The sequence below is a fragment of the Urtica dioica genome, chromosome 4 (assembly GCF_054948205.1).
Source record: "Urtica dioica subsp. dioica isolate 48M chromosome 4, U.dioica_male_clone48M_v1_H2, whole genome shotgun sequence".
Taxonomy (NCBI): domain Eukaryota; kingdom Viridiplantae; phylum Streptophyta; class Magnoliopsida; order Rosales; family Urticaceae; genus Urtica; species Urtica dioica.
The window spans coordinates 12,989,604-13,043,033 of record NC_142759.1 but is presented as its reverse complement, the minus strand read 5'-3'; the positions used below and the strand labels follow the sequence as shown (position 1 = coordinate 13,043,033).

Genomic DNA, 53,430 nt, shown 5'->3' with positions numbered 1-53,430 from the left:
ATCAGGGGGGGGCTAATTTGAAAAAAAAAAATTCAGGGGGGGCTTGATTGTAAAAAATTTATAAAAATTGGGCCAAAAGTATAAATTTTCAAGGGAAAAAAATGTAATTTTTTTTAAATGGGCAAAAAGTTCAAAAATTTTTTTTGAGGTGGGGCTTAAGCCCCCCCTAGGCCTTAGCTGGCTCCGTCACTGTCTGGGTACCTTGCTGAACATTGAGGGGAAGACGAAAGACATAGATAAGGCGCGGTTGACTCTGGCGGACTGGAACATAAGGCACGAGCTTCATTTGTACCAAGAAGGAGATAGATGGATGAAACCGCCTTCGTCATACACTCTGACACTTTCAGAACGGAAACGGTTTACTGAATTCTTGAGATCTGTCAGATTTCCCGATGGTTTTGCGGGGAATTTGAAGAAGAATGTTACCGCGGACGGGAGGTTGACGGGTTTGAAGTCTCACGATTGTCACGTGATTATGCAGCGCCTATTGGCTCATGCTATTCGTCCTTTTCTGGATTGAACCATTCGAGATGCCATAATAGAGCTCTGCAACTTCTTCAGACTTATTTGCTCACGAACGCTGGTAATTTCAGACATTGAAAGGCGCCGGAGGATGTGAAGCTTATATTGTATAAGTTGGAACGAATTTTCCCGCCTGATTTGTTCACAATCATGGTTCATTTGGTAATGCATCTACCGGAGAAGGCAATTAACGGAGGTCCAGTTCATATGCGGTGGATGTATCGATTTGAGAGATACCTTGGAACGCTCAAGACCTTTGTGCGTAATCGAGCTAGACCAGAGGGTTCAATTGCCGAAGCCTATGTTGTAGACAAAGCATTGACATTATGCTCAAGGTATCTAGAAGGCGTTGAGAATCGTTTCAACATGCCCCAACGAACAGACGTCGCGTCTAACTTCGAAGGTGACGAACGGGAGTTATCGGTGTTTCAGTCATCAAGTTGTCGGCCTTACGGGAAGATGACCACGATACGCTTAGATGAGAATATACGATTGCTCGCTGAGTGGTACATTTTACGAAATTATCCCGAAATTGACGATTTCATGAGGTAAATGAATGAAATAAATTAACTTCAATTATTTATACTAAATGATTTATTAAATGAACATGAATTTTGTTTCAATGAACACATAGATCTCATGGAATTAGAAGGTCGGCCAGATGTTGAAGAAGCGCATCGACTTGAGTTCCCAAAATAGTTTTGGGAAAAGGTATTTGACTAACTTAAAGAATATGATTAAACTCGCTTCGACACTAACCGACTCGTTAATGGATATGTAGGTATTTCGCATGAGCCAAGACGGATTACCCGTATCCTCCGAATTATACACATTGGCATTGGGACCACATTTCGCACCACAGACGTATCCGTCTTGTGTAGTGAACGGAGTTAAATTTATCTCCCGTCAACGTGATAACAGAAGAACGACTCAAAATAGCGGGGTATGTGTACCAAGTGAAGGAGGTCACGACTTCTACGGTCAAGTAGAAAGCGTCATTGTCTTGACTTATCAGAACGATTGTCGTGTCATCTTATTTCAATGTCGTTGGTTTGGTGACCAAGATCCGAGAAAAAGGACACGCAACGACAACAACTTGACAAGCGTGTATGTGGCAAAAGAATGGTACAAAGACGAGCCATTTATTTTGGCAACTCAGGCGAAACAAGTTTTCTACTTGGAAGATAACTTGAATGGTCCTGATTGGCGAATCGTCGAAGAGTGTAATCATCGAAATGTGTAGGATCTTCCTGAGATTGACCTCATTCTTGGTCAATCTTCGTCTTCAGTTCAGTTATCGGTAGAACCGTCAGATTTAGATTCATTGTCGACGCGTCATCAGTCTGCGATACCAGAGCCCGTGAGAAACGAATGACTGAACTTGGAAAATATTGAAGAAGAAGAGTTTATCGATGACGAAGAAACTGAGGACGAAGATTTGATGGAAGAAGATGATTTGTCAGACGACGATGATTGATAGTATATAACGTTTTTCATTTACTTACTAAATTAAATTATTTAAATTATTACGAATGCATAACTAAATAAAGTTTGTTTTGAATTTCAGATGGCTACGGCTACAGGAGCTGGAGGCAACGGAGGCGGGGATGACTACTTAGCCCGTCTCCCGAATTATTGCGAGTCGGCGCCCGTACGCGATGGCGTCGAAGAAGAAGACGAGGATATCGAACCGGCCGTGCGTGGGCCGACGCTCGGGATTCGATCTGAGCGTGCACGGCGTCCCGGGGTGAAGGAAGTCGTTACTTATAACGAGGAGTTTCAGTCGTTCTTGCAGCCAGAGCGAGAGATAGATCCGGATCTCGCGACGTTCGCGAACACGCTCGGGTTGGTCGTCCGAGACAAGATCTCGCCTATGGTCCCAAGGTGGACGAATGCAAACGTGGGGCCGGCGAAGGACTCCTGAAGCCTCCGCACGTTATGTAAGTTTACATTTATTTTGTCTTATTTTTCGATTAATATATAGTAACTAGTTAATTATATCAGGATCGACTGGTCGGTAGGTTCAACACGCTACGAGCGGAGGCTAAGCAACAAGGAGCGAATGTTGATATTTCTGTCCTAGAGCAGCAGGCGATCCGCGATATTATGGGTTCGCGGACTGATCACTTGACCGGCGTCGGACGTTTGGTGCCACAGGGAGCACGGATGGCAGCTGAAGTCGACGAAGTCTACGGTTCGGAGGCTGGGACGTCGCAACCAGGATATATCTCGTAGGAGGTGTTCATATCGACCCTCGCCTCATTCGCCGAGGCAATACAGAGTCAGGTGCCCGGCCTTAACCTTAGCTCATTTATGCCCCAATTTCCGCAGAGTTCGCAGCAGGCTCCGTCATCCCACAGCCAGCAGACTCTGACGGTCGGCGTCCACACTCCGACGCCCTGCGTCCACACTCTGACGGGCGGCCAGCAGAGGACTCCTGACGCTAGCCAGCAGACGACGCCCGGCGGTCCAAGTCAGTCTACTGATCAGCACATTGTTCCGTCGCAGCTTGCAGAGTTTCAGCGCCAGCAGAAGAGCGTTTCACGTCGTGAAGGGGGAAAACGAGCGGCGGGATGACAAAGCAAAACGTCGCAACTAGTGTTTTATTAGATATTTTGTGTATAGTAGATTATTATTTACATATTTCTCGATAATCGAAAACGTAACCGAATTTTATATATAAGTTGATTTGGATAATATAATTTGGTTTTTATTTGATTTTTCATTTTAGAATTTCATAAACGAAAAAAAAAAAATTAGAAACGAAAAAAAAAATTAATTAGCGACGACAAAGTCGTCGCTAATTATTAAAAAACTGGAGTTATTAGCGACGACTTTTTCGTCGCTAATTCGCCCGCGAAATTTTCCCGCACAAATTAGCGACGATAAAATCGTCCCTAATTATATTTCACAAAATAAAATCGTCCCTAATTATATTTCACAAAATTAAAAAAAAATTCGTTTAAACATTTAGGGACGAAATTATCGTCGCTAATCTCGTTGGTAAATATTTAGCGACGACTATTTCGTCAGTAAATATATTTAGGCACAGACATTTAGCACGATAATAATCGTCGCTAAATATATTTAGCGACGATTAATGGGTTATTACCGACAAAAAAAATCGTCGGTAATTGTTCTATTTGTTGTAGTGCGTAGTATCATAGATCACGTGTTATTATAGACATTGATCAACCACTTGGTGAGAGTGTTGAGTGAAAAGTTAGGGGAGCTCACATTTTGATGGAGCCTGAATTAGAATTCACATGGGTAGTTTTGAAGTCTAAAAAATCTTAAATGTGATCATTTATAGTTGTCCGTATTGTATTTATTCTACCGTTCAAAGTTCTATTTTCACTGGAAATATTATCCCTTCAAACGTAGGTACAATTGGCCAAATTGGATTACCAATTTCTTGTCTCTTTATTTTTAGTTTTAATAATCTTATTAATCTGGTAAATTGTTTGGCGTTACATAACTTGTGAAATCATTCTTAAGAGACATCACGAAAATAATGAATATTCTTTTTCACATTGCATACACTTTATTACTGTTCTTCATTGCATATATGCATGGTTTATGATTAATTGTTAATGATCATGTACGAAAACAAAATGAAACAACATCGTGTATAGAACTTGAAACCGAATTAATTCAACCAAAGAAAAGGAAGAGAAATGAAACTCAAAATTTCAGATGAATTCAACCAAAGAAAATGAAGAGAAATGAAATTCAAAATTTCAGATTGAAAACGAAAATGAAATACTACTTTAAACTAAATTAAGATAGCTAAAATGAATTCAATTTTCTTTCAAGAACTGAATCATATGATAAATGGCAAGTAATAAAAACCACTGTATCTACAAAATTGAAAAGATAAACATAATTCCAAAAAAAAAAAAATTGATAAATAGGTATGAAAAGTAGACGCATTGCCTCCTTATGTTTTTTTTTTTTTTTTTTTTTTTTTTTTTTATATACTATTTTCAAACAGTAATGAAATATGTGGCTATTTCGTAATTCTAATTTTTTAAGTGGCTTAATTCGTCCAAATTTTCAATCTATTATACATTGATAATTTATATAAGGAATAGCCACTTGAATATATTTTTTGCATAACCTACGTTTATAATAAATAATATTGTAGTTGAGATCAGTTACTTCCATTTAAGAATAGCAATGCTGCACTTTATAGCATTAAATAAAAAATAAATATTAAGAGACGTATCAACCAACTATAATAAGAAACAACGGTTTCGTTGATGATCTACCAAAGCTAACATCGTTTGCATCTCTGTTTCATGAATGGTGCCATGGGAATACCAAACTTAATATTCTTTGTACGATGACATAATGGCTCAAAAGTTATATATATATATATATATATATATATATATATATATATATATATATATGTATCTATGTATGTGTATATATCCATTCACATTATTGTCGAACATTTTGCTTTGATTGTGATTTGGTAAGTGGACCATATTATAAAATTATGGTCCCATTTCATGTAAAGCACTTTCTTCTTCATCTTCTTAGTTCACATTTTTCAATACTTTAAAATTTCTTCATGGTTTCATTAAAAGAAACAATGTTGCAGACTCATGTGTTCTATGGTTATGATGACTCTAATTTTTATTTTTTTTATTTTCCTTTCAAGTAAAATAATTGTTTAATAAATTTTACATGGTCCCCTCGATCGTGTACATCCTATAAAAAGGTGAAAACAAGCATATGGTCCCCCCATTATCACATACGATTATTTCAAACTCCTTTTTCCTATTGATTATTGGAGGAATGTATAGCTTTTTTTGTAATCTTATGTATATAATATATATATATATATATATATATATATATATATATATATATATTTTCTGTGTTTCATTAAAAGAAACAATGTAATTTTGTGCTTCCCTTTCTCAAGCCTAGCTCTTCAGTTGCCAACTCTGCCTATAGCTCGTAAAACATGATAATGGACACGTGTCAAATACCCGCTCACTCTCGTACAAAGTCAGAGTTTTCCTTTCCTTATCCCCAGGAGCTCGTTTCGGGGAAAGATCAACTCCTTATTTTATTACTGTATTATAAATAAAATTAATGTTAAATTAATCTTTTGTTTTTTCAATACTAGTGCTTACTGATTTCATCTTTAAATTTGGCTATATGTCACATAAAAGAAAATATGTAGTTAAATAGTCAATTTAAAATTATGAATTTTCAAAATAAACAACTTTAGTTTTAATTTAGTTAAATAACTAAAATGTGCAATAATCTGATTTATAAAATAAATTTGATCTCGAGATTAATTTTTTTTAAAGTGATAAATTGTTTATAATAATCGTAAAAAAAATGTAATCTTGACTGTACAAAAAATTTTGAAAACGTAAATTTGACTATTTTGCTAAAAAATTGAAACTTTGACTATTTTACTAATCAATAAGTTTCGAATGACTATTTTGTACCATTTTTCCTTTGTTGAGAGAATCCCTTCTAGGAGGTCTAAGATGGATTATAGCGACGATGCGTTCGTACCTAATTTATTATTTCGACAAAAATAAATTATGTCTAAAACAAAGTTGTTAACACATAATTCCTATTCAACTTTTTAACTTGTTCTCCAAGGAAAAAAAAAACATGGACTAAATTATATAGGAGAATCTAGTTAATTGAAAATATATTAAAATTTATAAAATAGCCAACATTATATATGTATATATTTCAAAATAATCAGTAATCAAAATAAACGTGATAATTTTGATAAAAATACACTTATAATTCACCACCAATTAAAATAAATAAAAAATTACAAAAAATTACAAAAATAAATAAATTAACTCATCAAAACATCAGGCCCATAAATGTAAAAGTAAAAATTAGTACATATCTAGTAATATAATTTATAAACTGGTAATATTAAGGACGAAAATCAAATGATAAACTTTGGAATGTATTTTTTTTAATTAATTGTCAAATTATCAAAATTGACTATTTTTGTTAAAAGATTTAAAATGTTTGCTATTATATTGCAATACTAACGTTTTAAGGTATTTGGTTCGTCCGTGTCAACTTCAATCCTCTATGTGATGATGATATAATTTCTTGAGTTTTTTTATGGGAAAATAGAGAGAGAATTTTGATAGGATTTTTATTTCAAAATGGAGATTCAATATTTTGTTTAGGGGAATATAATTGCAACATTTTGTGTTTAAGTTAGCAATATTATACCGACGTGTAAAGTATATATTTTACCGAGGGATAAACCAATTATACATGAATAAACGTAAACTATAAAAAGTAGTTTTCAAACACACAGGGACGGAGCCAGAGAAAGCTCATCAAGGGAGGCTAATTTGAAAAAAAAAAGTTTTAGGAGTGATTAGTTTGTAAATTTTTAAGTTAAAAAATTGTAAATTTTTTTAAAAATAGACCAAAAGTGCAAAAAACAAATTGAGGGGGGCTTGAGTCTTCGCTCGGTCTATTGTAGTTCCGTCGAGCATATACACACATACGTTAGGGTTTATCCATGTGAAGCGCGATGAGGAATATACTCCCTTTAGAAATTATGTATCTTGACCAATATCTATATGTTCAACCCAAATCATTTTTTTTTCATCACACACACACGATAAAAATTATAATCAACAAATGTTCAATTTATTATATTATAGAAAAGTGTATAATGTTAATGCTCCACACTACTACAAAAACAAGATTATCCAACAGAAATATTATTTTAACCAACTTAGAGTGTGTGTATATATATATATATATATATATATATATATATATATATATATATATATATATATGCGCGTAATGTTTTTCTTGAAGTATTTCTAATAATATATTGGAAAGTAGTTGTTATGTTTATATTCTACATTTTTTATTGTAAGAATAACTCTTTCTCAGATACCATAAAGAAAATGCATCACATTTAAAAAAAAAATTAAATAATTCCCCAATATCTTTATAAAAAAAACAATCAATATTACTTTTAAACCTTTTTTTCTTGACTAAGCAGAACACACATCACGCGTGTGAAAGAGTAGACATCCAAATGTATGTATATATATATATATATATATATATATATATATATAGAGAGAGAGAGAGAGAGAGAGAGAGAGAGAGAGAGAGCTTGGACAATTTGATCAAATAATGAGGAACCTAAACTTAGAAATGCCTCTAATAGACCGACGTGTGTCATCAATAAGGCCAGTCAGCTATAATATCTGCGCTTCAATAAAGACCACGGATTTTGAATAAAAAAGTTGTCCTCTTTAATTCCAGTAGCAGGTTTCTTCTTTCTATATGTCACTCTTCCGAATGGGAACTTTTCTTTTGCTTTTTTGCTTCCCAAAATATTGTCACTTTTTCTGTTTTCTCTACCACTACAATGTAAAAAGATGGGTGTTATTATCAGAAGAGAATAGTACTATTTTTCCTATAATTTTGATTGCCAATCTATTTATATATATAAATATATATTATATATATTGTCAGTCCATCTGTTACTAATTATATTTGCTTTTCTCCCTCAGGAAATTAATCATATTGAGTCAGTGCAAAATGAGCAATAGAAGAAAGAAACAAACATGTAACGCTAACCAATTTTGAAGTTAAAACATAAATATATATATATATATATATATATATATATATATATATATTCCCCACTATTCTCTTTCTAGTTTTTAGCAAACGGTTTACCATTAAACTCTTTGCCTTTTCATTTGTTTATTTCTACATTATATTTCTATCGTCTGACTGTTCAAAAAGAATGCCAAGGAATGGTCACAATCATCCCAATGAAGGAGATCTGAACTCGGATCCCACTAATTACAAGTGTCTGGTCTACCCTAATTTAGACTGTATCAACCCTTTACAGTCTGTTTTTTACATACTCGCATTTAATTTATATATATATATATAAAATATCTATTTGCAAATTGTTAAATAGTTTAATATACACATCTACAAAATATTTAATTTTTTTTGGAAATAAACACTTAATATTTTTTTTCACAATAAAAATATTTAATATTACGTTTTAGTTACACAGTTAAACAAATTCAATCTTTCGAGATAGCAATTTGTCACCATTATTTGATCTTTACAATATTTAAATGTAATATGAGCTTAAATGTTTCATGTAATGTAATAAGTATATAAAATATATGAATGAAAAAAAGTAAAAAAAAAAAGTTTCTGGTCTTTTTAAAATATATGCAAACGTCATTCTTTACTTATGTTACGGTAACTTTAGTTTTTATAAAAGAAAGTAAAAATCAAGTTAAAATATTTAGAAAGAAGTGTATGAAAAAAGAATAGATAGACCAAAAATACAATGAAAGTATTTGGTTTTAATTTTTAGTCAAAACCGTGTGAAATAATTATAGAAGGATAAAAACGGGATTTGTTTCATTAATTTTGCACGCGCGCTATGTCAACTTGAAGGTAAAATATTCAATTATGGATTTAAAGAGCTATAGATTTTTCAATTTGCGTGGTAATTTTTTACGTTCTTTTTTTTTTTGTCCTTTTGCCTCTCTCTCTCTCTGATGTTAATTTTTCCTTCTCTTATTACTGTTTTTGTTGACTTTTCTCCTCTATCTATCTCACGCGCGAGTGCGTGCTTGTAAGTTGTAACTAGAAAAATAAATAAGAGGAGAATGTAGAAGTGATTAATATTTACCTAAATAGATTTATTTATCTTCTACCTCTCACTCGCACATTGACTTGATGCCAGACACGTACTATGTCCTCTCCTTTTCTAGGTTTTGTTATGTAGACTCTCGTTTTTACCACAACTTTGATTGTGTATGGACGTTTTTCAGAATCAACATATATATTCTTTGCTGCGCATATTAGTCTAACTGAAATAAATGGTTTGAAATTGAATGGCCATTAATCTATCACTTAATAAAGAAATATATGGTTACCAACAAGTATATTTTTCCATCATGACAATAAATACCTGCAATTTTTTTTTAAATGATAGCATTCTTGTCACGCGAAAAAAAATGAAAGCCCGATTTATTGTTTTTAAAGTCACAACCCAACGTTCTGGCAATATAATTAAATATAAAGCGCAGCGATAAGATCTCTATCTACTGACCAAATAATAAAAATATTATATAGATATCTTAATTTAGTGTTTACGGTCATAATTGACATATACATTTTTTCCAATTAAGTTTGAGTACAAAATTTAGTTCAGGTCAGAAATGTAGCTCGTGAAATTGTAAACGTAAATGTGAAAACAACTGTTCCCGATTCTTACTGATCCGCGTCAAATAACCAACTAAAAAACAAAAGATACACATGTATGTAGCTCTGGAAAGCTAATGTTCTTATTTTCTCTTCTTCACCAGCAATATTTTCTGGATCATTTATACTGCAGGGTTATCGTTTTGATTAACCCTTTTTTTGTTTTCTTGCTATATAATAGATCGCATGGATATTTTATATATATATATATATATATATATATATATATATATAGAGAGAGAGAGAGAGAGAGAGAGAGAGAGACGTTTTACAAACATAAAAAGCTGGCATTTTATTTTTTGCTCGGATAAAGCTGGCAATTGGCTATGAGTTGATGAGTGTTCAGAGGCCTAGTACGTTACATATATTACCATCGATAACTCTAGAGTCTAGCGAGGTCTAGATCTACTTGTCTATATTTAATTTGTTAAAAGTTACAACGTATATACAACGCACAATTTGCAGTCCGGCCGAGTCAGTAATAAGAAAGGGAAATAAACAAAATATTGAGAGATTTACGTGTAAAAGTACTTAAACCAGTCATGTTATGATTAACCCTCATTTGAAACATGTGTAACCTAGTATGCTCAGAAAAAAAATTGTGTTCTTTAAATTCCAATGTGTTTCAAAAGGACCAAAAGTAGATTAAAGATATATAATATTCCTAAAATATGGCAGACAATTAACGTTTTCCAATAGCTCCATAAAGTACAATGTGAATTACATATAATTTTTCTGGATTTGTTTTACATCAATGATAAACATACTTTTCTAGAGTTCCTAGCTTAAAAGGAAGAAATGTATATACTGTAGTCATAAATTTAAAAATGAAAATGATTTCTTAAACAATATAAATACATTTACTTGGTGTTACATTTTCCGTAAAAGTCGACTAATAACAATTCAACTTTCCAATCCCTTATGTAGCATACTGCGTATAGTATTTCATATGTTTTGTGTCTCAATTATGCATCCAATCTCTTTTACTTCAGTTATTAATCCTACTTACATGTAGTTTGTCACAAACAAGCTTGCTCCATTATTCTACCTATTTTTATTTTGTACATTTTACATAGCATTTCATACGTAACATTGCTTAATTTGAGTCTAAATTTCACATAAATTAATTAAAAATAAAAATAAATGCTTTCTAAGAAGATGAAATATTTAATACTTTATCTCCCAGTTTTTACCAAGTAAGATGTCAAAAATCACAGATAAAAATGAGGAGGACTTAGAAATGTTTATAAGGTCACAAGTTACTATTTAATTGTCAATGGAATTATTCATGAACTATGACATTCTCAATATTTTAGGACCAAAATCCAATAAATCAAAATTATTTTAAAAGTATGATTTTTTTATATGTGTTGATACAAAAATACTCTTAATGAAATATCATTTTATTTTCTTTCGTGTTTACTTTTATTAATTATTTAATGATCACAAAAGTAAAGTTAGAGATCATTTTTCGTTTGGTTTATGAAGTTATAAAAAATAAAAAATAAATTGGGAAATCTGGAAATAAAAAATTGGTTTGAAGAATTTGGAAATTCGTTCGAAGATTTATTGACATTTTGTCTTTTTTTATTGACATGAATGTCAATAGATCTTCAAAAAACTGTGGGAAATTCTTTGAAGATTTATTGACAACGATATATCAATAAATCTTCAAAGAATTTTCCAGAATCGTTTGAAGATTTATTGACATTCATGTCAATAAAAAAACAAAATGTCAATAAATCTTCAAATGAAATTCCAAATTTTTTAACCATTTTTTTTTCAAGATTTCCAAAATATGAGCTATATACGAAGTTTTGGAAGGAGTGGAATCGTGAAGCACATTGATATAGACATAAATCGTTCTCTCTCTCTCTCTCTCTCTCTCTCTCTCTCTCTCTCTATTTTTCTCTTCACCTCCACGCCGATTCCTCTTCTTCTCCGTCAAGATTTATGTTCTTCTTATTATTTTTCTTTTTCTTTTTCTTCTTTATTTTCTATTCTTCTCCACCAAAAATGACAACAACAAAAAATCCCAAACCCTAATGTTAAAGCCATGACCAATAAACCTAAATCATCGCCGATAAATGGAGAAAGGCTCGAAACGAGATTAATTTCGGATGTGTAATTGTTGATTTTCGTTTGGTTTGCTTGAAATTTTGAATCCACATCCAGATTTTCTAAGTTTCCAAAAAAAAAATCGTAATGTCGACAATGTCAATAAATTAGATAGATTATTGACGACGCATGTAAAAAAACCAAGCAGACGAAATATAAAAGAAAAATAAATTTTTTTTTCATTAAGAGTAGTTTTGTACCAACAAATATAAGAAAGCCATACTTTTTATTAATTTTGATATATTAGATTTTGGTCCAAAAATATTGAGGAGGTCATAGTTTAGGAATAATCTCATTGTCAATTCATTTTGAGAGACTTAATATGATACAACCCAACAATGCCAGAATAACGAAAAAGAGCCACAATTTTTAAGGAGCATCTTAATACTCCACATACTATGTTGAAAAGACTCTTAACACATTTTACATTGTAAATTTTTATAGCAATCTATACGTAACATTGGTTACTTTGAATCCAAATTTCACGTTAATTAATTGAATGACCGGATATATATTTTTTTATAAAACCAAATACTTAATCATAATATAAAATAGAGATACGGTATACTATACTATATATTCTTTTCGAGATATCAAATCAAGCTTATATCGTTGCTAATATTAAGAATAGCAAGTGGTGATATAAAAGGTAAAAAAATTGAGGTAATCTTTCACAAACTTGGCATGAAGTCACAAAATGAGTAAATAACTGATACGACTTCAACTAGAGAGAAAAACAAAAAAGAAGATTGTACTGTGAATCTTGGCATTTATAACAAAGTATTTATATGTGCTCTGTGATTGAACTGATAACTAACATAACCAGCCCATCGAGCCTGTGCTAACTCAGCACTTATGCTAATACAGGTAGACTAAGCTAATACATGTAGATACAAGATACAACACTATATAGGTTTGCCTAATAGTCGTCCTTAAGCTAAGTTCCAGTGACAATCGAGGTTATCTTGGAACACAAGTCTTGGAACTTTGGTATAGAGAGTGCTTTGATAAACACATTAGCAAGGTGACTCTATGAGGGAACATAGTGTATGGACCAATGCCTCCATCAATATATTCTCTCAAACAAAGTGCACATTTATTTCAATGGGTTTAGTCCTGGCCTGATAGATTGGATTTGAAGCCAACGGCGTGGCTCCCATATTTTCACACCACATGCATTTTGATCATTCTTCAACCCAAGCTTACTCATCAAGCTTTGCAGCCAAGTTACTTCTGCAGTAGATTCAGACAACGCTTTGTACTCTGCCTCACAGGTCGATCTTGCTACCTCATTTTGCTTCCTATAATACTAGCTCACCAAGCATTCACTGAAAAATAAATAATATCCAGTAGTTGATCTTCTATAATCAGTTGAGCTCGTTGAATCAGCATATGTGTAACAAACTATTTCAAGCTTGCTCTGATTGCTTTTTGACACAAAAGCAATGCATGTGTAGCGTTAACCCCTGAGATATCTGCGCAGACCCTTGCAAGCACTCCAATGAACTGTTGTAGGTGATTTTAGGAACTGACTTAGCTTATTCACTGGATAAGCTATATCAGGCGGAGAAAGAGTGATATATTGCAGTGCTCTAATAGTACGCCTATACAATTATGGATTGTCAAACTTCGTGCCTTCAACACTCGGCTAATTGTTCTGACACATTTGGCGTGGGACTCGAGTGAGCAGTGGCCATATTCTTCTTAGCTAGTAAGTCAAAAGTGTACTTTCTCTGTGTGAAAAAGTTGCCCATGCACTCTTGATTTCTTTAAACCCAAGGAAGAAGTTCACTTGGCCAAGGTCTTTCAGAGAGAATTGAGCGTTCAGAGCCTTAATCAAGTGTTACAACTGAGCTTGATCACACTTGTAATGATGGTATTTTCCACATGAACCAGGACAAGCACAAGACTTGATCCATTGCCCTCGTAAAAGAGTGAACTATCAAAAGTGGAGGTTATGAACTGTAGGTGCTCAAGTTCTTGTTTGAGGTGTTCAAACCAACCGTGTGGACTTTGGCGAAGACCATACAAGGCATTCTTCAGTAGACATACATGACCATGCTTCTCAGGACTCACAAAGCCTTGTGTTTGTACCATATGCATTGCTTCATTGAGGATGCCATAGAGGAAAACATTATTCAAATCAACCAGCTTTATGGGCCAGCCAAACTAGGTAGTAATGGTGAACAAAACATAGAATGTAGAATACTTGGCCACATGACTGAAGGTATCATCAAAGTCAACACCAGTTGTCTGTTGAAATCTTTAAGCAAGAAGTCTGGACTTGTACTTGTCAAGTGATCCATCAACTTTGTACTTAGTTCTAAAAAAACCTACTTGTTAGAAATCAAATTCATTGCATTTGCTCTAGGTATTAGAATCCAAGTCCCATTTCTCATAAAAGCATCATATTCCTGTTGCACAGACAACTTTCATTCAGGGTCATTTAAGGCTTCTAAAGGTGTTTGTGGTTCACTAGGCATATTATTAGCTAGATAGTCTACAAGTAGTGCTCTAGGCTTAAACACACCAACTTTAGACTGTGTGACCATAGTGTGAGACTTAGATGAATGTGTATGAGATGGGAATAAGACCCGGGGTGGGAGAGGTAATAGGATGAGAGACACTGGGCACATGGGATGAGAGGGTGAATGAGATGTAATAGGATGAAGATGTTGATGAACCAGACTAAGTCACAGTGTTTTGCACATGAGAGGGGTGACCACATGAGACAGGTAAGTTGAACACAGAGTGATCTAAAATACAAAGAGGATTTGTGTGAATAGAGGGAAACAACCATTAACTTGGAGAATGTGACACAGGTGGACAAATGGTTATGTATGTGAACTCATGTTCAATGAACTTTGCATCTCTATCAATGAACAAACGACCTAATGGTGTAAGCAATGATGACCATTATGATAACCACTAGAACCTAAGTAGACATAGTTATTTGATATGAACTGAAGCTTATGTTAGTTGAAAGGTCTTAAAACTGGATAACATGCACAACCAAAAACTTCCAGCAATGAGAGATCAAGTTGTTTATTATACATGAGCTGAGATGGTGACTTGTTTTCAAAGACCGGGGAGGGTAAAGGCATTTAATAAGGAAACTGTAGTGAAGAATGAAATCCACTAGAAGTGAAAAAGAGTGTTAGATTGAGCAACCAGTGCTAAACCATGCTCAACTACATGTTGGTGTGTTTTTTTTCAAAAGTGTCATTTTGTTGATGTACGTGGGGACATAAACGCTTGTGTTTAATACCTAGCTTCTTAAAGACAGGTACAAGTGACCTATACTCACCACCCCACTCAGAATGAAGCACTTTGATTTTGTGAAAAATTACCTTTGGTTGTTTCGATTTTCTGATTTGAGCTTTAAAGGGAATATCCAGGTAAATCTTGTAAAATCATCTACAAATATCACATAATACCTAAATCCATCTCTAGACACATGAGGTGAGGGTCTCCAAAGATCATAATAGACCACATCAAAAGCATTCACATATTTTGTGTACTACAATGGAAATGGTTTATGATGCATTTTACCAAGCACAAATGATGAACATAATTCAGTTTTTTTTATTTGATGAGCTAGAAAAGAAGTGACACGAGAAAAATATTTGTTGATGGATGACCAAGGCAATTGTGCCATGTCTTCAGAAGGAACACAAAAGCTTTCCCCAAAGTAAAGTTGCTCATTTTTGTCAATCTCAAATTGATCTGATTCACTGTTGTAGTAATCAGAGAAACATTTGAGACTGATGAGCTTGAATGCTTTGTTGTTGTTGTGGCTCAACTACGTGAAAGCGGACATCGAATCTATTGAAGCACTTCGTTGCTAAGTGACCATATCTTCTACATAGTTGACACACAAGAATCTACCACGTCCACTTCCTTGACCTCTAAAGTTGCATCCACGATCTATGAATGAAGCTCCTCCTCTGTTGAATCCACCACGACCTCCCTAATTGGAGTAACCACCGCGACCGCCTCTGTTGGAGCCGCCACACACAGATCCATGAGATGCGTAGTTTGCCGCCATGAGATCTCAGGTCTCATAAGTCATCAGCGAATTCTGAGCTTCAATTCTCATTTCCTGAGACTGTAGCATAAACTGAACCTCTTGGAGATTTAGGTCATCATCCCTCGAGGTCAAGTTTATCACTACAGATTCGTATTCTGGTTCGACTCCACCAAGAATGTACAGAATGAGTTCATTGTCTAAGATCGTTTGACCTGACGAGTTATGATTGTCTGCAAGACTTTTCATCTTGAGAATGCAATCCTCTATAGATTGACTCTAGTTCTTCGTCGTTTGCAGCAAAAACTTCAGTTGCAGAGACCTTGCCTTTGACTGTGTTGAATTGAAACTCGTGAGTAAAATCAGACTTCTGACGAGCTCCGACAACGATTCACGTGACATAGCATCGATTCTGATATGGACACAAACAACCAACTCAGTAAGAACTGATCGTACCTCATCCAGTTGTGAAACGCTGGATTAGGTCGTCGAATTGGTGATGGATTCACATCCGGTAGAGTCTCGATGAAATAGACTGGAATCAGTGTTGTTCCTTCGCGAATCGAATAGTATATGTGAGCTTTGACTGTTGGAAGAACCGATCTCCACATACTGTAATTGTTCTTATCCAATCTCATTGGAAACGGATTGAGATGCGGCGTGAAATTCGACGCAACTTGAAACATCGCCTCGTCATGAACTGGTGGCCGAGCTTCCATTGAAACTATGAGGTTGAAACTTACAATTATAAGACTTGAACTAGAGAGAAAATGGAGAAGAAGATTGTATTGTGAATCTTGACGTTTACAAACAAACAAAGTGTTTATACGTGCTCTGTGATACGACAAATAAATAACATAACCAGCTTATCATACTAGCCCGTTCTGACTCAGCACTTATGCTAATACACAGCTTTGCCTAACAATCGCAATATATATATATATATATATATATATATATATATATATATATATATTTGAGAAATAGAACTTTGATTTGGCAGAAAGGAAAAAGAAACTCCCACGTCTCAATGACGATTATTATTGTGTGGAAAATATATCATTGAAAATAATATAAGATGTGACCAGTGGGAATCCGAAGGCGCGTGAAGTACAGCTACTTGATTATAAGGACGCTAAAGTACAAATGATAAGTATTTAGATATTGCTTATGGTAATGATGAATAATTTACGTAAGGAAATTGTGCATGAAAGTAACAGATTATAATTATTATTAGGGCATTTGGCAATGCAGTGTAAAAGACAGTAGAGGACACTTTCTTTTGAGCGGCGAGTGTGGTTTTGTACGGCCTTGCCAATTTTCGTTTATATACTGTTAAATCACAAAAAGTAAAAAAAAAAAAAAAAAAAGTAAATAGACTAGTAAATTAATATAATGCGAAAATGAATAAACCGGAAGTGTCTCCTTTCGCTTTACCAAATCTGAACAATTATCTCTGATCCTCCTTTTAAGTCTCATCAAAACCCATCGATCTCTCGCGCTCTTTACAGACCTGAGCTTTTTCCCTCTCATTAATCAAATCATATCACAAGATTCCAATATATGTATACATATGTTGTGTGTATATGTAGATAAATTTACGTTTTGTTTCAATCTTCGAACTAGTTCTTTTTTGAGTAGCTAGTAATATATTCGCGAACTGGTAGATACTTTCTTCAGGACTCTCTCTCTCTCTCTCTTCGCGTAACTTCCTTTCTTGACTCTCACGTGCAATCCCAATAATCTCTCACGTGCAACCCATCACCCTCTCGCGTCTTTTCTCTCGCTCAGAGACACCAAAATTTCCAGCCCTTAAAACACCACAACCACACGGGATTAATATGCAAAATAATGACTCAGAAGCCAACAAAACCCTCTCTCTCTCTCTCAAGTCTCTCAAGTCTCAACTACACACGAAATCAGCAATAATGTTCCGCTCTTAAAATACGAGTATATATAAGACCACATATGTAGGCACATAGGGCACGAGTAAACAAACACATCAAACCTAAACAAAAGATTAAAAAGTAATACAGTTTTTCTTTCCATCGTCGTACGCCTAGAAACCTTACACAAAACACAAATATAGCAAGAGAGAGAATAATGGAATTCAGTGGAAGTGGAAGAGGACAAAGCAATGTTCACGGAAGCAGCAACAACAACAGTACGAACAACGGTGGTACTATTATGGGATGGGACGCATGGGAACTCAACAACGCCAATCCAATTCCAGTCTCCGCGGCCGACTGGAACGCCACGTCACCCGCCTTCTACGCCATCCCACCTCCCGTCCCCCACGCGCCTCCCTCCGTCTACGGCGGGTGTGAATCCCACGCGCCGCCTGACCCGCACCTCGTCTGCCTCAAGCTCGGGAAGCGCGACTACTTCGAGGACCACGCGCAGCGGATGGCCGTCGCCGCCGCCGCCGCCGGCAGGAAGAAGGGCAAGGGCGTCGCCGACGTCTTCTACGGCTCTTCCGCCGCGGTTCCCAGGTGCCAGGTGGAGGGGTGCCACGTGGCGCTGGTGAACGCGAAGGACTACCACCGGCGGCACAAAGTGTGCGAAGCCCACTCGAAGGCTCCGAAAGTGAGCGTGCTAGGGCTTGAACAGCGTTTCTGTCAGCAATGTAGTCGGTCAGTCACTACTCACTCTATCACTTCTCAATTTAATATATTTATCACAATTTATTCAGGGACTATTTTCGTTGTCTATAAAAATATAATATTTTTCTTAATCTAAACTATTATATAATTCTTTGTTTATATATATATATACACTACAAGAAAATAGGGTATCAGAGACTAATTATTTAGTCTCCGATATCTGACAAACAGTCTCGGATGAGTATCCGAGACTGATTTTCAGTCTCCTAGGCTAGTCTCGGATACCTAGTGGCTGATGCTACTATCAAGGACTAAAAGTCAGTCTCGGATATGCCGCAATATTCATGACAAAGAACTAGTCTCAGATACCACATTTTTCAGTCCTTAATAAGGTCGGCCGAGAACTCGTATTTAGTCACTAATAAGCCTTTTTCAAACTGACTGTTCGTCCCGAATATCGTGATTGTTAGTCTCGGATAACGTGACTGATTGTAAGCCTTTTAAAACGGATTTTTAGTCTCGGATAAACTGATTTCTAGATTGAATTTTAGTCTCAGATAACATAATTTAGGGACCGATGTTTAATCACTGTTCCATTTCTTGCTTTATCTTTGATGTAGAGCTTTCGATACTTATTTTCACTCTCCAATACAGTGGCATCTGTGACTGTTTATTTAGTCTCGTCGTGGTGCTTTGGAGACTAATTTTTAGCTCTAAATATAATGCTTCTAAGACAAGCATTTATGTATACAAGACAAATTTTTCAGTTTCTAAAAAAATCAGAGTACATAAGAATCTAAAATAAGCTTCATTAGAATAGCTTTCGTACCTATAAATTCGTAAATAAATTTATTATAAAATCATGCATAATCGTCAAAACAATATTCATGAAAAACTAAGAATAAAAAACAATCCAAAGATATCCAAATCTCTACTGCAAAAAATATATAAGATAAATGAAATATTAAAGTTGAATCCGACATCCACGATTTACTAACGCTCTCGACCTGGTATGCCGTTGGAGTTCTCATTTCTTTGATCACCACTTCCTTCATTGCTCGTAGATGAAACCATGGTCGAGTCAAAATCATCAAACTTAGTAGCTAGATATTCTTGTAGTCAAAATCATCAAACTTATAAATTACATACATAGATGTGTATATTTCCAGCTCTATTTCACAATAAGATTTTCAATCCTACACTAAAACAAATATTTAAACAGATAATTTTTTATTAAAAAAAAAACTTACCGGCAACGAGTAACTTTAGGAAGAGTAGAACAGAGGCGGCAACGGGCTCGACAGCGGACAATGAGCTCGGCAGCGGACAGCGGACAGCTTTATGAACAAGCATTGTAAAAAAAATTAGAACATTATCTAAGAAGCAAATTTACATATGTTATGTGTATATTTCCAGCTCTATTTCACAATAATGTCTACGAAATTGATCATTAAGACAGATTAATCCCTTAAAATTAAACGGTGTTTAATTTCATTTACGGAAGACTCTACGAGACTGCAAGATATTCACAGCACAAATGGCAATGTCAACTCAACATATCAAGTCTAAATTAAGAAAATTAGAAATTCATATGCAACATGCAGCAAGTTAGTAATCGTTCCAGGTAGAGAAGCACATGAAACAAGGAGTAAATATTAGCATTAGGTTATCATTGAGAAAGCCACAAAACCTTATAATCATAAAATCGTGGATAGAAATCTTTGTCTAAAACCATAAACAATTCATGTTTCTGAAACCTAATCCAAGAAACTCAACTCAAAACCCTTGAGATTTGATTTTGAAATTCGAGCAAATTAAAAATGGAATCAAGGATTCCTTGCCTTGATGTTAAATCCGGCGAGCTTCTCTTTACGTTTGGCCAGCCCTTCTTTATCTCTGCCGCTGAATCACGGCGGGCCGAATCCCTCGAATCCTGCGAGTCAGATTTTGAACCCTAAAAGGAAATCCCAATCCAAGTAATCAATCAATTTTTTTGAAACCACACACTCGAGTGAAACAAATTCCACACAAGCATCATCGAATCGAAACAACCTCAAACTAACCATCACGGAAGTCATTAACGAACTAACATCAGACTAAACAAAACAGCTTCAATTCAGATTTAATTTCAAATTCCGAGTCACGCTAGGATAAAAACAACACGAGACAAAAGATCAATTCTAGATTTCAAATTGTAATAAAAGAAATTAATTCAAACCGAAAATCTATAATCTCAGCAACATATCATCAAGTAAAACAATACCAAATCGAACCTTCAGTTCAGAATATCCGAGTTAAAAAAAATCAGGCTAAACCCATTTTCTCTTTGGAAATTTTTTGACCGTACATAAACAACCGTCAATGATTTCCTTTTACCTTGATACAAAGATGAAAACACGACCTCAATCTCTTCCCTTCTGCCTTTGATTCACTGTCGGAATCCTTTGGGAGCAGAAGCCCCCAATTTCTTCAATTCCAAACCCTAGAAATCAAACCCCCATATTCTGATTTCAAATTCAAATCATAATTTTGAATCCGAAATTAGAACCAAAGAGAATGATTTAAGATATCCATTACCTCGAGACGAGTAAATAATTCCAGCGAGAATTTATTCCTCTTCCACGCTAAAATTAGACGATTTCCTTCGGCCAAATTTCAGTTTTCTTCATCCTTTCCAGAAAAATCTCGCTCTGCCTCTAACTTCTTCTTTTCCTGGCTGCGCATGCGCGACCACGGCGGAACAGCAGTCGTCTTCGCTCTCTCGGTTCACGCGCAACCCACGCCGACGAGACAACAAGCGTAGTCGTTGCCATCGTCGTCTCTCCATGTCCCTCTCTCTCTTTCTTTTTCTCTTTTCCGGCCTCAGATCTCCCGCTCACTCTCTCTCTCTGCTTTGCTCTCTTTCCTTTCTCTCTTTCTCGGTCTCTCTTTCTTCGTTCTTATCTCTGTTTTTTTTTCCCTCTTTTGGTTTCGTTCTTTCATTGTCTCTCGCGTCCAAGAGATAAAGCAAAGAGATGCGTCGGTTCTCTTATGGATGAGGCTGAGAAAATTTTCAAAAATTGCCCTTAAATCCTTTTCAATTTCCCTTTCTTCCAATTTCTCCACAACCCAACTTTTCTTTTCTTTTTATTTGTTGCAAATAAATCTTTTTCTTTTTATTCCTTTCCCGGAAAATGAGAAACATGACAGAAAAATTAAGTAAATAATTTTCCTTCTTAAAATAATTCACGACGAGTTTATTTAAGGTCATTGGAATTTATTTTCATTTTTGTGGTCCTTCGCAAATTCTTGAAAATATTCCAGAACCTCGTCGACCTTAAAATTCTTAATTTTCATTCACAGTTTGTTACCGTCCTTTTGATAAACTTAATATGCAACATTTATCTTAAAATTTTGAGTCGTTACAATTTCTAAGATACAGCGCGTAGTAAAAAAATAAGTCAAAGAATAAAAATGTTTCTAAAGGCCTAATGTTGAATCAGAATTAAATTTAAAAATTTTAAAAAAAATTAAAAAAATAATAATTCATTAGAACCATAATGTTGAATCAGAACTAAATTAAAAAATTTTAAAAAAAATTCATGAGAACCCTAATGTTTAGTCTTTGATATTAAAAAAAAAAATTGATGCCACATTATTGGAGACTAATTTTTAGTCTTTGATACGTAAATATTTTCAAGACTGAATTTCAGTCTCCAATAAGACACTGCGCAAGAGTATGGAAGACTGATTGTTAGTTTCCGATTTTCTCATTTTTCGAGAATAGATTTTAGTCTCTGATGCCCGTAATTAGATATTAAAAATTAAGCTCTACTAATTTGCATCATTTATACATTTTTGGAGGGAATATATCTGTGACTAATTATTAGTCTCGAATAGTATACGCAACCAAATCAGTCCCGAATACTATCAGAGACAACCAAATCAGTCTCGGATGCCAATTATCATAGACTAAAAAGTGGTCTCCTACGATTTGCGCCATTTTTCATTTTGGTGGGAATACATCCATGACCGAAAATTAGTCTCGAATACTATCGGTCCCAAATACTATTCGAGACAACCAAATCTGTCTCGAATGCCCGCAATCAGAGACCAAAAATTAGTCTCTACAAATTTGCGTCATTTTTACATTTTTGGAGGGAATATATCCGTGACTAATTATTAGTCTCGAATAGTATGTGTAACCAAATCAGTCTCGAATACTAACATATACAACCAAATCAGTCCCGGATGCCAACTATCAGAGACTAAAAATTGGTCTCCTACGATTTGCGCCATTTTTCATTTTGGAGGGAATACATTTGTGACCGAAAATTAGTCTCTCCTAAAATTATGACCGGAGAAATATATATTTGTGACTAAATATTAGTCTCGAATAATATACGCATGAAAATCAGTCTCTGATAGTATCAGAGACAGGATGATCAGTCTTTGATGTCCACTATCAAAGACTAATAAATCAGTCTCGGATACTCTAGTCTCTGATACCCTGTTTTCTTGTAGTGATATAATATTTCTATTAGCCTTTTGGTTTTTAAATTTTTTTATAAGCTCATTTTATTAGCTTGATTTTATACATTTAAGATTGAGTTTTCCTCATGTTCAGCTGTTTCGTGCCTATATATAATTATATATATGTATAATAGATTCCACGTGGTGTCGGAGTTTGAGGAAGCAAAGAGAAGTTGTAAGCGGAGATTAGCAGGACATAATGAGCGCAGAAGAAAGGGCTCTCATGAATCTATTACCAGAAACTCTTCCTTTCTTGGTAAACCTTTTCCTTTCCTTTAATTATTCATTTTCATTATTTGCTTCCAAATATATACATCTAGCCATGAATTGAAGCTACTGGTCTGAACCCGAAAGTTCAATATTTGTTTTCTTCATCACTTCTCTTCTCTCTCGGTATTTAATATTAATTTTTGCTTTCTAGTGATTAGTACCAAATTGTAAACTGTGTGGCTTGCAACAGAATCAAGAGCTGTTGGAAATTCTGAATCAATGGCAATAGTATGAAACAGCTGATAAAACTTTCTCAAGGAACTGTAACAATTAGTGACTTTATTGCTTAAAGCCAAAAAAGCAGTACAAATACACTCATCATTATAGGTAGTTGTAGTATGTATATGTATCCTATATAGGGGAAAGAAATAATAATCAGAGCACTTCCAAAACCTGGAAGTACGTACCTATTTATTATCAGAGTACTATTACACACACACACACACACACACACACATATATATATATATATATATATATATATATATAATGTCTAAAGAGAAGATTAATGCCAGCCCTTAATGTGGGGAAATATTGTATTTGATGAAAGCAGTTTAAAAAAAAAAAATTGTTTGTAACAAAAAAAATGGATAAGTTCTTAGTTTGTTGCATTAAATTCTAATCAAATCAACTTTTTCAATATAAATTTGAGAGACAAATTCTGTACATTTCAGATAGTGAACTTAATGCTACTTTTTCAAAATAACTTGTATAGTTGCATTTAGATATCTATCCTGCAAGTGCAACCATATATATTATAGCCAGATTATAGAAACCAAAAATCCAAACCGTCATCAATTATCCTAGCATGTACATACATCCCTTAAATAATACAATGAAGTATAAAAAAACATAGGAAACTAAATGGCTATATATGTACTTCACGGTGTAGTCTTCTTCATAATGCTCCCATAACTGATTGTTGAAATTTCTGTAAGAATATCACCATATAGTACACATAAGTTATAACCAATTAATGTTTGATTAACTAATTCAAAAAAGACCTTAAACCTAGATTAAAACTTCTCTTTCTTTTTCTTTTTCTTCTTCGTACAAGTAACTAACCAACTATAATTTTATTATTATTAATAGAGAACAATAAGATGGTGACGTTTGGAGGGGGTTTTCCGTACATGTATGGGCGCAATAGTGCTCATTCTCTTCTGTCATCCAATGAGGCTGCCACTTGGGACACATCTTCTGAGCTGGCGTCGCGATCGAGCGCGGCGCTCCGAGAGCTCATAGCCGAGACCCGAACCCGCCAGCTGGAAGCCAGCCATGGACACTATCCCGGCCATGTCACTTTGGACTTCATGCAGGCTCCGGGCCCAGGCCCGGGCCCGGTTTTCGGCTTTGTCCCGCCGGGCTCTAGGCCTCCTAATGCTAGCCACGTCACCAAGTCCGAGGACGAAGAAGAGTGTAGTGATTTGTGGAACTCTTTCTAACCACACACACACCTCTCTCTCTCTCTCTCTCTCTCTCTTATGCTAATTAATTATATGAGGGTTAAGATTTTTTTTTTTTTTTTCTCTGGGATGTTTTTGTTTACATTTTTATTTTATTTGAATGGTCTGCTCTAGACACTGATCCAAACAGTATGATCAGTTTCCAGTCTCAGCTGCTGCAGACTATAGCTTGTATTGCTCACGTGTTCTTCACATTATTAATCTAAGTAATAATATATCAACGGGTTGAAATTTTACTACTTAATTAGTCTAGTATTTATAACTAGTTTATTTATATATAATTTAATACACAGATCGATACCTAACAAAGTAATTAGAAACATTTTTTATTTACCTATGGATGAAATCATGTAATTTTGATATGCAAGACTCGTCACACAATAAAATATATGGACAAGTTATGCGACGACAATATGCACAAATAATTCAAGATAAACATATATACTAATAGGTCAAAGTAAAGACCATAATAAATTATTGACTTAACTGGTGCCTATTAGAATTATAAGGGTATTTTTAGTTTTAGTCTCTTTTGCATATACTATTTATTTACTTCTCTTGTAATATTTCAGATACTTTTTGCACATATGAAAATCTAACCTCCTTTTGTCTCTCCCAAATTCTTCTTCCTCTTCTCTTTGCAAATTCTATAGTGCCATGTCACATACGTCTAAAATATTGTGATATAGTATAAATTAACTAATTAACTAATTCATAAGTAGCAGTCAATAGTTCACGTCGGTCTTAACTAAATAATCCAAACTATAGAGCAATTTACCTATTAGCTTGTGAATTTCAACTAAATTTTTTCATGAATTCGAGATCTCCTCGTTTCTACTCAAATAATCACTCAAGTGTTTATTCCTCTTAATAACGATCTGACATAGTCATAATTTACAAACTTAATATATTCCACTCACAAACACATGGAATAGAATAAGATAGAGATACACACAAAAACTAACACATATAACAGTGTTTTACTCTCACAAAACTTTCAAGCTCGAAAACAAACAATGCGTAAAGTTTACTCGCCGATTGAGTCGTCCTTTCAAACCAACACAAGTTTACTCTTTACCATTTTTTTCTATGGTATACTTTATTTATAGTACACTTATAATGTTTTATTAGTATTTACGTATTATTCCAAGCTCGCATAATAGTGCGATGCAACAAGTTAATATTTGACGGCTAGGATTATGGTGTTATAATAGACGAGGATGCATTGGAGAAGCTAATCATGGCACAAATTCTTGCAATGAAACATGAATATCGTCTCGGGATAGGTCTTAAGCTTCCAAAAGGATCACAGACACACTCAATAATGTATATGGTCATCATTGAGTCAGTCAACACCAAAGATCATGACTCGATAGTCTGAAGGCGCATTCCCTATACATGAAGAACATGTAGTGTCTAAACCATCACCTTAATATCCCATGAGAAGGACTACCATAATACAATTTGCACAAGTTTCATATGATTATGATTATGATTCTCGGCATGTCAAGCAATCTTTTTGAGACACTCTACGATGTCAAAGGGCCATCGTCACAATAGCCATCTAATGCGACTCCTACTATTGTAAAACAGTCCCGACGTAACTTGCGACGAGGGGCATACACTTGAAAACTAAGGCAAGGCTACCATTAGAGAAGAGCAACATTTACTATCATTTCAACAAAATTTTCCTTACTTTTGTTATGACAAACAACTTTATGTTGTATACATTTTTTTAGTTATTCATTTAGTGACAATATTGTTAAGTAATTTATCTTACTAGTTTTTTTAGAGGTTATCCAAAATTTTTGTTGGAATAAAGTGAAAAAATTGGGAAATAAAGAATATTTATTATCTTGTGAGTTTGATTTTAGGCAAATATTTGAGCGGGGTGTACTCAACGGAATTTGATAATTTCAGCGTATTCTTATTTCTTGCGGAAAAGGGTATAACATCAATTATTAGTTTGCCAAAATCGGATTTATAATGAATGAGAAATTGATGCTCAAAGTATGCTCAAAGAAACATACAAATTGCGTAAACACATTAGTTGTTAATTGTATGCAGTAAGTGAAATGCAAGAGTCTCACATGAAGTGAGAATGAACAATTTGTGAAATGCAAGAGTCTCACATGAAGTGAGAATGAACAATTTGTGAAATGCAAGAGTCTCACATAACAAATTTGTTCAAAAGGGTTTGGATTCCTAAAGGTGGCCTAGTTTTGTAAAAAGCGAAAGGCTCATGCAAGCCAAAGTCCACCACACACGTGTGCACGCCACCACCCATTTGATTGATCGTGCCTAGTCGGGATTGGCTCCGGCTTGGGCTTGTTGGTTGAATTCTTTTATCTTTTATTGTAAAATTCACTTCTTAAAGTTTTAATTCGGAAAATAACTCTTTTTTTATTTTGAAAATTAAATTCAAAAGTGTTGTAACTAGGCAAATTAATGCACCATTTTTGCACTTAAATGAAAAACGTATAGGATTCCTGATGGGTTATCAGCTAGATTAATGATTAATGAGTGATAATGTGATTAAAGACCATAATGGCTGGACGGTTTTGTGTGGTTCAAATTGTGTAATCATTCAGACTATTGACTTATATAAAGATGCCTTATTTTCTCATTCAGAACTCAAACAACAATGAATTCTTCTCTCAACTTTCTCTTCGAAATTGTTTTCTTTTCTTTTGTAGTCGGTGGTTAGTTCTGTTCTAGCCTTGGTTCGCCAGAGAAGTTTTGTTAGGGCATGGTTATTCTCATTCCTCCGCTGTATTATGAGAGATAAATTGGTTATTGTTTTTCCAGCATTTGTGAGAGAGCAATATTTCATTAAAGAAACAGTCGCTCTTTTTCTTAAGGTTCATAGTTGTTGTATTTAATTTCCTGCTATTGTCTTCTGAAATGTTATTTTTATTTTTTCAATTTCCAACAAGTTTATTATTTATTCTCACAAAATAAATATTATTTACACTAATATTTTAATGATCACTATGTGTTTTGATTTTTATTATTTAAATTTGATATTGTAATTATTAAGGATCGTAAAACAAACTATATATGTTTATGTATTATTCATTTTATTATCTATTTAGATCTAAATTTGTAATCATTGAGGACAATAAATATTAATTATCTTATAAATTTCAAATTTCAAATAATTGGTCGATGACAATATTAAAATACATATATATATATATATATATATATATATATATATATCAGTTGAAAAATAGACTATATTGTCTCAGTTTTTTTAGCGATAGATATCTATATTCCATTTTACATTTGTTTTCAAATCAATGCCCATTTTTTAATGTAAAATTTTATGCAAATATAAGGCATTTTTAAGAAAAAGGGAAAGAAATAAAAATCTACCAATCTCAATATAAGAGCAATAAATGCCATTTTCTCCATATATTTACCACCTAATAAATACATTATATATTTTGGTAGATATCGACATATAATGTCCAAGATTATTAATGTATATAAACAAAACAGATATTAAAGATTATATCTATAGGAAGAAATACATCCAGAGTGTTTCGAATAAAAAATGGATCCATCATGCATATAGCTATATTTACAATTTTACATTGCTATATAACTAGCGTTTCGTAAATTTTAGGTAAATATATCTCCCCTATTTATTTAAATAAAATGGCAAATCAGTCATGTTACATCATCTTTATGGTTATTTACTAAAGATTTATAAAATATTGGCTGTATAACAATCACAAACATTTTATTAGGTTAGTTATCTAATTTTTTTTATAAAAAAATATTCAAGGGGAACTTGTTATCACGGAGTAAATTGACAATAATACTTGATCAAAATTATGTCATCTTATTTGTTATTTCAGTGTAAATATATAAGGGTACTTCTTTAATTATGAAAATTATATAATATAGACATACATTTACAAGTATGATTTGTAGAAAGGTTATATCAAGAAAACGTACAAGTTCTTTAAAAATGTACATTGGAATAATAATATTTAAAAATAAAACACAGAATGTATCTCATCACTAGTAAGACCGGTGCTACTTTTTAAGCCCATTAGTAAATATATGTAGAAAGCACAAGTTTGAAATTGTGAACAACACTTGAAGCTTTATCATACTTTTCCATGAGGTCTGTTTCCCTCCTCCTCAAAGAAATAAATAAGGGAAAATAACACATTTATACCCTGTGTTTTAGTGAAATGTCGAGTTTAACCTTCGGTTTTCAAAAATGTCGAGTTCATATCTTCTGTTTAACTAAAATGACGAAATTATACCCTCTGTTTAATTAAAATGACGAAATTATACCCTGAAATAGACAACAGTGTCACGAATATTCTTTTTATTGACTTTTCATTGACGTTGACTATAATATTTATATATAAACACCAATTATCTTTATTCATTCGCGCCATATATGTAATTTATTTAAAAACTAAAAAATAAACAACAGTCTCTTAATCGTGAAGAACACAGAAAGAGGCAAATGGGTAAACATCGATAGTTGATAGTCATCAAAATCGCATATTCGAACAGAGAATCCAGGATTTAGAGTTTCAATTCGGACACGGAATGAAGTCATTTCTTAGGAGGTATGAGTTTTATTATTTAATTTCAATTTAAGGCTATTTTTATTTCAAAATTGAGAATTTGTAAGTTAGGGCACTGATTTAGATTTGATTTGGTTTTTCTTATATAAGAGATAATATCAATGAAAGAGAGATTTGTGACGCTGTTATTCATTTCAGGGTATAATTTCGTCATTTTAGTTAAACAGAGGGTATGAACTCGACATTTTTGAAAACCGAGGGTTAAACTCGACATTTCACTAAAACACAGGGTATAAATGTGCTATTTTCCCAATAAATAAAGATATACTGCCATTCAATTTCCTAAGACTCCTCATTTACATTTAGTTCTCCTAGTAACTGTTAACCTAAGGCCTTTTAACCTTATTACAAGGTTAAATATCTATTCAAATTTAACCGATCAAAAATAATAGTTTAACCAGTTGAAATTTAGTTAATCGATTGTTAACCTAAAACATTTAGTTTTATTTAAAAAGACTTTTTAGAGTTTTACATAAGGTTTTAATTTCAACAAAGAATAAATAAAAAAGATTCACCACGGTTACCTTAAGGGATTTCAAACATTTTAGATTGAGAGATAAAAAGGTTAATCGATGTCTCATAATAAATGTTTTTTTTTTCAAGAACTTGCTTAGGTAAGTTAATATAGCCACAAAGCACGATCTTCTTACTAGAATAAGAATTATATCAAGAATCTCAGGCTTTTTTTTTTCTTTTTTTTTTTCCTTAAGTCCAGAATCTTTGGTTAAACTAAACAATGTGAGATAGTAAATTTTCACAAAACAAATTACTGTAGCTCTTGAAGTTGAATTATTATATGTTTACTGTACGGAAATTCCACTCGAGAAAAGTAGAAAGTTCATTAAGCTGAAAATGGACCAACACCATTGTTTTATTAATCCTAAAATTTTCCTGCTCCGTTTTCCTTTTACTCAAAATAATCAAAGACAAAAGGAAAGCTTATCCTACTGTAATTAAAAATGTACGTATAATCCTAGCTGGCTAGAAAGGATGTATGTTAGACTGTTTTTTTTTTTTTTTTTTGAGTAAATGTATGTTAGACTGTTAGTAATTTAGTATTATTCTCTCAAGTATCTGCGAGTTATGTAGCTAATATTTTATGTAAATATATTTTAATTTCTACACAAAAAGTACACGGCCATATCATCAACCAGTGACTAAAATGTCCTCTTCAACCAAAAAATAAAACCGAACTGGTTTTTTTTTTTTCTTTTTTTAGCTCTATGATTGTCATTATTATATATAATACACACACACACACACACACACACACACACACACACATATATATATATATATATACATACAATACAAATAAAATCAATTGTTTTCCAGTACCCTCAGCCTGAAAGTTCCATCATTATTATAATGACTTGCCGTGAGAGAGTACTTAATATAATAATTGTTTATACTTTATAGACGATAATTATATTAATGTATATATATATATATATATATATATATATATATATAATACAACGTCCTGCGTGTCTCTCTCCTTTACGCGTGATAGAGAAACATTTTACTTAAAAAAAAAAAAAAAAAAAAAAAAAAAAACGACCATTGTCAGCATCAAAACAGATCCATAATTCCGTTAAAAATAAATCATTTAAGAACAATATTATCTATATGAGAGCTTAAAATGTAATACTGATTGCTTTGTATATCCAATAATTCGATAAAGTGAGCAAGAAAGGCAATTTAATACGATTTGGACGCATAACTAATATTGAGCTTGTCAAGGTACTAAATAAATACTATAGTAATGGTTTTTCGCAATTGTGTTATTCTTGTAGTGGACATGTAGGAGAGGAAAAGGACACATCAGTCAGTAATATCGTTATATAAAAAAAATAGTTTTTTTTAAGGCATATATGTTTCAAAAGCGATCAGGGTAAAGTTTTTTATTTTTTATTTTTTTTTATTTGACCCTAATACTAATAGTAGCAATATGCTTGCTTTTAAATATGTTTCATGTCTAGAGAGAGAGAAGTACGTACATATCATCATGAATTTACAACTAACTTTGGTCACCAGTACATAATCTCTGAATATATGATCTGAGCGCCGTATAACTAAAACAGACATTAAAATTCTCAGCTGCATATGGCATTAGCTTTTATACCATTAAGAGCTCTTCTTGATCCATTCTGTCACTTTCCATTTCAGTTACGAATTTAAGCAAACTGATCAATTTCTAATACGAGTTTTAGAATTACATGATCAATGGCCAGTCTCGTATACATGTGTAGATATGCTATATTCTTACTCGCGCACACTGAAAAAGATGACATATTTGAACGAAAGCTTGGAATTGAAGTGGGTTTTATTCTCTAATAAGCCAACTTGATATATTTGTCGTTAAATATAAGTTTCTGTGACATATTTGTCATAAAAGTAGAAAAAAAAATTGTGCTAGTTGATCGATAGTGAGAAAAAACGTTCCATTTAGTAACAGTTTTGGAAGAAGAAAAAAAAACCATCCTTTTCGACCCTCATCTCTCAAACACACCCACACAACAGGTTTATCCTTAAGTTTACACAAATCTAACATCAAAGTTACTAATGACTTGAATTGTCATCAAACACGACCTTGCAGTACTGTAGAAGATGTGAAATATATCATATTACAAGTGAACCACTCTAATTAAGAGCATAGGTGTGGATGGATATATATAACATTGAATTCTACCAAAAATCTATATCTGACACGTCAGGTACAGATGTTTGTCTTATTTTTCTGACTAGAGATGGTTGCCTCAAGGGTATTAATGTCACCTTGAGTACTCATATTCCCACGGTTTTTAGAACCTTAGCGAGACTTTGAATTTAAAGTCATTAGCCTATGTAATTATGCTCTATAAACTCATTCCAGAATCTATGACTAACAGACTAATTAAGGGCAATTCTTCAAGATATTATATATGAAGAGAGAAATACGTTTTCTCCCAGGGTGTCCAATGACCGATATAAATGCTATTATATAGGCTTTTTACACTTCAATCATCTTAAGAGGGGGAACAAAACTAACAAAGGCCGGGTCCTCTCTTAATATATATGACATATATGTACAATGCCTATCACTATAAAAAGATTTTAATCGAGTGATAAGTGAGTTTCATACACACTTATCTGGTACTTTTAAGCTTGAATTGGATCGAATCGAGCTCTTGGGTGTTTTTGATTTTTTTTTTTTTTTTTTTTTTTGTAGTTTTCTTTGTTTTTATTAGTATTTCATGAGTTAAAAGTGTTTTCAGAACAATAGAGTGATTTTGGGGTGATTTAAAGACTTTTTGCAAAGGTTAAAGTTCACCCGTCTAAAACATAAAAAACTATTTGCATATGTCAATCTTTTCAGCTGAAGAACCGTGTGTACCTAGTCTTTAAAGTTGGGTTACATATAACATGAGACACGAGCTTACTAACTGATAGTTGCATTTCATACGCGTTAAAATTCTATTTCTCGGCATGAATTTAGCAAGTTATCGGATGTTTTTTTTTTAATTTTATGGTTTTAGAGTGATTATGATTATTTACAGGTTCAAATGAGTAAAAGAGCCTTTATAAGTTCTATGGAGTCATGTTCCGACAAAAAAAAAAAATCGGGAGTCGAAACAAGTCAAAACGAAACAAAGTGGTGCAATCTTTACAAGCCCGCGTCGCGCGCTATCTTCTGTGCGCGGCGCGAGGCTTGTGCACCATCTCAGAGTGATTGTGCTCTCTTCGCAAATAGGCCAAGAAGTCAGCATAGCTTGGGGCGATATTCCCATGCTTCATGAGGTTGGCTTCTCATAGGTGGGAAGTTTGTGGAGGATTATATTTACATATTTTTTTTATGTTTAAGTTAGTTTGTTTGAATTTTGGTTTAGGGTGGATCTTGGTAGTTTACCAGTTATTAGATCTGGTTTAAGCTGATTTTTTTTTTCTTTCAATATTTTGTGCTTTTTCATCGAAGTAATTCATCTATAATTTTAGGCGCATATTAATATTCTTTGAGAATATTTGACGTTATTTTCTAGCCGAAAGTGTTTGAGTTCCTGATCGAAATATCATTAATTAAGTATTTTGCAAAATTCTATTTTATTTGTGTTTTTGGCTCATTAATAGCTTTTTGGCATTACCAGAATGTATATCTTTGATGAAAAAAGAAATTATCGTCTCCTATAGTAGTGATATATGCAACGTGGCATATGAACCCTGCGCAAATGTTAAACCTTGAGACAAAAATAATACCCAACCGATTTCCGAATCCAAATGGGCCCACTTCTTGCTCGGCCCAAAACTCCCTTTCCCACGTGCATGATTTGAAAAGCTGACTGTTCCTCACTATCGTTGGTGGGCCTTCTGATCTTCCCGAACGATCCACTCAGACAACGCCACGTGTCATCCAAAAGTGATAAGGAGACACGTGACGTTGTCTGAGTGAATCGTTCGGGAATCGGGCCCGTGCCAAATAGCATTTCTCTTTTTGGGAAATGATTGTTGGCACGGGCCACGATTCCCGAACGATCCACTAAGACAACGCCACGTGTCATCCAAAAGTGATAAGGAGACACGTGGCGTTGTCTGAGTGGGTCGTTCGGGAATCGGGCCCGTGCCAAATAGCATTTCTCTTTTTGGGAAATGATTGTTGGCACGGGCCACGATTCCCGAACGATCCACTCAGACAACGCCACGTGTCATCCAAAAGTGATAAGGAGACACGTGGCGTTGTCTGAGTGGATCGTTCGGGAATCGGGCCCGTGCCAAATAACATTTCTCTTTAACTATATACTATTGCCTAAATATTAATATTTACTTTAGAGACCCGGGACGTATTTGCGCGGCGTCTTTAAGATTCTGTCCACGTTAAAAGCAGAAACCGGCCGTGTAATTAATTATGAATTGAGCAGTTTTACTAACAAAAATGATTACGTTTACAATTTTAATTTGCTATTTCTATAATTCTAGTTTCTTTTTGAAGTTCACTTGTTTATCTTGGTACTTTAGCAACAAAAATAAAAAAGAAAAGAGTGAACTTTATTTATTTATTTAAAATACTGACTTTAAGAATAAAAGTCTAAGAATTAAATATATTTACAGTACATAAATCTAGAGATTCATACGTAATTTAATCATATAAAACCTAAGAATTTTATCTTAGCTAATGTTTGAGATATTTTTAAACATTAGACATAACGATGACCTGGAATAATACCCAGTGCTTATAAATTTATATTTTGGCCCTTTAATTTTTTTTTTCATACATATTCTATACATAAAATTCAAATTTGTGTTAATTGAAGGCCAATAACACATTATTAAAATCTGATTAATTTGTTTTCTTTTTAGTATGGAGCAGTTATTTATGCTAACCAATTATTTACAAAATATAAGAAACTATTTTTAAATTTTACGACTATTTACAAATATTAACTGTCATATGATCTACATAATATTTTCAAAAGCAAACATGGTAAATATGTTAATAAATATAAATAGTTTGTAATAGCATTTACGAACAAAAAAGACACATGAAACTAAAAAAACAACGTTTAAAGAAAATTGCGGTAGCTAGCTTGATTTAGTGTAATCTCACACATACCTCGACTTAGAGATCGTGTGTTCGAGCATCTTGGGTTGCATAAATGCATACCTTTTACAGGTTCAAGATCTATAATCTTTCAGCTTAATGTCTATGTACTAAATCATGTAATTTTAGTCAATAGTGTCACATGCGCTTGCACTTCTATAATATATCATGTAATTTTGGCCAATTATGCCACTTCTAAAAAAAAAATAACGCCGATAGAAAATTAGAAAGACTTGAAAAGAAAAAAAATTAAAAGAATAATCAATAAAAATAATTAGAGGACAAAAATGTAATATTTTTCAATCAATACATACTTGAATGCTCATCGGCAAAAGAATGAGTCTCAAACCCTAAAAAAAAAAAAAAAAAAAAAAAAAAAAAAAAAAAAAAAAAACCAAAATTAAAAGAAGAATGGAAAGGGAAAACCCCAAAATTCCAAAGATAATGCCACCAAATTTAATTTGATTGGGGTGAAAAAGTGAATGAAAATGTTGATCGAGTCAACGAGTGAGTGAGTGAGTGAATTAATGAGTGGTGAGGATGAAATGTAGAGTAATTACTTGTGGGGCCCAGAAGAAGAAAACTGGGAATCGGGGAGCTGAAGCTAGTGTTGCGCTTATCTAATGAAACAAAGTACCCACTTTCACATTCTTTCTATCCGATCCAATTTTGATTTGATTCCAATACTTCCCTGTGTGTGTGAGAGAGAGTTTGGACCACTTTTGTCTTTTTTATTGTTTTTATTTTTTAGTCACCATTCTATTCTCTGTTATGAAGTGAAGTAGCTTTAGTGAAACCCACGAGCACCAAGTCTGTGTATCTTTGGACCACTCTCTCTTTCTCTTTAATGGCTTCTTGCAATTATGATGGCCGTTCTGATTTTGATTGGTTGGAATGGAGTGTTTGATCAATTCCTGTCAAAACCTCTCTCACTGTTATTTTCAATTCCTAAAGTTTAGCTAGAATAGTCCAATTCATTCCCATTTATAGCTCTTAAACGCACATGCACTTGCATTTCAATTCAGGGGCCAAGAAAAATAAAGCTAGCTTTTAAATGAAGAGAACAGTTGTGACCACATTTGATTTCTGTAGATCAATGTATCGCGACTGTAAAACAAAACCAGGCGGTTAAAAATAAACCTAAAACAGAATATTAATATTTAATTAAACTTAGAGCTACTTACTTAATTGTGTATGATAAGGTATTTCTGACCAAAATATTTATAATACACTTTTATCTCACCTTATTTATCCAATTTATGTCAAATGAAACAATGTTTTTAAAACTAAAAACGCATATTCTTTATTTATTTGGTTGTTTTAATATTTTAAACAATTTTCTACATACATCACATTTTAACCTTGTTTCTTTTATAACCAATCTTCTTTTTTAGGTTCCATCCTTTTACATGAATTTAAAATAATTTGGTACTCATAAAAACTATTATTAGATAAGCATAAATTATATATAAATAAATATTAGTCCACAAATTAAAATAAAATATTAATTAAAACACATTGCATATCTCCAACAAAAATATTGTATAAACTAGTGACAAAGATAAAAAAAAATGCTCATTTAGTGATATTTGTTTTGCATTTTAATTTATTTATAACGTAATATGTTTCACAATTTGATTTTCTAAGATATATTTGTCATTATTCAAATTTATTTGTAATGAAGATGTATATTTTTAATTTAGTTTATGTTATAATTGTCTATCCTATAAAACCAAATTTGACCACAAATTAAGATTAGAATACTGTAAGACTATTGTACAACATGTGAATTATTTTGTTATTGAATTATATTTATATAGATAATATGCGTGAATTAAAATAAATTTGAGGTTGTCTTGTAATTAATTAATGTATATAATTCAATATAAAAAAATTACCACTCTATAATAAAATTTAGAGTTAATGGCGGCATAAATACTCGATGTTTTAGTTTTGTGTCACTTATAAATACTTTATCTTATTTTTTCATGGCAAAAATACTCAATGTTGGTTTTGAGTGTCACCGTTAGTATCTCCAGGTTTATACTAACAGAAATCCTACATGGCAGCTAATACTTATTTTTAATTCAAATTTAGTTGTTATTTATTAATTATTTTAATAATAACATTTTTCTTATTAACTTATAAGCCTGACTTTTTTGGGTCATGATTGCAGCACCGCCAATGAGTCGACCGGCGTGAACGGGATCCGCTCCAACTGAGCCACCACCACCATAGACCGCACCACCGCCAGCGGGCTCTCCAACCCCTCACAGCGTCCACATCAGCTTCGTCCTTCTCCTTCTCCTCGGATTTGGGATTGTCAGGAATGACGATGGGCTCGAAATTGGGCGGAGGCTGGCTGGGCTTGGGCTCCAGAAACGGATGGGTGGGCTTGAAGGGGCGATTCTCGAAGGAGGATATGAGGCGGAGAGATATGTCGAGAGAAGCGACTATGTGTGGTTCGATGAGGGATCCGACAGAAGAGATAAGCTCGATCTGAGCGGTTCGAGATTCGAGACTACTACGCTTCTCCTTCATTGTCGCTACGACGTTCTCCTTGCTCACCTCATGTGGCCTCTCCGTTATTTTTTTTTCTTCTAAGATACGAGGTTTCCGGGGGTTTTTTTTTTCTCAAGAAAAGCTCAAATTACTGAAGGTAGCGAGTAATTAACCTTTGGATCTTTCACGAATACAGACTTTCCTCCCTGAGATCAGTGAAGATGCCTAGTTTTTCTCTGTTTCAACGGAGCTTTTTTTTTTCTTAAAAAAAAAAATCCAACAGCACTAAATAAAAAATAAAACTCTACACAATTGGCTTTTTTTTAGTGGAGGTTTATTTAATTAAGTTAGTAAAATATAATTATTAGAATAATTAATAAATAACAACTAAATTTGAATTAAAAAATAAGTATTAGCTGCCATGTAGGATTTCTGTTAGTATAAACCTGGAGATACTAACGGTGACACTCAAAACCAATATTGAGTATTTTTGCCATGAAAAAATAAGATAAGGTATTTAAGTGACACAAAACTAAAACATCGAGTATTTATGCCGCCATTAACTCTAAAATTTATTAAATAGTTGACCTCTATATTTGGAGTTCCACTATTCATTTACCATATAATAGAGTAAATTATATAGTTGGATTTAAGATCATCTAACGCTATTTTGTCTAATTCTATTAGTGAGTTAGTGAGTTGGAGATGATCTTACTCCTCAAATTTACGTGGTTTCAATGACCGTTTATCTCCTTGTAAATTTGGAGCAAAATGAGTTCGGGGATCATTGAATAAAGAAACGAATAACTCATTAGGTAGAAAGAACAAAGCATCATGGGTAGAACTTGGAAGAGAGGAGAAACTAGCGGTCAACAACACTAGTCAAATTAAGAAAACATGGTCATATCATGAATCAAATAATAATCGCATGAGAACACGCGCTCAGCGGCTACTACCACAAAAAATTCCCACCCATTCCATAAAAAAATAAAAAATAAAAACTACTTGTTCGCGTGAGCCAAAAAGCAATTACTAAATAACTGCTTGTCTATTCAACCAACTACCATAAAAACCACCTCCTATAAAAGCAATCGAGACAACAAAAACGGGGACGCTCTAATACATACTAAACAAGTTTATGTCCATTATATAATCATATAGCGCATTCAATTTACTTTAATGTCCTCTGCTAGATTTGTATGTATTTAGAGACAATCTTACCTGAATATTTATGCGTTTGATATCAGGTACTTTGTGTCAAGATTTCAAATACCGCATTTACCGTGCGGAATTACGCATACCGCATGTCCATCCGCACAAAAAATTGGAACTACCTCAAATATCGCAAATACCGCAAATTTATCACCAATAATATATGTAAAACTGTAATTTACCGCAATACCGCAACCATTACTATGTCCATTTTCATCTTTTTTATGTGGGATATGGAGCCAACCAACATATAGGTATGTCCGATGCAATGCTCTTCTAACAATGATGTTGATAGGTTGTTCCAATTTTTCTGTTCCGTTCACAATTTCCCGAGAGTTTGGATTATTTTGTTGATTTGTTTATATTGGTTGTGTTTTGGTAGATCTAAATAACTTTAAGTTGACTTTGTTTGATATTAAATTAATTGGTTTGATTTGGCTTGAGTTTATATTTAATTAGATATTACTCCGAATTATAGTAGACTCTATTAAATAGGATGTGAACTCTATTTTGTAATTTAAATGTGTGTTGTGAACTATAATTTGTATGTGTTATATGAACTCTATTATCTATGTAAAATTGTGACCTCTATGTTGTCATTAAGTATGTATTGAACATTTTATAATATGTATATTTGTGTAAGTTTATTTTTTTTAATTTTTTATTAAATATCCCGCGAAAAATCATTTTTTTAATGGTTTACCTCAACAATCAAGATTTATCATGCAGTAACGATAACTTGTAAACTTCGATATTATCGTGGTATACCGCGACAGGTAAGGAGTAAATCAGTAAAACTGAAGCCGCGGTACGATTACGATAAACGGTAAGTTAATCACAATTTATTATCTTGAAATTCTGGCTAAATTTTTCATTAAAACTTAAGGACTATGTGTTCATATCAATTGCATTTTTTTTTCTATTTGAAAGGTAAATAAATAACAATTGATATGAATCGTGTGTATAGTTACAAGTTAGTATTACATGGTCCAATTTCTACCTATGGAGTGTATCCTTAGTGATGTCACTTAGTCTTACATCTGATTTTGGCACGTGGGATTCGTATCGTGATAGTGTAATGATGAACAAAATAGTCATTTAATAAATAAATATATTTTTATATACAAAAAGTATACATTACTAACGCATGTTACATTCATTTTTGCAATCATTTGATTCTCCACATACCTTTGAAATTTGTTTTTATCATGATCGCCAATATCATTACTAGTACAAAATAGCTTAGCCATAGTGATAAGTCTTAAATTCCTAATTGGTAAATGAAAGATAAATCAATGGCCCACTTAATACTCTCGGAAGGTTCTTAGCGCTTTCTTACGTTGGTTAAAGGTAAAGCTCTTGATACCTTTTTCTTTTTTAAATATTGACGTATATCATATGTATATATATAATGAAATAATCTCATTAACAAATAGAACCGACTATTACAAAGATTTCGGATAAATGCCAGTACCTCAAACAATATATGATAAGTCGGAAATGCTATTGAAGACAAGCAAAGTATATACAAAAGAGACAAAAAGCTATTTGCAAGTTAAATACATAACCCGTCAAGAACACTCTTTGGCCCTTTCAAATAGATCTTTTGCAATTCCCGCAAAAGCTTGAAACGAGCAAGAGCTCGGATCCATCGCCAACTTCGACACACGAGGTACTCTTAACCTGAAAAAAAAGACTAATTAGGTTTGTCCCGATAAATTCTAACAACTATTTTAAAAAAAAAAATCAGAGGACATTAGCCCTAAACCCACAAGATAACTAATCTCATGGAACAACCACTACAAACTCGGACTTAAATCAAAATAGGAACTGAAACTGAAAATATAACAAAATACAATAAACTAAAATAAAAATAAAACAACTCCAAACCCATAAACAAGCGACCAATTACCACTCCCGGAGTCTTTGACATGGTCACTATGGTCAGCGTTGTCAGCCTCAGACAGAAGGGTGCAGACCTTGTCGCGCCTTATCCGTGTCGCTGATGAGAACTAGAGCCTCCAAAGTCGATGTCACCCGAGACGAGGATCTGTGTCGTAGGCCACTACTACAAAATACCTATTAGAAGTCGCTATATTTGTATCGGGTACATTTTAAAGCGACGCACAAAATCATTTTTTGGAGCTCGGTTAATGGGACCGCCGATTTTTTCGACCTTAACAAGCATCACCTTCTCATTGACTTCATCTTATTGAATGAATTCTTCCACTCGTTTGTCGCCTATACTCGCCGTGGCTTGACGTCAATCTAGATGCTGGGGTAGATCTGGAAAAACAGGGTCGAAGAAGCAGAGAGCAAAAGAAAAGGAAAAAAGAAAACCGGCATCAGCTAGAACAAAAGGCGAGCCTTCCCCTTCTCGTCTCAACCTCGTCTTCAAAGAGCAAGGCCGACACCGGAGGCGCCTAACAGACGAGGCGGCGCACTATGATAGAAGAGGAGGGGTTTTGAAACCCTAAAAAAAACTCATTGAGAGAGAAAAAAAATTGATTATCGTGTCTTCTTGTTGGGAGTTGTGATATGTACGTTTTTAGCCTTATAATATAGCATGTGTTATGAAAACCAAAGGAATAACTTAAATCGAAAACTCTTTAAACACTTATAAGGTAGGAATTTTAGAAGAGAGAATAGAGAAGTATGGAGAGTAAATGGTAGAGAGAAAATGAAAGAGTGAATTGTGGAAATTGGGATGGATTTTCCCTTCATCATACTCATGTATTTATAGTGAAAATTTGTGTACATTAGTCAATAAATTGGGTGTATGGTAATTAATAATTTACCCATATTTTTGACTTATGAGCTCCCCATTTGGGATGCTCATTGATACATTTACGTGTTCATGCTGTCTCGTTAAAAACTTTACTAGGAAAAACCCAGTGGGAAAAAAACCTCAGTAAAGAAAAAAAGAGTACATCTATGCAAAGCTCTCCTTGATGCAGACATAGGTGCATCCTTTCTATAAATCTTGCAATTTACGCATTCCAATGTCATGAACATGTTTTCTGAAAGTTGAAGTGGGGAGCGCCTTTGTAAGGAGATCAGATGAGTTATCACAAGAACAAATATACTAGATGCTGATGACATTGTTCTTCTCTAGCTCTTGAGTGAACGAAAAGAACTTTGGAGGGATGTGTTTTGTTCTATCACTCTTGATGAATTCTTCCTTCATTTGAACAACACATGCGGCATTATCTTCATAAAGTGTGATGGGGTCCTCGATTGTTGGAAGACCACTGGTGGCTCTGATATGTTGCATCATTGATCTCAGCCATACACATTCACGACTTGCTTCATGTAGTGCTATAATCTCCGCATGATTTGATGATGTGGCAACGAGCGTTTGCTTTTAAGAACGCCAATAAATCGCAATCCCTCCATACGTAAACACATATCCAGTATGAGATCTCCCTTTGTGTGGATCTGATAAGTAACCTGCATCTGCATAACCAATCAAAACTGGTTTTGTCTTATTAGGATAAAATAATCCTAAATCAATCGTTCCTTGAAGATAACGAAGCACATGTTTGACCCTATTCCAGTGTCTCTTTGTAGGGTCTGAGCTGAATCGTGCTAATAGATTAATTAACTGCAAAGGCTATATCTGGTCGAGTGCAATTAGCAAGGTACATAGGGGCTCCAATTACACTGAAATATGGTACTTCAGGACCAAGAATCTGTTCAGATTCCTCACATGGACGAAATGGGTCTTTTACCACATCTAGGGATCTGACAACCATTGGAGTACTTAAAGGATTTGACTTATCCATATGGAAGCGTTTTATCACCCTATTTGTGTAATTTGACTGATGCACAAATATTCCATTTTTCACGTGCTCAATCAGTAAGCCAAGACAATATTTTGTCTTCCCAAGATCTTTTATTTCAAATTCTTTCTTCTCTTACTTCTTTGATCTCTTCATCAGTCCCAATGATGTTTATGTTAGGAATTCTTGCCCACGATAAGATACTTATGTAAATTCTCGTTGAAATTATTAATAAAATAAAATTTGACATTTATTATCTATTTGAATTGAAAGCGTTATTTCTTATTTATTGAGATTTATTAAACATTCATTATTCCATAGCCTCCTTATCTAACTGAGTCACGTGCTGGGCACCTGAGTTCGGGCGATGTGCTAAAACATGGTCGATGACTGATATACGCTTGGAAAACTATATCTAAAGTCATATATGTGGAACACATAGGTGAAGGCTGATCACTATGTGGGAGCATTCTACACTTGTGATAAGTGTACAACTTGGACATGTCTTGGTGTAGATGTGTCATTTAAAGATCGTTACGACACACTAACCGAGGCCACTATGATGGTCACAGTGAGACTTGATCTAAATCCTGAAGTGATCATGGACACTGGGTTATGTTACTGAGCTCTTTGACTCATACGCTAAAAGGTTATTCATGCTAATCACAGCTTATATCTTGGGAGTCTTCTCAGAGCATATTTCGAGTGGGAAATGATTTACAGATACGGAATCCAGCCTTCCTGAAAGAAGGTTAATGTTCTCTCACCTAAGGGTTGATTCCAGAACCGATAGATTGCGCGCACTTTCGAAGTAAGTAACGTTCGAAAGAATCTTTCGCTAGGGAAGCAACAATGTTTAGGGCTGATATGTATCAAGGGAAGTATAACGGAATCAATTGACTTCTCTCGATACGGGTTGAACTTGGAGGATCTTGATCATGAACTGACTATATCAGTGGACACTCGTCACGATGAGTAAATATAATTCTAGTATAAAGGAGAGTTCAGTCTTGGCTTACAAAGTGGAGTATTTGACCAAGATTAGACGAATCGATGAAAAAGGGAAATGACTATTTCGTCTTTTTCATCGGATTTGTTAAGCTTCTATTACTAGGTCCATAGTCCCCGATTTGGCTCTGATAAAGGCGGATAAGAACTTTCGTATTATAATGTTTATCATTATTCATCTCACTTGCTGTAATTATGATTGACAACATTAATTCTGGAAAACGGGTATTCGCGGAATTAAATAAATATTTATGGTAGAATTGTTTATTTATTGTTTGATCAAGTAAATAAACAATTATTAATTATTTTTTTATTGTTGGACCAAGTAAATAAATGATTAATTGGGTTTTAAGCAATTGGGCCTTGCACACATGAAAAAGTCGAATTAGGGTTTTGGCACTAGGGAGTTGCGTAAATCACCTTGGCCATGTGCCATCAAGTTCAAAAATTTCAAATTGGTATTTACCAATATTTTCTCTTTAGTTGTTTAAATAAATGAGAGAGAATAATATAAGATATGATCTTTTATTCTCTCCTTATTTAAATGAAAGTATTTAGGAGAATATATGAGAATATATTTAAAGGGAAATAATATATTCTCCTTTATTATCTCACTAAATAAAATATTCTCTATTTAAATAGAGAATAATATCACCTAGATATTGATCTGATGGATGAGAGGAAAAGTAGGATTCACTTGTTGAGATCCAAGGGCCTAGATTAAATCCTCTAGTGTGAACACAATAAAAGGAAATAATATATTCTGAAAGGTTCCATGAATATCTCCTTTTACTACTATAAATAGGGGTTAACGGGAAGGCAAAATTAAGCAATTAATTTGTGAAAAATTCGTGCATTCTAGCCTCCCTTGGCCGTGCACTTCTGCCTCTCCCTCCCCTCGGAAATTCGTTTCCATTCTTAGTAAAATAAGAGCGAGATCTCGAAACACCTAGTTTCGTGATCTAGTGAGATAAAGACTGTGCACACTCATCTTTCTTATTCGTCTCGGAGATTACGTTTCGGAAGACTAAGGTGTCATCCTCGAGTCCTTCATCAAGACGACGCAAGGAGTACGCGATTGGTTTAGGAGCGTTCTGTAGCTGAACCGAAAATCAATGTAAGTATTCGTTTACTCTTAAATCGGTTTCTTGACAAATATGCTCTCATATAAAATTAATTAACGTAAATCTAGATCTTGTCATATAATCAATGAATTAAGTAGCTCATGATTAGCGTAATTAATTAATTTTCCGCATTAATATGGTTATATTGGAGAATCATCCCCAACAGTTTAAATCATCAACATGAACAACGATGATCACACACCCGGAGGTTGTTTTCTTAATGAATACGCAGGGACAAAGAGAGTTATTGACATAACCATTTCGTATTAAATATTCACTTAAGCGATTAAACCACATTCGTCCGGATTGCTTTAACTCATATAAAGATCTTTGTAATTTGATGGAATATTTTTCTCTAGGCTTTGAACTACATGCTATATGCATCTTGAATCCTTCAGGGATCTTCATATATATATTTGGGTATCTAGCGATCCGTATAAATAAGCTGTGACAACATCCATGAGATGCATATTTAGTTTCTCATGCACTGCTAGGCTAATTAAGTATCGGAATGTAATTCCATCCATTACAGGGGAATATGTTTCTTCAAAATCAATTCTGGGCCTTTGAGAAAAACCTTGGGCAACAAGTCGAGCTTTGTATCTCACAATCTCGTTTTTCTCATTTCTCTTTCGCATAAATACCCATTTGTATCCAACAGGTCTCACATCTACATGTGTGAGTACTATAGGTCCAAAGACCTTGCGCTTGTTAAGCGAGTCAACTTCGGTTTGAATTGCATTTTTCCATTTACCCCAATCGTGTCTATTTTTACATTCGGTAACAGACCTTGGTTCGGGATCTCCATCATTTTCATCCATGACATCACATGCCAGACTATATGAGAATGCATCATTGATTTCATCATTTCGGTTCCATTGTATACCTGTATCGGCATAATAATCGAAATTTCTTGGTTTTCCTCGTTTTGTATTTCTGATATACATTCCTCCATTTTGGGGTCATTTTTTCTCTCTACTCCTTTTCTTTTCCGAGGATTTTTATCTTTGGAACCGAATGGTCTTCCATGCTTCATGCGTGTTGTGACTTCATGAGTGGCTTTATTTTCAAATTGTCCTTTTGGGACATCAATTTGCGCATGAGCATTTGCAGCTGGAATGTATGATTTAGTCACTCTCTTAGTGTCTGTAAACGCATCAGGAAGCTGATTTGCAATACCTTGCAAATGTACAATTCTTTCCACTTCTCCTTCACAGTCTTTTGTATAAGGGTCAAGATGCAATAATGTTGGTACAGACCAAGTAATTTCTCTTTCCAGTTGGTTTCTTTCTCCTCCTAATACTGGGAAATTTTCTTCATCAAAATGACAATCAGCAAAATGTGCTGTAAAAACATCACCAGTTTGAGGGAGGCATCTATCAATACCATGAAGTATCGAAATGGATCAAATTGTGGGTGAATAGGCCAACATATGTCACCTTGATACGGTCAAGGAACGTAGGTGATTCTGTTTCAACTTTTTCCGGTGAAGGCCTTATGATAAGCTTTCCGAGAGAACAAGCTTTACATGGGAAAATATTACTTTGAGGGATCTTCTGGCCCTTCAATGGATGCCCATGTGGAACAAGAAGTCCGCCAAATTGAGTTACCTTGTTACGACTTCACTCCATAATTCTTTGCATCATAATAGAACCAGGACGACCCAAACGATTATGCCATGTCGTTAAAATTGAAGACTCAATGACTACCGAATTTGATTCTATCGCATTTATATACGTGTAGTGCAATCCAGTAGGGAGCGTAGGTAGTTTTTCTAAAAAAACTCTCTTTCCGAATTTGGATGTCGTAAGGCACATATATTTCATGGTACCTTCATTTACAGATTGAGTATTAAATCCATGAGAATATATATCATTAAAACTCAACAAATTTCGTTTGGATCTCGGTGAAAATAAGGTATTATTTATAGTGAATTATGTTCCATTCGGAAGTGTGAAATTTGCCTTACCAATACCTTCAATTAGATCTACAAGACCTGATATTGTATTCACAAAAGTTTTCATTGGCTTTATCATTGAGAAAAAAATTTTATCATTCAAAATAATATGCGTTATTCCATTATCAGGTATGCAAATTTCTCCAGTACCAACCATTCGGTTCGCCTCACAATTAGCTTTTTTCCATATGATAACTTCAAATTAAAACGAAATAAAGTTAATGGGGAAGACATACTTATATTATATAATACTAATTTGTTACATAGTCTTCAGAAAAAAAAAAAAAAATATATATATATATATATATATATATATATATATATATTACACATATTATACATATTTAAATAGTCAGGTAAAACATTGGACCAATTTGTTTCATTCCCAGAAAAACATACATGCATCATTAATCTATATCACTAAATTTTTTTCTGTGAAAGCAGCAGAACCAACAACAGTGTGCGCAAGATCACCATCGAAGTCGGAAGCATCAAGACCATATTTTATGTGTTGTAGCCTCGAAAATAGAATTTATTTTGATTAAAGAGACGAGTGGAGTCATCTAAAGGTTCTTGGTCAATAAAGTTGACCTTCCTTTCTTTCCCCTTCAAGGATGCTTTATATAGATTGCACAAATGCAGAGGAACACGGCAAAGTCTAGACCAGTGCCTTTTTGTGCCACATCTATGACAAACATCTTCACTACTCTTGGAAGAACTTGGGTATTTTCCATTTTGCGGGGATAATCGTGATTCTTTTCATCTTGCTGCTTTTTATGATAATCTTTCGTGGTATTGTAAGGATGGTTATGATTATAGCCACGACCTCGTCCGTATCCTCGTCCGCAACCACGACCACAACCACGACCACGACAATGACCTCGACCTCGTCCTCGTCCTGGAATATAGTTCTGTTGTTCAGGTTCTTCGGAGTTAATGGCGTTTACTTCAGGTAACGCTTTTGAACCTGTCGGACAGGATTGGTGATTCTTTATCAGCAATTCATTATTCTTCTCTGCGATTAGAAGACAAGTGATTAGTTCATAATATTTTGTAAATCCTCGAACACTATTGTTGTTGCAAGGTTACGTTCGATGCATGGAAGTGGTGAACGTCGTCTCTAACATGTCATGATCGGTCATTTGGTCTCCACAAAATCTCAGATGAGATACTATTTGGAACATCGCAGAGTTATATTCACGGACTTTTTTGAAATCTTGGAAACGTAAAGCGTTCCATTGATCACGGTATACTGGAAGCATGATCTCTTTTTGGTGAAAATACATGTCCCTCAACTCCTTCCAGAGTAAACTTGGATCTCTGGTGGTGAGGTATTCCCTTTTAAGTCCCTCGTCAAGATGTCGACGGAGAAAAATTAAAGATTTTGCCTTGTCTATATTTGACGAGGCATTTTCCTCAGAAAGTGTTTCCAGTAAACCCAAAGATTCCAGATGCATCTCTACGTCCACCTTCCAATGCATGTAGTTTTGGCCTGTGATGTCTAGAGGACTGAAATTGAGCTTAACGAGATTTGCTTTGATGATAACTATTATGAAATATAAAATTTCTTAGATTAATGATTAAGGATATATAAGTCTACAACAATTGTAAGGAATAAAAAGTAAAACATGATTCCAAGCATTACTACAACGAAATAAAATTCATCCGGTGGAATTTCTATGTTAAAAATATAAACATTAAACATAGTAATAAATATGGCAATAAAGACTAGTATTAAGGGAGACATTTTGAGTTTGAACCGAAAAAATAGTAGGAGATGAGAAAAATATGTATGACGTAGAAGAAAATTTGAGAGTTTTGTGTGGTTAAAAAGGAGTTGAATAGATATGTATTTATAAGGTAAAATATAGCCGTTATATTACCGTTGGGTATTTATTAATTTTGTGGTAAAAATAATTGTATTTAAGTATAACAATGTGTAATAAACAATATGTATATGTACGAATATTGAAATGACATAGCTAATCAAAGTAAAATATTAAGTAGAGCAGTTAAAATAAATTTACAATTAATAGCATTTTTCGGTGGCAGAGCCTCCTGTATATAGAAAATTGATATTAATTACAAGTAAGATGTCATTCACATCACTTTACTATAAGGAGGCAGAGCCTTCCATGTGTATAGTACTATGATGTTATACATTAACGAAGTTAAAATATTGTAAATCACATCATATTACCATAAGGTGGCAGAGCCTCCTGTGTATAGTAATCTGGTGTTATACAATAAATAATAATTATACGAGCTTTAGTGTTTAGAGTATTATACCTCTGAGTTGATCTTGACGAGAGTGATCATGCTGATAACGTGTTATGAAAACCAACAGAATAACTTAAATCGAAAACTCTTTAAACACTTATAAGGTATGAATTTTAGAAGAGAGAATAGAGAAGTATGGAGAGTAAATTGTAGAGAGAAAATGAAAGAGTGAATTGTAGAAATTGGGATGTATTTTCTCTTCATCGTACTCATGTATTTATAGTAAATATTTGTGTATATTAGTCAATAAGTTAGGTGTAGGGTAATTAATTATTTACCCATATTTGTTTTATTTATGAGCATACCAATTTACAACGGCATGTAATTTTAGTAGTGGGTACAAACGATAAAAGATACAACGAATCTTATAGCTATACCTGTAAGTCGATATTATTTGTACTAGTGCTGCAGCCAAGAACTTAATTCAAGGGGGACATAAAAAATTTGAACAAAATTAAACTTACAAAATATATACTTAAATAATCTATTTTTGTAAAAATATTACACTTTCACAATGAGTTCTCAAATTCTAAAAATGTTACATAATAACTTCATTTTACAATGTTAGAGGAATAATTTACTACAACACAATTTGTAAAAAACAAAAACAAAAATTGAACTTTCATCACACACATAATGTGCATTGAGGAATTAGAAAACTAATTAACAAAGTAAAATTATAAAGAAAAATGCATACACATTCAAATATAAAAGACTTAATTTGTTAATGATAAACTAGTAAGTAAAAATAGTTGAGATGGTAAAAATGGGAAGAATAATAAAATTATAAGTATTTAAGGATTTTGTGTAAACAACGAAGATGGTAGAGTTATAAATGCTAATAAGGACCTCTTTTGTTGTGCTAAAAATATCAAATATTAAAAAAAAAATTGAAAAAATTTGCAGTTGAGAGTGATAAAAATTGGAAGAAAAATGAAATTGTAAGTATTTAGGGGTTTTGTGTAAATAACGTAGATAGTGGAGTTACAAATCTTGATACGGCCTTCTTGTTGTGCAAGAGATATTTAAAAATACCAAAGATTTAAAAAAAAAAAAAAAATTGGATAAATTCGCAGTTGAGAGTGATAAAAATAAAAATATAAGCATTTAGGAATTTTGCGTAAACAATATAGATAGTGGAGCTATAAATCTTTAATAGGGGCCTCTTTTGTTGTGATAAAGATATATATAATATCAAAGATTTAAAAAAAAAATTGGAAGCAAAATAAAATTGTAGGTATTTATTTGTGTTAAGTAAAATTGTAGGTATTTAAAAATTTTGTCCAAATAATGAAGATAATAGAGTCATAAATGTAATAGGGCTTTATAAATACCAAAGGTGTAAAAAAATTGAATAATTTTGCTAAAAATGAGCCACACAACAACAGATAAGCAGCTGAGCTACAACAACTGTATGTATGTCAATTTTTTTTAATGTATAATTTTTTTTATTTATAATAATTATAAATTTATATCTACTAATATTTATTTTTATCCCGAGCCAATGGGGACCCGTGCATCCATAGGTCCCATGTGGCTCTAGCCCTGGTCCTAGCTAAGAATGGCAATGGGCTTATCCGGGTACATAATTCGTTATCCGTACCCGTTTGCTCGGTTTATAAAGCGGATCAACTAATAAGCATACTCATTAAATAAGCGGGTAGAGAATAATATACCTATTACTTGTTAATTCGCTATAAATATCATGTATCGGGTCAAATTTACCCGTTTATCCGTGAAAAATAAAAATAAAATGTTTTTTTAATTAAGTTTTAATATATTATTACAAATTGAATATACATGTTAAATTGTTAATACACGCTAGTTCAAATTGAATATATTATAAAAAACATATGTCATATCTTAGCGAGTATTTTGATATATGTTATTTAATACATTTTTTAATATGTTATTTTCAATAACATATTTATTTATTTTAGTGAGAATTATTATTATTATTTTTTTTTTTTTTTTTTAGTTCGGATACCCCCAGGTAACCTGATACAAATTGATAATTCCATTATTTATATCTGGATCCGTTTAAAAAATAATAATAGGTATCACTCATTTACTTGTTTATCCGTTAAAAACGGATATTATCCGACTGATTTGTGGGTAATGAGTAACACTGGCATCCCTAACTGATCCCAACCAATATATCTTCCATGAATGGACACTAGATTTTTCTTTGGCGTACGTGTGTGCTTAAACATCATTACCCTGCTGGACCATCTTATGTATTTATATATCATTAGATAATTCATAACTCCATCAAATTGAGTTTTCATTAAATTAAATTGGGCATATATGTAAGTCAAAACTTCATAAAAATTATAGTGAGTGATGTGTGTATATATATTCATGGATATGATATATCTAATCGTATAAAATTCAGCACAATTTTTTTTTTAATTTAACAAAAATTAGGTAATTATCCAACTAAAATATTTGAGATTGTTATATAATCAACATTTCGTAAATCTTAGGTAAATAGTCATAAAGATGACGTGATATTTCTGGTTTGTCATTTCATTGAAATAAAATGGTGGGGTATTTACGTCAATTTACACGTGTAAATACATAGACGTGTTATTTACCTAAGATTTACGAAACGTTGGTTATATAACAACGTGAAATTGTAAATATGACTATATACCTAATAGACTCTAAAATATCTCAGTATTAAGCTAATTCTCGATGCTACGGTTCCGATCAATTACATCCATGGGAAATTGAAGAGTCATCTTCGATAGTTTTAACTTTGGGTGAACGAAACAATAGATTATCAAACGTTTCTATATTAGATTGACGTGGGAGATTATTATTAAGTTGATTTTTTTTTATAAACAGCTACTCAAATCAATATATTGATAAAATTCAAAAGGTTTAGATTACAAGAATAGCGCAATAGAAATTCAAAAATTTCTACATGAAAAAGATGAAAAGTGGACCACAAATAATCATAAATACAACAAAATAATATGTCGGCTACCCGTCTATACAGGTAACCAGTCATTATTAGATTTTAACACGAGTCACGAGTGGAAACACCGATCTTTGTCTGTTGTAGATTGCGATTATAAGGGTCTTGTCCAACTGAGATCCACGCCCAAAGAAAACCATATCTTAGATATGAGATTTAGATCTAAAGAAACTAATCACTCCGGTTAAAGATCGGACGGTACAAAATCCAAATTTAATAAGTCTAGATTATTGAAACATGATCAAAAAACTTGTAAAACATGAAGAAGATTATAAAGATAAAAAAGTACTTTTTCTTAGATCGATATTCCTCCGTTAATCGAGACCATCAGAGTCTCCGTGTCTCAGGGGAGGCGACGATACCGAAAATGGAAAGTCAAAGTCTTGATTTTTGAAAGAGAGAGCGTGGCGGTTAGAGTTTTTTTTATACTAAAATGGCAAAAAATATTAGCCTCAATTAAAGTTGCATAGATGACCTTAGACGTAGCAATATTTTTGTGCGACTAAATTGTTGACATATTAATGAGGCTCGGAAGTTTTATATATTCGCTTTCATATCAACATCATGGAAACGTGACAGAGAGAGAAGAGTTAAATCTTTCTTTTCTATAACACGTAACTGGGTTGAAAATTTTAGATCAATATGATGCCAAGTGATAGCTTAGTTCTTACATTTTGTGTCGTTATTAAAGATAAATTCACTTAAAGATTGGAGTTCGTGACTTTGCTAGCTAGGTATCTTGTAATTTATGTATACATAAGATGCAAGCCTCTCCTTTGAATTAAAATACAACACATTGACTATTTTTTTTAAAATAAGTATAAATTTTTACTTTTAACATATTATCACTTCAGATATAATTGAAAATTATATCTAAAAATATAGCTTTAACTTTATAACTACATCTTGGCACATAAATAAAATTTATATAATTTCATTTAAACATTTTCTCAACTAAATATTTTATATTACAAAAAAATTATTAATTCTTCTTGTTGAACAACAAGTTACTGTTAACAACGTATATATATGTGTATATATATATACACACATATATATTTAATTAGCCACACTTTTCGTTGACATTCTTATACTAACATCCTGCCAGAAATTATGTGTGTGTCTTCTCTAATAAAATGGTATTAATAAGCAACATCACCTTTAAATAGTTTGTATTAATTGACAATTTGACATGTATGTAGAAGTTAATTAGGAAACTACCCCACATAAAAAATAGATGAGTTAAAAGTTAAAACAAGCGAAGAGTTGTTACGTAATTTTTTTTTGCCAAACGGTCCCATTCTAACGTATGACGGTATGATAACAACAGCCACACAAATAATTGTTGCTATACTAAGACAGAGACAGAAAAAAGATTGGATATATATATATATATATATATATATATATATATATATATATATATATATTACTATTAAGTTAACTTCCAAGTGCAATAAGAATGATTATTATAGTGATAATTACTTAAGACTTAGGGTACAGCTTCCATGTAGGAGACAGCTTCAGGGATTGAAGTCCTCAAACATGGCTGTATTTAATTTCACATAAAATAAAAAGTACTATTCTTAGAATA

At 33.3% G+C, this 53,430-nt stretch overlaps 2 protein-coding genes and 1 long non-coding RNA gene across 4 annotated transcripts in view; 1 reads left to right on the top strand and 2 right to left on the bottom strand.

Moving 5' to 3' along the window:
• The first annotated feature begins 17,840 nt into the window (after nt 1-17,840).
• Nucleotides 17,841-25,019, top strand: LOC149400567 (squamosa promoter-binding-like protein 7). Its single transcript, XM_089612382.1, has 3 exons — nt 17,841-18,582; nt 23,199-23,320; nt 24,427-25,019. The coding sequence occupies exons 1-3, from the start codon at nt 18,053-18,055 to the stop codon at nt 24,777-24,779; spliced, it is 1,005 nt and encodes a 334-aa protein (XP_089468508.1). The 5' UTR covers nt 17,841-18,052; the 3' UTR covers nt 24,780-25,019.
• Nucleotides 19,350-21,589, bottom strand: LOC149400568 (uncharacterized). 2 transcript variants are annotated; one of them, XR_016296547.1, is made up of 4 exons: nt 21,130-21,589; nt 20,929-21,034; nt 20,394-20,506; nt 19,350-19,889 (listed from the first exon to the last, which is right to left on the bottom strand). It is a non-coding gene; the product is annotated as an uncharacterized LOC149400568 (long non-coding RNA). The 2 variants fall into 2 exon arrangements; XR_016296548.1 differs by having other exon boundaries at nt 20,394-20,485; nt 21,130-21,588.
• A 28,283-nt stretch (nt 25,020-53,302) lies between the features above and the next one.
• LOC149400566 (squamosa promoter-binding-like protein 8) overlaps nt 53,303-53,430 on the bottom strand; it is a 2,589-nt gene continuing 2,461 nt past the window's right edge. Inside the window, exon 4 of the mRNA XM_089612567.1 lies at nt 53,303-53,430. This exon is cut by the window's right edge and continues 229 nt beyond it. The gene's annotated coding sequence lies outside the window, so the exon portion shown is untranslated.

What these genes read in the sequence shown, in the direction of transcription:
- LOC149400567 (XM_089612382.1), top strand. Translation starts at nt 18,053, where the DNA reads ATGGAATTCAGTGGAAGTGGAAGAGGACAAAGCAATGTTCACGGAAGC. An exon ending in TTCTGTCAGCAATGTAGTCG is followed by an intron (nt 18,583 to 23,198) that starts GTCAGTCACTAC and finishes TATGTATAATAG; the next exon opens with ATTCCACGTGGTGTCGGAGT. An exon ending in CAGAAACTCTTCCTTTCTTG is followed by an intron (nt 23,321 to 24,426) that starts GTAAACCTTTTC and finishes TATTATTAATAG; the next exon opens with AGAACAATAAGATGGTGACG.